Source organism: Bubalus kerabau, chromosome 15, assembly GCF_029407905.1.
Source record: "Bubalus kerabau isolate K-KA32 ecotype Philippines breed swamp buffalo chromosome 15, PCC_UOA_SB_1v2, whole genome shotgun sequence".
Taxonomy (NCBI): domain Eukaryota; kingdom Metazoa; phylum Chordata; class Mammalia; order Artiodactyla; family Bovidae; genus Bubalus; species Bubalus kerabau.
Genome location: NC_073638.1, coordinates 49,872,410 through 49,944,498, shown reverse-complemented (window position 1 = coordinate 49,944,498; position 72,089 = coordinate 49,872,410). Strand labels below are relative to the sequence as shown.

The following is a 72,089-nucleotide window of genomic DNA, read 5'->3' as shown; positions in this document are numbered from 1 at the left end:
AACATATTTATGGGTTTTTTTTTTTTTGTATCCATTCAGCCAGTCTGTGTCTTTTGGTTGGAGCATTTAGTCCATTTACGTTTAAAGTAATTATTGATATATATGTACTGAGCTGATGTTCCTATTGCCATTTTCTTAATTATTTGGGGTTGATTTTGTAGATTTTTTTTTTTTTCTTCTCTTGCATTTCTTGACTATATAAGTCCCTTGAACATTTGTTGTAAAGCTGGTTTGGTGGCACTGAATTCTTTTAACTTTTTCTTGTCTGAAAACCTTTTTATTTCTCCCTTAATTCTGAAGGAGATCTTTGCCGGGTACAGTAATCTTGGTTGTAGATTTTTCCATTTCAGTACTTAAAATATATCCTGCCATTCCCTTCTGGCCTACAGAGTTTCTGCTGAATGATTAGCTCTTAAGAATATGAGGTGTCCCTTGTATGTTACTTGTTGCTTCTCCCTTGCTGCTTTTAATATTCTTTCTTTGAATTTAGTCTTTGTTAGTTTGATTAGTATGTGTCTTGGCATGTTTCTCCTTGGCTTTATTCTGTATGGGGCTCTTTGCGCCTCTTGGACTTGATTGGCTATTTCTTTTTCCATGTTAGGGAAATTTTCAATTACAATCTCTTCAAAAATTTTCCCATACCCTTTCTCTTTTCTTCTTCTGGGACCCCTATAATTTGAATGTTGATACATTTGGTATTGTCCCAGCAGTCTCTGAGGCCGTTCTCAGTTCTTTTCATTCTTTTTGCTTTATTTTGCTCTTCAGAATCCATTTCCACCATTTTATCTTCCAAGTCACTGATTCGTTCTTCTGCTTCAGGTATTCTGCTATTAATTCCTTCTAGAGTATTTTTAATTTTAGTAATTGTGTTTGTCTCTCTATGCTTATTCTTTAATTCTTCTATGTCTTTGTTAATTGATTCTTGTATTTTCTCCATTTTGTTTTCAAGGTTTTTGATCATCTTTACTATCGTTATTCTGAATTCTTTTTGAGGTAGTTTGCCTATTTCCTCTGCCCTCTCAAGTTTGGTCCAGTTGTTTGCATAAGCTTCTAATGGGGTGAAATTTGTGCTGAGTTATATGTTTGTTTGTTTGTTTATTTGTTTGTTTGTTTTTCCTATGATGGACAAGGCTAAGTGAAGTGGTAATCCTGTCTGCTGATGATTGGGTTGGTATTTTTGTTTTGTTTGTTTAGATGAGATGTCCTACACAGTGTACTATTGGTGGTTGGGTGATGCCCAAACCACTTGTATTAAAGTGGTTTCCTTTGTGTGAGTTCTTACTACCTGATACTCCCTGACATTAGTTGTTTAGGATTTTGGAGTCAGGGCTCCCTCTCCAAAGGCTCAGGGCTTGATCCTTGGTCAGGAACGAAGATTCCACAAGTAGTTTGTTATGTCAATAAGTGAGATTAAAACAAATACCCCAAAATGAGAAACCAAAGACGAAACCCAGGCAAATGGCAGTTACAAAATCAGGCAAATAATAGTTAAAATAATGGAATATACACATATACATATACACCCATGAGCAGAGTCAAAACAGTCCAACAAAAATAAAGTAAAATATATTGACCTGGGGCACAAGGGAAAGAAAAAATTTTATTTACCACTTCCCTGGTGGCTCAGACGGTAAAGCTCCTGTCTACAATGTGGGAGACCTGGGTTCGATCCCTGGGTCGGGAAGATCCCCTGGAGAAGGAAATGGCAATCCACTCCAGTACTATTGCCTGGAAAATCCCATGGACAGAGGAGACTGGTAGGCTACAGTCCATGGGGTCGCAAAGAGTCGGACACGACTGAGCGACTTCACTTTCACTTTCAAGAACAAAACTAACTAATGAACAAACTGGAAAACCAAACTAAAGCAAGGTGCCAAGTGGGGAATAAAGCAATGAAAACAAAACTAACACATATGTTGAAAGGAAAGGAAAGAAAAAAAGAAAAGATATGTAAAGTTAAATAGAGGTAGATGAAGAAGTTTATGTACATTAAAGATTAACTGCAAGGGGAAAAGAAGAGTAGGAAAGGCAAACAAAGGAATAAATGTAGAAGAAAATGTAATTGGTTTAAAAAATTAAAAAATATCAAAGAAAAAAATAAGAAAAAAGGAAAATTCTACAGAACTGCAAAAGCCCAATGTAGAGGCAGAGGGTTTTAGCAACAATAAAATGTGTGGCTGAATATTTGCATATACATATACACCCATAAGCAAAATCAAAACATTCCAACAAAAATAAACTACAATAGATTGACCTAGTGAAGAAAAGAAACCAAAAATTATATCTACCAGGTAAGAACAAAACTAACTAAAGCACAAACTGGAAAACAAAAGTAAAGCAAGGTGCCAATTGGGGAATAAAGCTATGAAAATAAAACTAACAAATATGTTGAGAAGAAAGCAAAGAAAGAAAGGATATGCAATGTTAAATAGAGGTATATAAGATTTACATACATTAAAGATTACCTGCAAGGGGAAAAGAATAATAGGAAAAGCAAACAAAGGAATAAATGTAGAAAATAGATAATAAATTTAAAAATTGAAAACTAAAATTAAAAGTAGAGAGAGAGAGAAAAAAAAAAAAAAAAGGAAAACTCCATAGAGCTGCAAAAGACCAATGTAGAGGCAGAGGTTTATAACAACAATAAAAAATGTGACTGAGGAACAAAAAAAAGGCTCAAAAGCTTAATTAGATTTCATAGTGCCAATTACAATTGGGGGGGGGGGTTGTACAGAAAAAAAATCCAAAAGAATCTACAGAACAAGTTAAAACATAAGAATAATACATATTTTCTTGAGTCACTGCTGCCAGAGTCTTTTCCTTCTCTGGGAGTCATAGTCTACCTTACTTCCCTAGGATGCCCTCCAACACTGTGCTGATCTCTGGACCTGCTGTAGGGGCAGATCAGATTCTAATCTGGTCCTACTCCTTTGTCTTCTCACCTCCAATGTCCTCAGCTATCAGAACTAGTGTGTTTTCTTTTGTGGGAGCTCTCAGTGTCCTTTGATATATTCCATAGAAAAATAGTCTGCTTAGTTGATCATGTGGATTTAATCTGCAGCTTGTACAGCTGGTGGGAAGGTTTTGGGTCTTCTTCCTTATCCACAATGCCCCTGGGTTTCAACTGTGGTTTTATTTCCACCTCTGCATGTGGGTCGTCCCCTGGGGATTGCTCCTGAGGCTTCCTTGAGCACTTGGGTTTGGTTCTGTGAGGGCCAGGTGTGGGGATGGTGCAGCTGCTTGGGTTGGAAGGGTTCTGATAGCACCGGGTTCTCAGCAGAGTTGGCAGCTAAGGCACTAGGAAACATAGTGCTCTAGAAGGGTATGGCAACCAGTATTGACCAATATAATCCAGTGTTCTTGCCTGAGGAACCCCCCTTTCTGACAGAGAAGTCTGGCAGGCCACAGGGTTGTAAAGATCTGGACATGAGCTGCCTGTTGCAGCTCTGCCCCTGTGAGATTTGAGCGTGCTTGGCTTGTGGGGACCCTGGTGGAACACAGTGTGCAGGGACATGGACTCCCTCCACCCCAGAAGTTATGGCCCTATCAGAGTCTTTTATTGAGCCTCTTGTAGCTGGTGATCAGAAAGCCTCTTTGGCCAGTCTTTTTCCATAGCTCCACCTGTTCAGGCACTTTGAGGACTCCCTTGCCTGGGGTCCATCTCTGTTGTTCAGTGTGTCAGGCACATATAGGGGCCCCCCTGGCTGGGGTGCTACTCTGTAGATCAGCGCATCAGGCACTTAAAGGGGCACCTTGAGTGGGGTCCTACTCTGTCGTTCAGTGCGCCAGGTGTTTCATGGGTCAGCTCTCTATTGTTCAGCTGCAGGTGCTGGCATGTGGGGAGAGAGGCTATGGTGATGGCTCCACCCCCTACGCGTGACTCAGCAATATCTCCTTGTTTCCATGGCTGCCCAGCTTTCCTCCACAGGCATTTCCCACCACAATCTCCTCCCTCACATCCCCTTGATCCATCTCTCCACAGATAGCAGCCCTCGCCTTGGGATTGTGGAGCAATCCTTAAGCTCCAGCCCCTAGCCGCTGCACCTTCCAGGGGACCAGCGTCCCTGTCTGAACTATGTATGGCTGTACAAGGACTGTCTGATTCTCATTCCATTTAGGCTGACACAGATCAGCTGTCTCACTCTGACCTTAAAATGTTTCTCCTCTGACTCAGACTTTTGCCCCAATGTGGGGATTGGACCCCTGCGTCAGTTCCCCCACCCGCTGAGGGCACTTCCAGTCCTACTAATATGCCTAATTTTTTCCCCTAGTTACTTGGTCCTACCGAGTTTTGGGTGTTTCTGTATATTCTTTTCTGCTGGTTAGATACTCCTGTCCACTCTCAGCTGGTGTTCTGCATGCATTTCTGTGTCTGAAGGTGTATTCATGATGCATCCATAGAGAGAGATGTACTCCATGTCCACTTTCTCCTCTGCCATCTTGTTTTCCTCCTGGCTGTTGGATTTTTATCCCTCCCTAACACACAAATAGTTTTTACTGCATCAATTCATATAATCATATGATTTAGCTTGATGATGTGATGGGTAACATTCATTGATTTTGAAATATTGAACCAATCTTGCACACAATCTTACTCACTTGGATGTAATTTAATATTTTTAATATATTATCAGATTTTATTTGTTAACGGTTGAAGATTTATGTATCTATATTCATGACAGATATTAATCTAATTGGTCTTTTCTGTTAAAGTTTTATCTGTTTCTGTTACTAGAGTTATACAGACTTAAGTATCTAGATGGATTATCACATATATTTATTCTTATATAGAACTATGGACAGAGGTTCATGACATTGGACAGGAGGCAGGGATCAAGACCATCCCCAAGGAGAAAAAAAAATGCAAAAAGGCAAAATGGTTGTCTGAGGAGGTCTTACAAACAGCTGTGAAAAGAAGAGAAGTGAAAAGAAAAAGAGAAAAGGAAAGATATACCCATTTAAATGCAGAATTCCAAAGAATAGCAAGGAGAGAAAAGAAAGCCTTCCACAGCGATCAATGGAAATAAATAGAGGAAAGCAATTGAATGGAAAAGACTAGAGATCTCTTCAAGAAAATAAGAGATGCCAAGGGAACAGTTCATGCAAAGATGGGCTCAATAAAGGACAGTAATGGTATGGACCTAACAGAAGCAGAAGACACTAAGAAGAGGTGGCAAGAATACACAGAAGAACTATACAAAAAAGATTTTCATGACCCAGATAACCACGATGGTGTGATCTGGAGCCAGACATCCTGGAATGTCAAGTCAAGTGGGCCTTAGGAAGCATCAGTAGGAACAAAGCTAGTGGCGGTGATGGAATTCCAGTTGAGCTATTTCAAATCCTAAAAGAGGATACTGTGAAAATGCTGCAGTCAATATGCCAGCAAATTTGGAAAACTCAGCAGTGGCCACAGGATTGGAAAAGGTCAGTTTTTATTCCAATCCCTAAGAATGCTCAAGTCATTCAATTGCATTCAATTCATTCCATTCAATTGCATTCAATTCATTCCATTCAATTGCATTCAATTCATTCAATGCCAAAGAATGCTCAAACTACCACACAACTGCACTCATCTCACACACTAGTAAAATAATGCTCAAAATTATCCAAGCCAGGCTTCAACAGTACATGAAGCATGCACTTCCAGATGTTCAAGCTGGTTTTAGAAAAGGCAAAGGAATCAGAGATCAAATTGCCAACATCCATTGGATCATCAAAAAAGCAAGAGAGTTCCAGAAAAAAAAACATCTATTTCTGCTTATTGACTATGCCAAAGACTTTGACTGTGTGGACCACAACAAACTCTGGAAAATTCTGAAAAAGTTGAGAATACCAGAGAGAAATCTGTGCGCAGGTCAGGAAGCAGCAGTTAGAATTGAACATGGAACAGCAGACTGGTTCCAAATCAGGAAGGGAGTATGTCAAGGCTATATATTGTTACCCTGCTTATTTAACTTATATGCAGAGTACATCATGAGAAACGCTGGGCTGGATGAATAGCAAGCTGGTTTCAAGATTGCTGGGAGAAATATCAGTAACCTCAGATATGCAGATGATGCCACTCTTATGGCAGAAAGTGAAGAACTAAAGAGCATCTTGATGAAAGTGAAAGAGGAGAGTGAAAATGTTGGCTGAAAGCTCAACATCCAGAGAACCAGATCATGGTCCTATCACTTCATGGTAAATAGATTGGGAAACAGTGGAAACATTGACAGACTTTACTTTTGGGGGTTCCAAAATAACTGCAGATGGTGACTGCAGCCAAAAAATTTAAAGATCTTGCTCCTTGGAAGGAAAGTTATGACCAATTAGACAGCATATTAAAAAGTAGAGACATTACTTTGCCAGCAAAGGTCAGTCAAAGCTATCGTTTTTCCAGTAGTCTTGTATGGATGTGAGAGTTGTACAATAGAGAAAGCTGAGCACCAAAGAATTGATGCTTTTGAACTGTGATGTTGGTGAAGACTCTTGAGAGTCCCTTGGACTGCAAGGAGATCCAACCAGTCCATCCTAAAGGAAATCAGTCCTGAATATTCATTGGAAGACTGATGCTGAAGCTGAAACTCCGATACTTTGGCCTTCTGATGGGAAGAGCTGACTCATTTGAAAAGACCCTGATGCTGACAAAGATTAAAGGCAGGAGGAGAAGGGGACGACAGAGGATGAGATGGTTGGATGGCATCACCGACTCAATGGATATGAGTTTGGGTAAACTCGGGGAGTTTGTGATGGATAGTGAGGCCTGGTGTGCTGTAGTCCTTGGGGTTGCAAGGAGTCGGACACGAGTGAGTGAATGAACTGAACTGATAACTATTATTAAAAAGGAAAATCTATTAATGTCTCAAAGGATACTGTTTTTTTCTGTATTATATATGCACATTTTGGTCATTGAAATCTGTTGTTGTTCCTAGAACTAAACTAAATTAAATTACACACATGAATGTGTGTATATAGGAAGCAATGAATGAAAAAACAGACCTATATCTGATCAAAAACTTGTTGTCTTTAGGTCACAAAGTCATGTCTGACTCTTACGAGACCCTGAGGACTGTTGCCCAAAAGACTTTTCTGTCCATGGAATTTTCCAGGCAAGGATACTGGACTGGGTAGCCATTTCCTTCTCCAGGGTATCTTCTCGACCCAGGAATCAAACCTGCATCACCTGCATTGGCAGGCAGATTCTTTACCCCTGAGTCACTGGGGAATTTCAACTAACACATTATGATGTAGTGAATTGTTGCTCTAAATTATAGATTAGCAAACTTTTTATATAAAGAGATTGACAGTGAATATTTTAAACTTTTTGTATGATCTCTGTCCTAGTTATTCAACTTTGCCCCTATAGTGTCAAAGCTTCCGTCAACAATACATTGATCAATGGATATGATGGTGATCCAATAAATTTTTTTAATTTAGAAAAAGAGGCAGCAAGATGGATTTAGCCTGTGTGCTACAGATTGCCCCATGAACCTGACAAAGTCATATTCTGTGAAGTAGGTCAAAAGTAGTATTAGGCTCTATAAGTGCAAAGTATAATGTAGAGTTTAATTAAATAAATTCCGATTTTTGGCTAGATTTATCACCTGGAGACAAGGTCATTCATTGCATACAAGATTGTATGGCCCTTTCACCATTCCCATTGTACAACTCTTTATTTCTCATGGTGAACTATGACCATCACAGTGCCCCAAATTAGATATTTTCTTATTGGATGCTCCTCCTGCTTTTCTAATTATGTTTTTTTCTTTAAGTTTTATTCTCCTTTTTTAGTATGCCATGACTTTCTTCTGGATGTATTTTTATTTTTCATGCAGTGTCTATTCACCTCCATTGTGATGTTGCCTCTTGGAAAACCTTTGACACCCTTACTACCTGGATATGTTATCATTACTTTTCAAGATTCAAGTCATCCTTTTCCTAGCATCTCCTCCAATATACCTTAGAAAATTGTCTCCTCGTGGTAGTTTTGGTATTCCATTATTACCTGAACATTTTTTAAACTGTTACTTTGAATTTATCTTTTTTTTTTTATTATCTGGGATATATGCTGATTTTTTAAAATAAAAATAAGTTCATTTTTTACTACTTTGTTTCTCATATATTTGGACAAATATTTGACACTTAATAAATGCTTTATGACATTAACTGATTCTCCCACTGACTTAAGTGACTTGATGTGTTACTTATTGAGACTATAAATTTTTTAGGATGGTTTGGGTGGGTGAATAAGTGTGAAATGTCCATTTTGGAGAATGCTAAATAACTAAGAGGATATCTTTGTAGAGCTATCTATTTCAGAATTCTATTGGTATTTGGAAAAACATCTTTTCTAACAGATCTTCCAAATTTCAGTACCTATCTTGGCACTATTCATGATAATATGGAAGAAGATTATTTATTACTGTGATAACTGTGTTTCAGTCATCATTTAATTTAATCCTTGCTCTGACACTATAAAGTATAAAAACTATTTCCTCTGTTTAATCAATGATGAAACTCAGAATTTATACAGTCAAAAATGAAACACAGCCAGTCATTAGTAACAGAAGCAACATAAGAGCCACTCAGCGTATACTCATTGAAAAAAAAAAAAAAAGGAAGACTTACATTATTGTAAGGAATCAAGCTATTTGCAGTGTAATTCATACAAAAGTTAATGCGATACAAATACAGTTATAAATAGGTAAGACGGCTACAGCAGAAAAAAAAAGTCAGAGGCTAGGAAGCTCATTCATTTGAAAACATACTTTGGCCAATAAGTATTTGAAAAATATATATCAATCTTTGTCAAGAATCAACAATTTCCAATTCAATGACCATTAATTCCATAAAACAATCCTAAAAGTAAAAGGATATTTTGCACAGAGCATTTATAGATGGGTCTTAAGTAGGACCCTCTGTGTTGCATGCATAGTAAAATTAATGTTCCTAATTAGGAAGCAAATTGTTTGCAAACAGCACTGGATGAATGTGACTGAAAAATTGATATTCTCTGAAGCCAAAGAAAAGGGAACTGAACATGGATAAATAGGACTTTCACAAGTGTGAAGTGAAAGTGTTTAAGTATTTCAAGTGTTAGAATCCATAATCATGATACCAGGTTACTCTGATTGGACATTTCCTTAGTAAAATAGAAGTGACTCTTGCCTAGGAGGTTGACAAAATATTATAATATTGATCAGGCATAAGGAGACTGAAAAATCTACCATGATACCTAAAAGAAGAGCAAATGTATTGGAATAAATATAAAACATTGAGAGAAATGTGCTTCATTTTTGGCATGCTGATTCATCATTGCTACTAAAATAATAAGTAAAAAGACACTTGAAAATTATTTTTACTCTACAGTTTTTAAACAAAGTATGTAACAATTAAAAATGGAAAAAAATGTTTTCAAGAATGGCAATGTCCAGTATGTTGAGAAGTTTTAAATTGTTACAATAACTAACCTAGTCATTTCACATCAGTGGATATTATTAAATATTATGAATAAATATAGAAGGTGAAGTAATATTAACAACAAATAACAATTGTTGCTAACATTTATTTATGCTAAGTATTTCAATAATTTAATATTTGTGAATGTGAAGAAACACACTTTTAGTTCTAAAAGAAAGAAAGCATAAAAATTGAAAATAGAGAAAAAATAAATGTACAGCATCAAATATCCCCGATTAAAACCATAGATGAATCAAAAAATATGTTGGGGACAAGGTTGTAACTGATATTAATGTACTATGACTTCATGAAACAGATTCTACCACCATGGGTTTGTTTTTAAATATCTTAGTTTTCAGAAATTTTTTTGTTTGGGAAAAAGAGACCAATCACTCGGTCACGAATCTGCTTGGTCTTGATACCATATACAACGGGATTGACTGTGGGCGGCACCAGAAGGTACAAACTTGCAAAAATGATATGGATGCTTGGAGGCACCTTCTTGCCAATGCGGTGAGTTAGAAAGCTAAAGAGTGCAGGTGTGTAGGAGACAAGGATAGTGCACACATGGGCAGCACAGGTGCCCAGTGCTTTTGAGCGGGCATGCTGAGAGGAGAGCCGGAAGACCGCCTGGAGGATTTTGAGATAGGATGTGGCTATGAGCCCAAGGTCCAATACCATCACTGAAAGGGCCACAGAGATTCCATATGTTCTGTTAACATGGGTGTTTGCACTAGCCAATTTCACCACAGCCATGTGCTCACAATAGGCATGATTGATGACATATTTGGTATAATATGGTAGTCTTCTAATGAGAAAGGGACATGGCAAAACCAGGAAGATAGCTCGGACCACACTAGCTAGACCCATTTTAATGACCATTGTTGTTGTCAGGAGGGTTGTATAATGTAGTGGGATGCAAATAGCTACATAGCGATCAAAGGCCATGGCAACTAAGAGGGCTGACTCAGTTATGCAAAATGTGTGGATGAAATACAACTGTGCTAGGCAGATATCAAAGTCAATCCAATGTGCATCCAACCAAAAGATGCCAAGCATCTTGGGGGCTGTGGAAGAGCCAAGGGCCATATCATTCATTGCCAGCATGCCAAGGAAGAAATACATAGGCTGGTGGAGGCTTGGCTCTAGTTTGATGGTAATGATGATTATGCTGTTCCCCAGCAGGGTCAGGGAAAACAGGAGGCAGACAGGAATGCCGATCCAGCAGTGAAAATCTTCCAACCCAGGAATACCAACCAAGAAGAAAGATGAAATGTAGTGATGAGTAGCATTGTCTGCCATGTTAAAAGTCAATAGGTTGCGTGCTTAGACAGAAAGTAGCTGGTCAAATCCCTCTGTGCAGAAAGTAGGATGAGATACTTTTTCTGAAGGCCCTATATGTGTGGAATCCAGGCACACTGCAAATGACCTGCTTGAAGGGCTGACTCTTCTTCTAAACCTCTGTCAATCATCAGGTTAACCACGTCCCCATTCTTAGTCCTGGAATCTTCACCTGCAAATGAAAAGATTAAGTTTATTTCAGATATTTTTTCCTGAGTTTTCCATTTTTTTTTTCCAATTCTCCCTGTAGCATGTATTTCTTGTTAGAGGATCAGTTAGCAACATAATAACTGCATCATTGTGCAAAAGGCAATGTTGGATTCTGATATAAACAGTTTTAGAAAAGAAGTAAGTCAAGTCTTTTTAAGAAAATTGAGATCAAGTATGAATACACATACATAAACACACACAAAAATTAACAGGGATTTCAAAATGCAATCATTATTTTAATAATACTCTTATCCATAGAGCACATAATAGAATAAGACCTAACTCTAAAGCATAAAAACAAAGCTTATGAAAATAAGGAAAATAAGGGCTTAATCATCAACCAAAGACAAATTTTTCCTATTTTAGATTAACTCCTTAAGAAGATCTGAAGATGGACAGCATATCACAACCATATAAAAAGGGGAAAAAATGGATACTTTATTTCTTTATGCTATCAAATGATCTATACGTGCTGCAAATAAGCACACAAATGTTGCTAAACTCAGCCTTGTTTCTGGAATGCCAACAATCCCTGCTGAAGGCAGCCCTACCTCTGACTCTGGCATCCATCCTTCCTGATGAGAGGGAAGAGCAAGGGAAATACAATTCAGCTTTTTTGGTCTTAGCAGCAAAAGTAGTTTCTGATGACTCCTGCTCTGACCACCTTCGTTAGTTATGATAACTCGGCCCTATCCTTCCTAAGATCCAGTTTCTACCTAGTACTGTAATTCTGGAATATGCACCCCACTTTTCTTAACATGCTTTTTAGTATATAATTGTTCCCAATATCTTGCTTTCTGATCCTGAATTCTATTTACATGAAAGTCAATATATATTGAGAAATATACCTAATGGAAATGATTCCTTGTATAGTTGTTTTCATAATACCTGTATGAAAAAAAAAAAAAAACTTGCCTGGTTATGTGTCTTCCTCTATTAAACATATGATACACTCAACCTATGTGAGTAAGCATTTGAAGTGTATTATTGTAAGAAATTGAAAATGTAAAATCAGTCATAAATATTTGCAAAAAATTCAAAACTTAACTTTAGCTACAATTTAGAATCCTAGAATTTTGGAAATTACTACATAAGTTACAAAGTCTATAACCTAGACAGAGGAAAAAAAAAATAAGATAAAATCTACAATAGTGAACATTCAAGTATGAAAGGTTTTCAAGTATTATTAAACTTCTGCTCTTTGAAAATCCTTAAATGATTGTTTTCTTCTTGGAAATTTTGCCAGGTTCCATTCTTACACCTACCTCTGGGAGAATCAAACATACAAGAGGTTAACCCACTTTGAAATAAACCCATACCTTTTAGCTAGAAAAAATCACATTACAAACGAGAATAATTTATCTTGATAAATATAAAATAATATTGGAAAAACAGTCTTTTAGTTTCCAATAAATTTACTTATAAGATGATAGCATGTCTAATCAATACCAAGAAAAAGTGACTTCCCCTTGCTTTAAACAACAGAGGCTTCCTGTCAGAGCCCTAGAACGTGGCACACAGATGAGGAAATTATGGAGAACTACCCCTAAATCATAGTCTGCTTGTACAGTCACCCTTCCCACCTAGAAGTTCTTCTGTCTTCTCTCATGCTTATGTTGAAAGAAATTTTGGAGAAATTCACTGGTTTCAATAAAGTCATTCTTTATATTAGCCTCAGCAGACAATCTGCTTAGGTAGTCAGAATATCTGCTCAAGACCTCTCTAACATTCTGCTGTCACGTTCATTCCATCTGCTTCTAAACCATATAAGTATCTAATTCCTTCTGACACTCTGGGCTTTGATATTTTGCCTGTTTCTCAGTCAGTCAGCATTGACCTTGGCTGAAATCTGCCACTCCAGTATAGCTGACTCTTTTGGAATGCCATTGTATTTTCTAAACAGTCTTTGTTGAATGCATTATAAACTTTATATTAAGGTATTTTAATAATTACACACAAAGATACTCCAAACTTAATTCAATAAGTTTTCCCCTCCTCTTCTATGTAATGTATCTTATTTTGCTGACAACAATAGCCACCCAGCCATTAAATTAGGAATTACCAGAATTATCCTTGCCTCCTCTGTTTATCTCTAGTACCTCAGTCACGCAGCTATTAAGTCTCTATTTCTATTAGATCTCTTACCTTACGCTTTATGTGCATTTATTTTCAAGTGAATCTCCTCCATCAGACTATGCATATCCAAGAAATGTGCACAATCTCAGTAAACTCTCAGTAGATTCTGAGGAATGGTTGATGTAATGTTTCTCTACATCCTTTACAGTCTCTTAAGAATTTCACAGACTATTATCTTGCTCTCAAGGCTTCTGACTCACCAGAGATGGTTTGTTTATTCACAGTCATTAACTACCCTTCATTTATTTCAACTGTCTTCTTAGAATATGTGCTTTCAAAATTGTTTCTGGTTATGAGTTACATAACCAGAAACTTCCCTGTAGCAGAAATTTCCAAAGACAGTTACGCTCTTCCATAAACAATAGTGATACAGTATGCATATATTTATATATGCAATTTTATTTGGTTCCTCTTTTCTACTACCAAATCACATTACTGACATCACTCAGTTGTTTCTTATAAATGTGTAACATCATTTATAAATTTATAAATCCTCCTTTCCTGCTTTACTTTCACCTGCTTTATCTTGAATTCTATCTCACAGCCCATGATATATCATAGATGATAACAAAAGATAACTGCTGTTCTCTGCAAATCCTCAAATGATAGTCTTGCATTGTAGCATGTAGGCCAATATGCATATGTGGGAATGGTTTAAAAATATGACAGTGGTTACCACTGGAACAGTGAGGACTCTGTGGTTAATTTGATAGTTATGGCTACTTTTTAATGGGCTATTCCAATGCTCAGGAGGCCCCTCTGTTTGAGAGGCTGATGGATCCCTTAGGAGACATAAAGTTGAAAGAGGACTGGGCCAAGAATAAACACAATGCAATAACAACGTGCTTCTGGAATGTGTGTGTACTACGTCACTTCAGTTGTGTCTGACACTTTGCAACCATATGGACTATAGTCCACCAGGCTCCTCTGTCCAGGGGATTCTCCAGGCAAAAATACTAGAGTGAGTTTTCATTCCATCCCAACGCAGGGATGGAACCATGTCTCCTGCACTGGTGGGTGGGCTCTTTACCACTAGGGCCACCTGGGAAGCCCCATGCTTCTGAAATAGCTATGTTAATATTCTAAACTCCCCAGAGCTTGTATTGATAGCTCTTATGTGTTTCTCCATTGCAGAATGTAGTATTTTTTTTTAAATGAATTACGATTAACACACAATATTATACTAGTTTTGTTAATGAATTAGGTCATATGGACCCTTATTTGGGCCTTAGCCCAGCTGAGGCCACCTGTTTAGGCAAGGAAGGTTCTTTTCCACTTCCAGGTTTGCATAGTCAAAATTAAACCTAAGCTGAGATTGAAGCAGCACAAGTTTTATTCAACTGCCAGAGAATGGAGAAGCAGGAACTTAGTTCACAAATCAAATTGGCACCTAGGGGATGATTGAAAGTGAAGTGAAAGTGAAAGTCACTCAGTTGTGTCCGACTCTTTGTAATCCCATAAACTATACAATCCATGGAATTCTCCCGGCCAGAATACTGGAGTGGGTAGCCTTTTGCTTTTCCAGGGGATCTCCCCAACCCAGGAATTGATCCCAGGTCTCCCACATTGCAGGCAGATTTTTTACCAGCTGAGTCACAAAGGAGGTCCAAGAATACTGGAGTAGATAGTGTATCCCTTCTCCAGCATATCTTCCCAACTCAGGAATCGAACTGAGGTCTCCTGCATGCCAGGCTGATTCTTTACCAACTGAGCTATCAGGGAAGCCCAGAGGATGATTAAGGCAAGACTTTAAGATCAAGGTGAATGGAGGAGGGTGTTGGTATACGTCTTAGTTTTCCAGGAACAAGTGGGGTTCTTCCTAGAACTCTGGTGCCACTGCTCTTTTGCCCTTGTATGATCATTTTGCATCTGAGTTGTAAGAGGGTAGAACCAATGTGGTGTGGATAGGCAGAGATCTCAATGTAATTGGTTGGTGGTGTGTTAATCCAGAGTCAACATCATCAACCTGATTTCAAAGAGTCTGGGATCTTTGTGCTTGTGATCAGCATATAGTTAACTTATTCTTCCTAGTGGTGGTTTCAGTATCTGCAAAACAGCTCAAAGGACATGGCTCACGATATTATCGATAGCCGTTGAGGAGGAAGTGAAAGGTCCTTGACTTTGTTTAGTGGCTAAACTATTATTATCTTGTCTTGCTTCATAGTTTTCCTTTCTTTCTGCATTTTCTCTCATGAAATTTATTCTTTGTAACTAGAGAAAGACCTGTGAAGCTAACGTTTTTCTAGAAACAAAAGACAGGTGGAGGACAGGATGGGCTCTGTCCTTGGAAGACCCTATAGGTTCCTACTTGGTTATGGTTTCAAGTATACAACATAGTGATTTAATATTTTTATGCATTTGAAAAAGATAGGACACTGAAAGATGAACTCCTGTGGTTGGTAGTTGCCCAATATACTACTGGAGATCAGTGGATAAACAACTCCAGAAAGAATAAAGAGACAGAGCCGAAGCAAAAACAACACTCAGTTGTGGCTGACTGGTGATAGAAGCAAAGCCCAATGCTGTAAAGAGCAATATTGCATAGGAACCTGGAATGCTAGGTTCATGAATCAAGGCAAAGTGAAAGTGGTCAAACAGGAGATGGCAAGAGTGAGTGTCAACATTTTAGGAATCAGCGAACTAAAATGGACTGGAATGGGTGAATTTAACTCAGATGAACATTATGTTTACTACCGTGGGCAAGAATCCCTTAGAAGAAATAGAGTAGCCATTATAGTCAACAAAAGAGTCAGATGTGCAGTATTTGGATTCAATCTCAAAAACGACAGAAAGATCTCTGTTCATTTCCTAGGCAAACCATTCAATATCACGGTAATCCAAGCCTATGCCCCAACAAGTAATTATTGAAGAAGCAGAGTTGAATAGTTCTAAGAAGACCTACAAGACCTTCCAGAACTAACACCCAAAAAAGATGTCCATTTCATTTTAGGTGACTGGAATGCAAAAGGAGGAAGAAACACCTTATTCCCAGAAACACCTGGAATAAGAGGCAAATTTGGCCTCAGAGTACAGAATGAAGCAGGGCAAAGGCTAATAGAGTTTTGCCAAGAGAACCCACTGGTCATAGCAAACACCCTCTTCCAACAAAATAAGAGAAGACTCTACACAAGGACATCACCAGATGGTCAATACTGAAATCAGATTGATTATATTCTTTGTAGCCAAAGATGGGGAAGCTCCATCTTGTCAGCAAAAACAAGACCGGGAGCTGACTGTGGCTCTCAGATCATGAACTCCTTATTGCCAAGTTCAGACTTAAATTGAAGAAAGCAGGGAAAACCACTAGACCATTCAGGTATGACCTAAATCAAATCTCTCATGATTATACAGTGGAAGTGAGAAATAGATTGAGGGATTAGATCTGATAGAGCACCCGATGAACTATGGATGCAGGTTCCTGATATTGTACAAGAGACAGGGATCAAGACCATCTCCAAGAAAAAGAAACACAGAAGAGGAAATGGCTGTCTGGGGAGGCCTTACAAAATAGCTGTGAAAAGAAAAGAAGCAAAAAGCAAAGGAGAAAAGGAAAGATATACCCATTTGAATGCAGAGTTCCAAAGAATAGCAAGGAGAGATAAGAAAACCTTTCTCAGTGATCAATGCAAATAGAGGAAAACAACAGAATGGGAAAGACTAAAGATCTCTTCAAGAAAATTAGAGCTACCAAGGGAACAGTTCATGCAAAGATGGGCTCAAAAAGGACAGAAATGGTATGGTCCTAACAGAAGCAGAAGATATTAAGAAGAGACAGCAAGAATACATGGAAGAACTGTATAAAAAAGACCTTCATGGCCAAGACAATCACTCACCTAGAGTCACACATCTTGGAATGTGAACTCATGGGCCTTAGGAAGCATCACTATGAACAAAGCTAGTGGAGATGATGGAATTCCAGTTGAGCTATTTCAAATCCTAAAAGATGATGCTGTGAAAGTGCTGCACTCAATAGGCCAGCAAATTTGGAAAACTCAGCAGTGGCTACAGGACTGGAAAAGGTCAGTTTTCATTCCATTCACAAGGAAAGGCAATGTCAGAGAATGCTCAAACTACCACACACTAGCACTCATCTCACATGTTAGGAAAGTAATGCTCAAAATTCTTCAAGCCAGGCTTCAACAGTATGTGAACTATGAACTTCCAGATGTTCAAGCTGGTTTTAGAAAAGGCAGAGGAACCAGAGATCAAATTGCCAACATCAGCTGGATCACCGAAAAAGCAAGAGAGTTCCAGAAAATCATGTATTTCTGCTTTATTAATTATGCCAAAGCCTTTGACAGTTTGGATCACTACAATATCTGGAAATTTCGGAAAGGGATGGGAATACCGGGCTACCTGACCTGCCTCTTGAGAAATCTGTATGCAGGTCAGGAAGCAGCAGTTAGAACTGGACATGGAACAACAGACTGGTTCCAAATCGGGAAAGGAGTATGTCAAGGCTGTATATTGTCACACTGCTTATTTTACTTATATGCAGAGTACATCATGAGAAGCGCTGGGCTGGATGAAACATAAGCTGGAATCAAGATTGCCAGAAGAAATATCAATAACGTCAGATATGCAGATGACACCACCTTTATGGCAGAAAATGAAGAAGAACTAAAGAGCCTCTTGATGAAAGTGAAAGAGGATGGTGGAAAAGTTGGCTTAAAGGTCAACATTCAGAAAACTACGATCATGGCATCTGGTCCCATGACTTCTTGGCAAATAGATGAGGAAACAGTGGAAATGGCGACAGACTTTATTTTTGGGGGCTGCAAAATCACCTCAGATGGTGACTGCAGCCATGAAATTAAGATTCTTGCTCCTTGAAAGAAAAGTTATGACCAACCTAGACAGCATGTTAAAAAGCAGAGACATTACTTTGCTAGCAAAGGTCCATCTAGTCAAAGCTATGGTTTTCCCAGTAGTCATGTATGGATGTGAGAGTTGGACTATAAAGAAAGATGAGGGCTAAAGAATTGATACTTTTGAACTGTGGTGTTGGAGAAGACTCTTGAGAGTCCTTTGGATTGCAAGGCGATCCAACCAGTCCATCCTAAAGGAAATCAGTCGTGTATATTCATTGGAAGGACTGATGCCAAAGCTGAATTCCCAATACTTTGGCCACCTGATGCAAAGAACTTACTCTTTTGAAAAGACCCTGATGCTGAGAAAGATTGAAGGTGGGAGGAGAAGGGGACGGCAGAGGATGAGTTTGTTGGATGGAATCACCAAGTCAATGGACATGAGTGAGTAAATTCTGGGAATTAGTGATAGATAGGGAGGCCTGGTGTGCTGTAGTCCATGGGGTCACAAAGAGTCACAGATGACTGAGCGACTGAACTGAACTGATACTGAACTGAAATTTTATTATAAGAATAATTATCATCCATCACCGTACAAAATCATTCCTGTATTATTGATTATACACCCCCCCCATGAATTGTTTTATGGCAGAAGTTTTTACTTCTTAATCTACTTCACCTCTTTTGTCCTTCCCCCCATGGCCCTCCCCTCTGGCAACCACCAATTTGTCCCCTGTTTCTATGAGTCTATTTTTATTTTGTTTTGTTTGCTTTTTTTTTTCATTTTTAGAGTCCATATATAAGTGAAATCATACAGTATTTGTTTTCCCTCTTTGACTTATTTCACTTAGTATATCACCCTCATATCCATCCCTGTTGTTGCAAATGATAAGATTTTATTCCTTTGTATGGCTGAGTAATATTCTATAATCTATCTTATAGATAGGCAGATGTACAGATACATGTACCACATCTATATAGACATACATATATATGCATACCACATCTTTTTTATCCATTCATCTATGCATGGATGCTTAGCTTGCTTTCATATCCTGGCTGTTGTAAATTGGTGACACAATGAACATAGAGATTCATGTATCTTTTCAAATTAGAGTTTTTGTTTTCTTTGAACAATATCCAGAAGTAGAATTGCTGGATTGTATAGTAGTTCTATTCTTATTTTTTTGAAGATCTTCCATACTGTTTTCCATACACAATGGCTGAACCAATTTATATTCCCACCAACACTGTTCAGAGATTTCCTTTTGAAAATAGGATCTTGAAAGACTGTCCGATGAAGCTCAATCAAATGAGATTCCTGAGATGACAATAAAATATATATTAATAGTTCACTGGAGAAATCTGTGAGAATACTAAGAGCAAATCAATTTATTGTGGGCAAACTATCTGAAAACTGAGAGCAGCAAATTACAAACCTTAACTCCAGGAAATTTTCATCAAATTCATACCTGCCCTTGGAAAAGATTAAGGTCATCTGAAAGTGTAAAGATAGTTCAAGATATTTTATGATCTGTGTTCTGTTATTCTTTTTCCCTAGTGTAATCTTACTGAGACAAAATTTCCACACATCCAAGCGCTCTAACTTTCTTCTTCCCTATTAATATGTGCTCACATGCATTTACGGGCTCATGTGTATTAAGTCCTTCACAGTTAGTGAGTCTGGATTATTCTCTATTATGGCCCAATTTGTCTCTTGTTTTTCCAACTGTGCAATACGTGATCATATTGCTTTACTTCTTTATATTCCTGGCAATTGTAATGTTTCTATTTTTTTATTAGCTAATATTGGGCCCTTAAATTGTTTTTCTGTATCTTTAAAATTTTTACCTTCTTCATTACTACAGGGTTTGAATGTTTACTCATCTATCGGAGAGTATTTTGTCATTTTTCTCTTCTGTAAATGGGTTGTTTATACTTTTCAGTTTTCTTTTGTAGATTCTGAGTTTTTCTTATGAATTTGTGGATGTTCTTGGATATTTTCACGTAAATCTTGCCCCAAACATTGCAAATATGTCCTACCAATTAATCTACTACCTTTGTCTAGAGTGTGTCAGATCTACAAAAATTCTATATTTTACTTGAAGTAATGAAAACCTTACAGTAGGTTTCATATTTTGGAATTTTCATACATATTTGTAGTTATCTTCCTGAATTAACTTTTACTAACTTCACAGCAGAGGTGGCAAGAATATACAGAAGAACTGTACAAAAAAGAGCTTCACAACCAAGATAATCATGATGCTATGATCACTCACGTAGAGCCAGATATCCTGGAATGTGAAGTCAAGTGGGCCTTAGAAAGCATCACTATGAACAAAGCTAGTGGAGGTGATGGAATTCCAGGGAGCTATTTCAAACCCTGGAAGATGATGCTGTGAATCTGTTGCACTCAAGATGCCAGCAAATTTGGAAAACTCAGCATGGCCACAGGACTAGAAAAGGTCAGTTTTCATTCCAATCCCAAAGAAAGGCAATGTCAAAGAATATTCAAACTACCGCCCAATTGCACTCATCTCACAAGCTAGTAAAGTAATGCTCAAATTTCTCTAATCCAGGCTTCAGCAATATATGAATTTTGAAATTCCAGATGTTCAAGCTGGTTTTAGAAAAGGCAGAGGAACCAGAGATCAAATTGCCAACATCTGCTGGATCATCAAAAAAGCAAGAGAGTTTCAGAAAAACATCTATTTCTGCTTTATTGATTATGCCAAAGCCTTTGACTGTGTGGATCACAATAAACTGTGGAAAATTCTGTAAAAGATGGGAATAGCAGACCACCTGACCTGCCTCTTGAGAAACCTATATGCAGGTCAGGAAGCAAAAGATAGAACTGGACATTGAACAATAGACTGGTTCCAAATAAGAAAAGGAGTACGTCAAGGATGCATATTGTCACCCTGCTTATTTAACTTACATGCAGAGTACATCATGAGAAACTCTGGACTGGAAGAAGCACAAGCTGGAATCAAGATTCCCGGGAGAAATATCAATACCCTCAGACATGCAGATGACACCACCCTTATGGCAGAAAGTGAAGAGGAACTCAAAAGCCTCTTGATGAAAGTGAAAGTGGAGAGTGAAAAGTTGGCTTAAAGCTCAACATTGAGAAAATGAAGATCATGGCACCTGGTCCCAGTACTTCATGGGAAATAGATGGGGAAACAGTGGAAACAGTGACAGACTTTATTTTTGGGGGCTCCAAAATCCCTGCAGATGGTGATTGCAGCCATAAAATTAAAAGATGCTTACTCCTTGGAAGGAAAGTTATGACCAAACTAAATAGCTTATTCAAAAGCAGAGACATTACTTTGCCAACAAAGGTTCGTCTAGTCAAGGCTATGGTTTTCCCAGTGGTCATGTATGGATCTGAGAGTTGGACTGTGAAGAAAGCTGAGCACTGAAGAATTGATGCTTTTGAACTGTGGTGTCGGAGAAGACTCTTTAGAGTCCGTTGGACTGCAAGGAGATCCACCCAGTCCATTCTAAAGGAAATCAGTCCTGGGTGTTCTTTGGAAGGAATGATGCTAAAGCTGAAACTCCAGTACTTTGGCCATCTCATGTGAAAAGTTGACTCATTGGAAAAGACTCTGATGCTGGGAGGGATTGGGGGCAGGAGGAAGAGGGGACGACAGAGGATGAGATGGCTGGACGGCATCACCGACTCGGTGGATGTGAGCTTCAGTGAACTCCGGGAGACAGTGATGGACAGGGAGGCCTGGCGTCCTGTGATTAATGGGGTGGCAAAGAGTCAGACACGACTGAGCAACTGAACTGAACTGAACTGAACTTCAGAGCTTTAACTTAAGATTTTGGTATTTTACTCAGTCAGAGAATGTCCTTCTGTCCATATGATATTAAGTAGAAATCCACTTTTATTTACTGATTTTATATAAAAATTCAATTTTACCAGAGATATCAAAAATATATCTGGATTTTTTTTTCATCTTTTTGTAGTGATTTATCATGTGAAAGTGAACGTGTCAGTCACTTAGTCCTGTTAGACTCACTGTGACCCATGGACTGAGGCCCACCAGGCTCCCTTCTCTGTCTATGAAATTCCCCAGGCAAGAATTCTGGAGTGGGTAGTCATTTCCTTCTCTAGGGAATCTTCTTGTCCCATGGATCGAACCCGTGTACACTGCATTGCAGGCAGATTCTTTATAGTCTGAGCAAGTATGGAAGCCCTTTTAAAATTATTTTAAATCCCTATATATAAATGGATGTATCTCTATTATACTTTGCAGTTGTTTTTATAGTTCTTTATATCTTTTTAAGACTACATATAACATTTTATTATCATGTTCTTGAGTTATAAAATATGTTTTTGAGTTTTAAAGCTCTGACTCTTACTTATAAAAAGTGACTATTTCATCCTGAACATTTAATTTTCCTTAGAGTAGGTTACCACATTCCCCAAAAAATGCAATTAAAAGAATGGTTTGTATTGCACTGAATTGTGAATGACAATGTATTTTAATAACTTCATTGATTAATTCAAGTCATTTCTGTTAGATTAAAATCAAAAGGTATATTTAATATATTGGGGCTGATTTCTAGATCCTTTATAACATTTGTTTCTATAAAAGTGTAATCTTATTTTAAATCACATTTGAAACTATATATTCCTTATATATATGACCTGCCTCTTGAGAAATTTGTATGCAGGTCTGGAAGCAACAAGTAGAACTCAACATGGAACAACAGACTGGTTCCAAATAGGAACAGGAGTACGTCAAGGATGTATATTGTCACCCTGCTTATTTAACTTATATGCAGAGTACATCATGAGAAATGCTGGGCTGGAAGAAGCACAAGCTGGAATCAAGATTGCTGGGAGAAATATCAGTAACCTCAGATATGCAGATAACACCACCGTTATGGCAGAAAGTGAAGAGGAACTAAAAAGCCTCTTGATGAAGGTGAAAGAGGAGAGTGAACAAGTTGGCTTAAAACTCAACATTCAGAAAACGAAGATCATGGCATCTGGTCCCATCACTTCATGGGAAATAGATGGGGAAACAGTGGAAACAGTGTCAGACTTTATTTTGGGGGGATCCAAAATCAGTGCAGATGGTGACTGCAGCCATAAAATTAAAAGACGCTTACTCCTTGGAAAGAAAATTATGACCAACCTAGATAGCATATTCCAAAGCAGAGACATTACTTTGCCAACAAAGGTTCATCTAGTCAAGGCTATGGTTTTCCCAGTGGTCATGTATGGATGTGAGAGTTGGACTGTGAAGAAAGCTGAGCGCCAAAGAATTGATGTTTTTGATCTGTGGTGTTGGAGAAGATTCTTGAGAGTCCCTTGGACTGCAAGGAGATCCAACCAGTCCATTCTAGAGCAGATCAGCCCTGGGATTTCTTTGGAAGGAATGATGCTAAAGCTGAAACTCCAGTACTTTGGCCACCTCATGCGAAGAGCTGACTCATTGGAAAAGACTCTGATGCTGGGAGGGGTTGGGGGCAGGAGGAGAAGGGGACGACAGAGGATGAGATGGCTGGATGGCATCACTGACTCGATGGACGTGAATCTGAGTGAACTCCGGGAGTTGGTGATGGACAGGGAGGCCTGGCGTGCTGTGATTCATGGTGTCGCAAAGAGTCGGACACGACTGAGTGACTGAACTGAACTGATCTGATTCCTTATGTATTTTTAAAGTTAATATTGTATCAAAAATAATTGCTTCATCTATGTATTAGCTTGTTTTGCTGGGAAAATTAATAAATTTCATATTTTATATGGCAATTTGATTTTTTCTTATCCAGTCTTTACACGTCACGGTTTTTTACAACACGGACAATTAATCTATTTTTGCAATATGAATGGTGGTGGTGGTTTAGTCTCTCAGTCATGTCAGACTCTTGCAACCCTGCCAGGCTCTTGAGCCCTGCCAGGCTCTTCTGTCCATGGGATTCTACAGGCGAGAATACTGGATTGGGTTGTCATTTCCTTCTCGAGAGGATCATCCTGATCCAGGAATTGAACCAGGGTCTCCTGCATTGCAGGCAGATTCCTTATCTGACTGAGCTAGAGGAAAGCCCCTTGCATATGAATACTAAACCTGAAACTCAAGTACTGTATGTGTTTCTTTTGTGTTCTCTAAATCTCCAATAAATTAAATTGATGAAGAATTTTGTTCAAAATTTTATATCATTCCTATTTTTTCCTGTTATATTAATTACTGAGAGAAGAACATTAAAATCTTCACTGATTTTGATACATTTTTCTATTTTCTCCTTTATTTCTCTTTGTTTTGGTTTCATGAATTTTTGAAAATCAAGTATTAAATATAAAACATAAACAAAACTGTAAGAACTCTCTAGTTTCCTGTCTGGAAGGCCCATAAGAAACCCCAGTGACAGCCTGTCATCAAAAACTTAGAGTCAAATTGCAAAGACTTATGATCAGGCTGTAATGGCCTTCAGTCCCCTTATGAGTATCTCAACTGTGGCTTCTAAGGTTTTTGCACTTAAAAAAAAAAATCCCTCACCCCCTCATCTGTCTCCTCACCAGGAGGATTCTTTTTTCCCTCGTTGCCCAAGGTCGTGTGTCCTGGTTTGCAAACCTTGTGAAAAATAAAGCCATCCTTTTGCTTCAAGGTAATTCTGATTCTTTTCTGAAATTTATTTCTAATTTAGGAAGACATTACCCAAGAGTGGGATTGTTGGATTATATGAAAAGAGTATATTTAATTTTAAAGGAACTGCCAAACTATTTTCTCATGTGCTTGTAGAATTTTGCATTTCTATTAGCAATCATAATGCTAATAATTCCAGCAGCTCCACAAACTTGATACCACTTAGTATTTGTTTTTTGTTTGCTTTTTTATTTGGTCATTCTATTGGGTGCCTACTCTTATGTCATCATGGGTGTAATTTGCATTTCTTTTATAGATAATTATGTTGAAAATCTTTTTATGTGCTTACTTGTCATTCTTATATTCTCTTTGGGGAAATATCAGTTCAAGCTTTTAAAGTACTTTTTAAAGTTTTATTTGCTGTCAATTTGTTTAATTTTGACAATTCTTGATAGATTCTAGAAAATATGATCCATGAGTTTTATCTTAGGTTATAGTTAGTCTTTTCATTTATTTTTTTAACATTGTGTTTTCATACCAGAGATTTTTAATTTTTGTGAAGCCAAATGCACATACTTAAAGTCAAAGCTAGACAAATTGAAACTCAATGATCTTTTTTTTTTGTTTCTTTTGATCACAAACCTCTTCTTATACCTCTTGGTGGGGATCGATGCTAATAGGGCAGTGACATCTCCCTGCTGCTCTGGCTCCCATGGCTCCTGCCTTTGCACCTGTACTTCTGCACCCAGAGCTCTTCTAACAGGTTCTGCCAACTTTGCTGGGCCCAGGAGCCCTCTCATAGCCTGGCCAACCTGGGTCCTCTTGGGATCTGCTCCCTTAATGACTTTTCTTGAAGCCATCATAGAACTGAGATTACAGGGCAAATCACCGCCCCCAAATAGAAAGAGCTTTGAGTTTCTTCTTAAGGCCTTAGACAAGAATAAAAGGATAGACTGCAGAATGTAAAGGTATATTTAAATACCTTATCATCTTTATTGACTTTACCCCTCCTGCTGCTGCTGCTAAGTGGCTTCAGTCGTGTCCGACTCTGTGCGACCCCATAGACGGCAGCCCACCAGGCTCCTCTGTCCCTGGGATTCTCCAGGCAAGAATACTGGAGTGGGTTGCCATTTCCTTCTCCGACTTTACCCCTAATTTATTCTATTTGGATGGATTATTTTGTTTCCAGCTTTTTAATGTTGCTTCTCTCTCTCTTTTTTTTTGAATCGGTGTTTAAGTATTCTCAGTTTAAACACAAAAACTGATATTATTCATGGTATCCTCATATTTAATGGGCTTCCATTGTGGCTCAGCTGGTAAAAAATCCACCTCCAGTGCAGGAGACCTGGGTTCAATCTCTGCATTGGGAAGATCCCCTGGAGACAGGAAAGGCTACCCACTCCAGTATTCTGGCCTAGAGAATTCCATGGACTGTATAGTCCATGGTGTCTCAAAGAGTTGTACACAACTGAGTGACTTTCACTTTCATATTTAATACTTAGCAATGCTATCTGAAAAAAAATCTATTTTCAGAAGTTAAAATACATTTAGCTCATACTGTACATACTAAATTCCAAAATCTGTTCTAAACACACTCTGTGCTAATCATTTACTCCTTCATTTAATCTTCTGAATTATATCCTTATAAACCTTTTATGGATGAAAGAACTGATGTACATCTATCAGTTTAAGAACATATCCAAAGACACAACTGATTCAAGCATTCTGTCAAGAGATTACACTCTTAACCACTATGCAATGTTTTTCTATCCAGGTGAAATGGTCCCTACTGGGAATAATTGTCAATATTCTGTGCAATAAAAGATATTGACCACAGGTCCTGTTAGTGACTTGAGTGTGCAAAGAATGAATTCTTTACTGTTTAAGTCCATTGTGTAGTATTAAGTTGGGTAAGTTATATGAACATATTAGGGACTGATTGAAATCATAACATATTGGTCAACTAATGGTTTGATTGAAAGAAATTTCTCTTCCTTATGATTAAATCATTTTGGTTTTGCCATAAGTCACCATAGTTATCCTAGCTTATATTGTGACACAGAAAGCTATTACCTTCCTTGTCAGAAGTCTAGACTGCAAACAACTGTAGTTTTGGCTCATATATACATTTTAGGCAATAAAAGTAATTAAAGTTTGCCTAAAGGCATACAAATTAATAAAAACAAAACTGTGGTTAGTATGAATTGATAAAACATATATTCAAAAATCAACCTGAGCAAATGAACTGAGAGTTTTTATATTCTTAAACTATTTATTTAGTTATATCACATTTGGGGATATGATGTAATATAATATTGAAACAATTGAATATTAAAATATCTTATTTTCAATAATAAAAATTATTGGTGAAATATATTAAATATTTACCAAGTGGCACTTTTTGATACCATTCTGATTTGATTTTATTATAACATAAGTTTATAAAGAACATTTTTTTTTATGTAAAATATACAGCACCAAATATTGCTGCTATAAGGCATCAGTTCAGTTCAGTCAGTCATGTCCAACTCTTTGTGACTTCATAGGCTGCAGTACACCAGGTTCCTTGTCCATCACCAACTTGCAGAGCTTGCTCAAATTCATGTCCACCGAGGCAGTGATGAAATCCAACCATCTCATCCCCTGTTGTTGCCTTCTTTTCCTGCCTTCAAACTTTCCCAGCATCAGGGTCTTTTCCAATGAGTCAGTTCTTCACATCAATCAAATCACATTTGATTTGACCTAAATCAAATCCCTTATGATTATACAGCGGAAGTGAGGAATAGATTTAAGGGAGTAGAACTGATAGACAGAGTGCTTGATGAACTAAGGACGGAGGTTTGTGACATTGTACATAAGACAGGGATCAAGACCATCTCCATGGAAAAGAAATGCAAAAAAGCAAAATGGCTGTCTGAGGAGGCCTTAAAAATAGCTGTGAAAAGAAGAGAAGTGAAAAGTAAAGGAGAAAAGGAAAGATATAAGCATCTGAATGCAGAGTTCCAAAGAATAGCAAGAAGAGATAAGAAAGCCTTCCTTAGCAATCAATGCAAAGTAATAGAGGCAAACAACAGAATGGGAAAGCCTAGAGATCTCTTCAAGAAAATTAGAGATACCAAGGGAACATTTCATGCAAAGATGGGCTCAATAAAGGACAACAATGGTATGGACCTAACAGAAGCAGAAGATATTAAGAAGAGATAGCAAGAATACACAGAAGAACTGTACAAAAAAGAGCTTCACGACCCAGATAATCACAATGGTGTGATCACTCACCTAGAGCCAGACATCCTGGAATGTGAAGTCAAGTGGGCCTTGGAAAGCATCACTATGAACAAAGCTAGTGGAGGTGGTGATGGAATTCCAGTGGAGCTATTTCAAATCCTGAAAGATGATGCTGTGAAAGTGCTGCACTCAACATGCCAGCAAATTTGGAAAACTCAGCAGTGGCCACAGGACTGGAAAAGATCAGTTTTCATTCCAATCCCAAAGAAAGGCAATGCCAAAGAATGCTCAAACTACCGCACAATTGCACTCATCTCACACACTAATAAAGTAATGCTCAAAATTCTCCAAGCCAGGCTTCAGCAATACGTGAACCATGAACTTCCAGATGTTCAAGCTGGTTTTAGAAAAGGCAGAGGAACCAGAGATCAAATTGCCAACATCCGCTGGATCATTGAAAAAGCAAGAGAGTTTCAGAAAAACATCTATTTCTTCTTTATTGACTATGCCAAAGGCCTTGACTGTGTGGATCACAATAAACTGTGGAAAATTCTGAAAGAGATGGGAATACCAGACCACCTGACCTGTCTTTTGAGAAACCTATATGTAGGTCAGGAAGCAACAGTTAGAACTGGACATGGAACAACAGACTGGTTCCAAATAGGAAAAGGAGTACGTCAAGGCTGCATATTGTCACCCTGCTTATTTAACGTCTATGCAGAGTACATCATGAGAAACGTTGGGCTGGAAGAAGCACAAGCTGGAATCAAGATTGCCGGGAGAAATATCAATAACCTCAGATATGCAGATGACACCACCCTTATGGCAGAAAGTGAAGAGGAACTAAAAAGCCTCTTGATGAAAGTGAAAGAGGAGAGTGAAAAAATTGGCTTAAAGCTCAACATCCAGAAAATGAAGATCGTGGCATCTGGTCCCATCACTTCATGGCAGATAGATGGGGAAACAGTGGAAACAGTGTCAAACTTTATTTTTCTGGGCTCCAAAATCACTGCAGATGGTGACTGCAGCCATGAAATTAAAAGACGCTTATTCCTTGGAAGGAAAGTTATGACCAACCTAGGCAGCATATTGAAAAGCAGAGATATTACTTTGCCAACAAAGGTCCATCTAGTCAAGGCTATGGTTTTTCCAGTGGTCGTGTATGGATGTGAGAGTTGGACTGCAAAGAAAGCTGATGGCCAAAGAATTGATGCTTTTGAACTGTGGTGTTGGAGAAGACTCTTCAGAGTCTCTTGGACTGCAAAGAGATCCAACCAGTCCATCCTAAAGGAGAACAGTTCTGGGTATTCATTGGAGGGACTGATGCTGAAACTCCAATATTTTGGCCACCTCATGCAAAGAGTTGACTCTTTGCAAAAGACCCTTATGCTGGGAGGGATTGCAGGCAGGAGGAGAAGGGGACGACAGATGATAAGATGGCTGGATGGCATCATCGACTCGATGGACATGTGTTTGGGTGAACTCCGAGAGTTGGTGATGGACAGGGAGGCCTGGCGTGCTGTGATTCATGGGGTTGCAAAGAGTCAGACACGACTGAGCGACTGAACATGATCTTATTTTTCTGAATGTTGAGTTTTAAGCCAAATTTTTCACTCTCCTCTTTCACTTTCACCAAGAAGTTCTTTAGTTCTTCTTCCCTTTCTGCCATAAGGGTGGTGTCATCTCTATATCTTACGTTATTGATATTTCTCCTGGCAATCTTGATTCCAACTTGTGCTTCATCCAGCCTGGCATTTTGCATTATGTACTCTGCATATAAGTTAAATAAGTAGTTGATGATATTTAGCCTTGACATACTCCTTTCCCTTTTTGGAACCAGTCTGTTGTTCCATGCCCAGTTCTAACTGTTGCTTCTTGACTTGCATACAGATTTCTCAGGAGGCAGGAAAGGTGGCCTGGTGCTCCCATCTCTTGAAGAATTTTCCACAGTTTGTCATAAGTAAGGCATAGAAAACCCCAGAAAAAATAGTTGGAGACTAGAGCTGTGTTATTCACCACTGTAGCCATGACTTTGAGGATCATATTCTACAAATTTGGGCTGAAATTTACAAGTCTTATTTTTCAGAAACTTTTTTGTTGGGAAAAAGAGACCAATCACTCGGTCACGAATCTGCTTGGTCTTGACACCATACACAAGGGGATTGACTGTGGGCGGCACCAGAAGGTACAAACTTGCAAAAATGATATGGATGCTTGGAGGCACCTTCTTGCCAATGCGGTGAGTTAGAAAGCTAAAGAGTGCAGGTGTGTAGGAGATAAGGATAGTGCACACATGGGCAGCACAGGTGCCAGTGTTTTTGAGCGGGCATGCTGAGAGGTGAGCCGGAAGACTGCCTGGAGGATTTTGAGATAGGATGTGGCTATGAGCCCAAGGTCCAATACCATCACTGAAAGGGCCACAGAGATTCCATATGTTCTGTTAACATGGGTGTTTGCACTAGCCAATTTCACCACAGCCATGTGCTCACAATAGGCATGATTGATGACATATTTGGTATAATATGGTAGTCTTCTAATGAGAAAGGGACCTGGCAAAACCAGGAAGATAGCTCGGACCACACTAGCTAGACCCATTTTAATGACCATTGTTGTTGTCAGGAGGGTTGTATAATGTAGTGGGATGCAAATAGCTACATAGCGATCAAAGGCCATGGCAACTAAGAGGGCTGACTCAATTATGCAAAATGTGTGGATGAAATACAACTGTGCTAGGCAGATATCAAAGTCAATCCAATATGCATCCAACCCAAAGATGCCAAGCATCTTGGGGGCTGTGGAAGAGGCAAGAGCCATATCATTTATTGCCAGCATGCCAAGGAAGAAATACATAGGCTGGTGGAGGCTTGGCTCTAGTTTGATGGTAATGATGATTATGCTGTTCCCCAGCAGGGTCAGGGAAAACAGGAGGCAGACAGGAATGCCGATCCAGCAGTGAAAATCTTCCAACCCAGGAATACCAACCAAGAATAAAGATGAAATGTAGTGATGAGTAGCATTGTCTGCCATGTTAAAACTGGACAGTTCCCATGCTCCGATAAAAATAGGCAAGCGAATCTTCCTATGAGCCAAAAGAAGGATGACAGATTAATTCTTCCATGGTCCTGTATATGGAATTTTTAGAGACTTTATAATGGTCTTTTAGAGGAGCTGACTTTTCTTAAAACCTTCTGTTATCCTGCTGATGCTGCTAAGTTGCTTCAGTTATGTCCAACTCTGTGCGACCCCATTGACAGCAGTCCACCAGGCTCCACCGTCCCTAGGATTCTCCAGGCAAGAACACTGGAGTGGGTTGCCATTTCCTTCTCCAATGCATGAAAGTGAAAAGTGAAAGTGAATTTGCTCAGTAAATGTCTGACTCTTCATGACCCCATGGACTGCAGCCTACCAGGCTCCTCTGTCCATGGGATTTTCCAGGCAAGAGTACTGGAGTGGGTTGCCTTTGCCTTCTCCTGCTGCTGCTATTGATAAGTCACTTCAGTCGTGTCTGACTCTGTGCAACCCCATAGACGGCAGCCCACCAGGCTCCCTCGTCCCTGGGATTCTCCAGGCAAGAATACTGAGGTGGGCTGCCATTTCCTTCTCCAATGCATGAAAGTGAAAAGTGAAAGTGAAGTTGCTCAGTTGTGTCTGACCCTCAGCGACCCCATGGACTGCAGCCTTCCATGCTCCTCCATCCATGTGATTTTCCAGTCAAGAGTACTGGAGTGGTGTGCATTGCCTTCTCCTGTGGATAGGTAAATCACTTTACCATATTAAATTCCAAAACTTGATCTGCAATTAAGAATACTGAATTGTTATGTAAAATTTTTCTCCTGACTTACAGTTTTACTGTATTCCATTCTTTCATTTTTATTATCGAATAAGTAAGCAGGTCATGATAAAATTTCTGCTTCTGTGTGCCTAGGTTGTATGACATAAATAATCCAAAGAACTGTTTTCTAGGTTGTGTGAAAGAACACAAAGCACTATTCTTAGGGAATTTTTGATCAAGCGTGAAAATGCATATAGAAATATGCAGAGATATCTTCATGCACACAATAATTAACAGGTTATGCAAAAGGCAGTTGATCTTCCCAGATGGCTTAGTGGTAAAGAATTTTCCTGCCGGTGTAGGAGACATAGGAAACATGTGTTCGATCCCTGGGTTGGCAAGATCCCTTGGAGAAGGAAATGGCAATGCATTCCAGTATTCTTGCTAGGAAAATCCCAAAGACAGAGGAGCCCGGAGGCTATAGTCCACAGGGTCACAAAGAGTCAGACATGACTGAGCACACACACAGAAGGCAATTGTAGTTTTAACAATATACTAGCTCACAGACAAACTAAAAATCAGGAAAGAAGAAAAAGAAATACAAACAATTTAAGTGGAACCAAAATTCTTATGAACACTAAAATAAACTCCTACCCTCACTCTTGGTTAATGCATTTTTATTTCAGAAAATATCTTTAAAAGATCTTAAAGATAATCATAAGATATAAGTATATCAGAAACATATCCTAAAAGTGTGGAATGCCTGCTGAAAACAGTAAAACAATGAAAATAGGCCATTAGAATTTTAAATGCATATTCTCTAAATACAAGTTCTTGCCATGGTTATTCTTACACATCTTGGTCTTTCTATGTAGCTGAAAAATAAGTACTTATGTAATGACATGTATTAATCCACACAATTTTTTTCAGCCTATACTATGTTTTCGGTCATAATGATGAACTGGTTTTTCTGAACCATAAAGAGTAGTTAATTTCGTTCAACATCCCATAAAAGTTATGATATGTAATTAAAAGATTTACATGTAAAGTTGTTTAGCATTTTAATAGATGAATATAACAGTTGCAAATGACACTTCCCACACCCTCCCAAGTTTTTTCTTTTTTGAAAATTTTACTTCTTTACCTTTTCAGATAATAAAAACACTGCTGTAAATGAACATGGAATAATATAAGCTTGGCTGGTGTTCTGCCCACCCCTGGCTCATACTCTTGCCTCTGGCTTTGATATCCATCTTGTCTTAATGGTGGGGTGCCATTGCCTTCTCCGAGTAAAAAAGGAAGCAGCTACCATTCAGTTTTCAAGGTCTCCTTGTCACAAGTATCTTCCTATGATTCGCGCTCTAACCTTGTCCTTTTGTTGTGATAAATGTCTTCTAATCTCCAGTACTCTTGCCTGGAAAATCTCATGGGTGGAGGAGCCTGGTAGGCTGCAGTCCATGGGGTGGCTAAGAGTCGGACACGACTGAGCAACTTCACTTTCACTTTTCACTTTCATGCATTGGAGAAGGAAATGGCAACCCACTCCAGTGTTCTTGCCTGCAGAATCCCAGAGACGGGGGAGCCTGGTGGGCTGCAGTCTATGGCGTCGCACAGAATCAGACACGACTGAAGCGACTTAGCAGCAGCAGCAACAGCAACCTTCCTAGGACAGAGTTTCCTTCTAGTATCATAATTCTGGGATGTGCTTCTCAGTCTTCATAAGACACACTTTAAAAAAAAATCGAATTGCTAATATATCTAGAATCTTGCTCCTGCATGCCACTGGTATGAAAGCTCATTAAATATGAATAAATATTCCTATTGAAAATACTCTTTTGTTTGAATTTTCAAATACTACATGTGTAGATAAAAACTTTCTGAATATAGTATGTGCATTCTCTTATTAAAATAGACATATCTGGACCTATGCCCAGTATTTAGGTTTGTTTCCTTGTAAGAATATAAGAATTAAAATTTAAATTAGTCATTAAAAGTATTTAGAAGTCTTTAGATATTAAACCTTACCTAAAGTATAGGAACCTAGACTTAGTGGATTACTACAGCATAAATGAGTCTTATAAACTCAGACAGAGGTAAGGACTTGAGGTGAGAAACTAGGAGTACTGAGTATATAAATAATGAGATTTAAATGTAATAAGAAGAGTAACTGATACCTTTCTAGGTTTTTTTCATGTTTCAGAATTTTTTATGCTTTTGAAAGACCCAAAAACTCAAATGACTGTTTGGCAGAGGAATAGGTGTACAACAAGCCAGACAATACACACAGAAATATAAACATGATATCTCTCCAAGAAAATTTCTTAGGATTAAAAAAATAAACTTAATTGCTTGTGATATTAGCAAATACATCTTTAGTTGTCAATGAATTTACTTATAAGATAATACAAAGAGATAGATGTTAAGTAGCTTTGACTTAGAGGGACAAGGCTACCTTCAGGGAATTGCAGAGAATGACTCCAAGAGCATGATCTTCTGGAGAGTCTGTTCAATTTTATTTTAGGCCTATTTTGAATGAAATTGATTAGGTTGTTCATTACTTTATATTCAGCAGACAGATTTACCAACTTCCTGTTGCTCTGTTGTATCTGTTTCTGAAATGTATAGATACAATATTTCTTCTGCCTCCAGACTTTGGCATTGCATTCGGGTCAGTTAGCAGAGAGTCCCTTACTTGGAATTTTGCCCCTTCAGATAACACTGTGCTAGAAAAACAAATGCTGCTTTGCAGACTACCTATTATGGATTAAATCTAGTTGTTTGTACAATGTCTTATATAATCGCTCTTCAAGATATCCCAAACAATATTCATATTTTCCCAGAAAGCTCCACTATCCATATAAGTGTATCTCATATGCTGGCAAGAGCATGCACACAGTCATTTAGATAAAACTATCTCAGAGTTACCTTTGCTCCTTGACCTTGCAGCTTTAATACTAAAATCAAGCAACTGTTAAATCTTGCTGACTTGAATTATTTACTATCCATCAAATACAGCATATCTCATCCATCTCCATCTCCTTCAGCTATGATATTCAATGCTGCACACATATTTTATGGCAGTTTATATTTTTGTTTATAAAGTCCATCTTGCATTATCAGCTATCCTTCGAAAGTCAAATATGGTTTAGCTTGCTTAAAATCTTACCATTAAATGCATCCTCTTAACTCAAAAAAAAATTTAATAAAAAAAAATTCTATGTTGAAAAATGTAATCTATGCTGTATCCATTTCCAGTCTCTTTCCAGCCTTCCATCTTGCCATGCCTTCCTTCAGTGTATTCAGGACTTCTAGCAGCTCTGGGATCATACTACCTGCTTTTACTTTTCTATGCTTTTAGATCTTTTTTAGCTTTGGCCTTGATTCTATTTTCCCTTATCTACTTGATAAACTTCTACTTATCTTTTTAATCCCTGATGAACATTATCTAAATCTCTTTGCTGTCCATTTTGAACAATTAATGACCCCTCCTTTGCAATAAGCTTTTATCTTTTATACACATTGATGCGGACAGATATTACATCCTTTGGAAACTATTCATTTACTTGCTTTAAATACTCTACTATCATATAAAACATTAAATGAAAGAAACATATCTTAAAGACTTTATGTCTCCAGTATTCTATGCACTTTATATTGTGGAAGCAGCTAAACTGTCAGTGATTTTATGTTGACTGAGACATCTTTATGCCTGATAATACCACATTGTACTGTGTTTAGTCACTCAGTTGTGTCTGACTCTTTGTGACCCATGGACTAAAGCCCACCAGGCTCCTCTGCCCATGGCTATTCTCTAGGCAATAAAACTGTAGTGGATTGCCATGCCCTCCTCCAGACGACCTTCCTGACCCAGGGATCGAAGCTAGGTCTTCCACATTACAGGCGGATTCTTTGCCATCTAAGCCACCAGCACCTAATGCTCTGTGTCAGTAAGTGAGGGGAGTGTTGGTTCTAGGCTTCCTAAATATCTCTTTATCATCAAATTCATGCATTCTCCAGTCTAATCAAACAGATTCTCTTAATTTTTATCAACACTGCTCTTCTTTCTATAAAGCAGCAGTTTGGAGTCATAAGTTTACCTCCAAATGACCCCAGGGTGCTACATCCTAACTGGGTATGGAAGAAATTCTTTTGAGACATTGAAAATAGCATTCCATGACTACATTTTTGAGTGACAGGCATAAATTCAAACCTACTTTTCTTCTTCATAAGCAAATGTGCTAATGTATATATTACCTTGAGTTTTGTTTTCTTTCTAGATGCCATTGTTATTCCAAAGTTTGCTACAATTAAAGGAATGTCAAGTATATTAAAATAGTAAAGAGCAACAATTTATGTATGCCAAATCTCTATTTTTAGCTCCTTAAGTTTCTAGGGCTTTAGAGAAAACAATTATACTTTGAAAAATAATTAATACCAATTTTTTTTTCCAATAAAAAAGTTAGAGAAATGAAAGATTATTTATCTCATGTCTATAGCTTCAGTTTCATCTCACAAAATTCCAGCCCATTCTCTCATCTTATAGAGAAAAAAGAAAGAAGGGAAAGAGCTGATAAGAAAAATAAAATGGAAACTTTCTTAAATATACCCTTCTCTTAAATTGGGATAAAACAGAGAGTGGTCAGGAGCCTCATCCCTTGCACTATTTTTCATCTCACTTCACTTTCAAACCCACCACGAAAAACACTCTTCATCATCTTCTTTGATGTCTAAATATAACTAGAATTCAAATCCATTCATTGAAGTACTGTTAGGCCTGCATAATCAAACCTGCATTATTGTTACATTAATAGATGACTTAGGACTGTATATAGATGAATCCCACTGTTCATTCATTATTCCCACTTTTACATGTATCTATTATCATCTATAATTACGCTCCTCTGAAAACATTAATTCCAAAATATTGCCTCATAGGAACCACCACCTAATCTTCTTCCAAATTTTAACATTGAGTTCAAATTCCTTTTCTCTACACAAACAGACGTTGTGAAACATAACTGCAAAATATTGCTCATCAGAATACTCAAATGTCTTATTTCCTTTCTTTTTTTTCTTGTCTATTTTGCAAAACACCAACTTTGCATCTAAATCCTTTGATTCTGCATCTGCTCTATTGAATACTACTAAGGAAAATCATATAACTATAGGGAATTGTATCCTTTAAATTATATCTCACTTTTCCTAACTCTAAAACGTGGGTAATAGAAATATACTTTACTTTTGTTTTGTTGTTTTGAGTATTATATATATGTAATATATATGAGTATATAGTTAGCTTCTAACAAGTGGTGGCTACTTTTGTGAGAGATAATATTTAAACAATAGCATTCACTAGGTAGAAATTCTGGCTGTTCTACTTAAGAGATCTCAAAAAATTACTTAACCTCTCCTTCTCTTGGTTTCTTTATAAGGATAATGGAAATAAAGAATACTCAAATGGTTTCTTTAACAAATGAGAAGATTCATGGAAATAAAAGCACATTAAAATAAATGAGTTTGCCTTAAAAAGTGGCTGAAATACCCCAAAAATGTTAACAATTAACATATATATATAGTATAACAGTGAATACCCCAAAAATGTTAACAATTAACAAATTCAATAAGCCTAAACTTACCACCTTGTCTTTCAGTTCAGTTCAGTCGCTCAGTTGTGTCCAACTCTTTGTGACCGCATGGACTGAAACAAAACAAGCCTCCCTGTCCATCACCAACTCCTAAAGTTTACTCAAACTCATGTCCATTGATCCAGTGATGCCATCCAACTATATCATCCTCTGCCCACCCTTTCTCTTCCCATCTTCAATCTTTCCCAGCATCAGGGTCATTTCCAATGAGTCATTCTTCACATAAGGTGGTCAAAGTATTGGAGTTTCAGCTACAGCATCAGTCCTTCCAATGAATATACAGGACTGAATTCATTTAGGATGGACTGGTTAGATATTGCAGTCCAAGGGACTCTCAAGAGCCTTCTCAACACCACAGTTCAAAAGCATCAATTCTTTAGCACTTAACCTTCTTTTGTTTTTTTTAGCACTTAACTTTCTTTATGGTCCAACTCTCACATCCATACATGACTACTGGAAAAACAATAGCTTTGACTAGATGGACCTTTGTTGGCAAAGTAATGTCTCTGCTTTTCAATATGCTGTCTAGTTTGGTCATAATTTTTCTTTCAAGGAACAAGCATCTTTTAATTTCATGACTGCAATTACCATCTGCAATGATTTTGGAGCCCCACAGAATAAAGTCTGTCACTATTTCCACTGTTTCCCCATCTCTTTGTAGTCATGTGATGGGATGATGCCATGAACTCATTTTTCTGAATGTTGAGTTTTAAGCCAACTTTTTCACTCTCCTCTTTCACTTTCATTAAGAGGCTCTTTAGTTCTTCTTCACTTTCTGTCATAAGGGTGGTGTAATCTGCATTTCTGAGGTTATTGATATTTCTCCAAGCAATCTTGATTCCAGCTTGTGCTTCATCCAGCCCAGCATTTCTCATGATGTACCCTGCATGAATTAAAATAAGCAGGGTGACAATATACAATTATCAGAGTGTTAATGATTTCTAAATGTGTTTCTGCACTTTAATACCTAGAAGTGCTACATTTGTTAATAGGACTTGTCTTTCTACTTTACTTTCTAGTGGCATTTTTTAGTGTAAATGGTTTATTTTCAGAATGTGCTACTTGTTAAAAGTTTATAATTTTAACAAATTGTTAGGAAAATATTACTGAATTTTTCAATTTTAGTATATTTGGTGTAAATAAGAACATTGTTTTCTTCCATCATAGTTGAACATTATAATTAATTTCTCAATTCATTTCATTGACTAATAAATAAAGAAATGACATGAAATTATCATGCTATAGTGGGAATTTCTTATTTTTTCCATTCTTTGGAGGGAATTATGACAACAGTCTATGAAAATTCATTTTTCATTTGCAAGCAGTCATTGCTGTTTTAAACTTCACCTATTTCACTATAAATTAGAAGGAATAAAAATTTCTTCCCTATTTATAGGAATTGTTGATTCAATTCAGTTCACAAAGAGAAATACATTATCAAATGTATATTTTAAGATAGCTTCATTTAAAATATAGTTTCATTACATTATGGAAATAACTTCCACGTTTTCAACCTTTGGTTTTCCTTATTTTCAAGTTGTTTTGAACTCATTTTTAAAATTAATTTTCTTCTTTATAGTTTATTATTTTAAAAATTAATTTATTTGCTTTAATTGGAGGCTAATTGCTTTATCATATTGTGGTGGTTTTTGCCATACATTGACATGAATCAGGCACAGATGGTCATGGGTCCTTGATCCCAAACCTCTCCTCCTACCTCCCTCCCCATCCACTCCTCTCCTATTTCCATAAGTTTTATTTTCATTTTTATTTTTTTAGTTATGAAAGTATGATAACACATTTGCAGGAGACATGGAAAATAAAGAACAAGTTTATATACAGTTCCACCATATATTAAAATTATTTTTTAAGTAAATAAGATTTTTAGTTGGAGTTTCAATATCCAGCTCTTAAAAATTAATAGAATGAATATACAGGGAAGTAGAAGGATATGCTGCTGCTGCTGCTGCTAAGTTGCTTCCGTCCTGTCTGACTCTGTGCAACTCCATAGACGGCATCCTACCAGACTCCTCTGTCCCTGGGATTCTCCAGGTAAGAATACTGGAGTGGGTTGCCATTTCCTTCTCCAATGCATGCATGCATGCTAAGTCGCTTCAGTCATGTCCGACTCTGTGCGACCCTATGGACAGCAGCCCACCAGGCTCGTCTGTCCATGGGATTCTCTAGGCAAGAATACTGGAGTGGGTTGCCATTTCCTTCTCCCGTAGAAGGATATAGTAGATTTGATTTTAATTTCTAACATAATGCCATAGAGATAAGAGAACAGACTCTATGATTTCAATACCTTTAGGCTATGAAATTTTTGCACCTTGTTTCATGTCCCTGGATATATTTCAGTGTCTCTTAGTTTACAGTCTATGGGAACTTGAATAGAATTTGTATCCTCAGGAAGCAACAGTTAGAACTGGACATGGAACAACAGACTGGTTCCAAATAGGAAAAGGAGTTCGTCAAGGCTGTATATTGTCACCCTGTTTATTTAACTTATATGCAGAGTACATCATGAGAAACACTGGACTGGAAGAAACACAAGCTGGAATCAAGATTGCCGGGAGAAATATCAATAACCTCAGATATGCAGATGACACCACCCTTATGGCAGAAAGTGAAAAGGAACTAAAAAGCCTCTTGATAAAAGTGAAAGTGGAGAGTGAAAAAGTTGGCTTAAAGCTCAACATTCAGAAAACGAAGATCATGGCATCCGGTCCCATCACTTCATGGGAAATAGGTGGGGAAACAGTGGAAACAGTGTCAGAATTTATTTTTTGGGGCTCCAAAATCACTACAGATGGTGACTGCAGCCATGAAATTAAAAGATGCTTACTCCTTGGAAGGAAGGTTATGACTAACCTAGATAGCATATACAAAAGCAGAGACATTACTTTGCCAACAAAGGTCCACCTAGTCAAGGCTATGGTTTTTCCTGTGGTCATGTACGGATGTGACAGTTGGACTGTGAAGAAGGCTGAGCGCTGAAGAATTGATGCTTTTGAACTGTGGTGTTGGAGAAGACTCTTGAGAGTCCTTTGGACTGCAAAGAGATCCAACCAGTCCATTCTGAAGGAGATCAACCCTGGATTTCTTTGGAAGGGATGATGTTAAAGCTGAAACTCTGGTACTTTGGCCACCTCATGTGAAGAGTTGACTCATTGGAAAAGACTCTGATGATGGGAGGGATTGGGGGCAAGAGGAGAAGGGGATGACAGAGGATAAGATGGCTGGATGGCATCACTGGCTCGATGGACCTGAGTCTGGGTGAACTCCGGGAGTTGGTGATGGACAGGGAGGCCTGGCATGCTGCGATTCATGGGATAGCAAAGTGTCAGACACGACTGTGCGACTGATCTGATCTGATCTGCTGTGTGAAAATTGTATAAATCTTAATTATTTGAATTGATTCAAAGTGTTTTCAGGTCTACTATATCCTTCTAGTTTTTCTGTTTTAAACTTTTATTTATTTATTTTTTGTTGTGTAGGTAACAGCTGTTTTTATTAAAGTGAAATCAGAGGGGCCACAAGAACAGGAAGTTAGCTCTCGGATTCAAGAATCCTGTTGGGTGAGAGAGAAAAGAGAAAGACACTTTTTGTACCATATGATGCTGAAGTAATAAGATCTTAAAAATGAGGACCCAAGGTGACTTTATATACAAGGTATAAAAGATTGGCATTGAATAGGGAAATGGGAACTTTTCTCTGAGCTCAGGAAAAAGAATTAAAGCCATAATTAAGGTTGCACAGGAGAGAATAAATACCTGAGTACCCATATGTAAAACAGACTGTAAACAGAAAATGAGATTTGAGGTTAATGGAGGGTCATCTTGCCCAGGCCGCCATGTATCAGAAGGCCAAATGGGCATTAACAAGTGCTGTCCACCTAGGGTGAGGGTCAGGGGTGAGAGGGTGTGAGACATCAACTTTTATCTTTTGATGTACATTTAAATAAATTTTACTAAAAAGCAGGGAGAAAAGTCGAATCTGATGTAGTGAACTGGATGCCATGCTACCCTTGAAGATTTTTATTATTAATCCACTGCACCATTTGTGATTTGTTCAGTTTTTTTTTTTAATTTCCAAAATATAAGACTCCAAAGAAATTCAATAACAAACTCATATTTTCTCTATGTACAATTCTTTCTCATCTCTTCCTTTTCTATTTTAAACATTTTGAATTAAGAGTGAAATTTAAGAGCTCTTAATGTATATATTTAAAAGTACTGAATGTGTATGTCTAATGCACACCTAAATATTATGTAATAAATACTTAAATGTGCATATTTATAAGATAGTGTGTATGTTTATAAAGTACTGAATTTCCAGTATTTTGCTTACCTGATGCAAACAACTGACTCATTGGAAAAGTCCCTGATGGTGAGAAAAATTGAGGACAGAAAGAGTAGAGGGCATCACAGGATGAGATGGCTGGATTGCATCATTGATGCAATGGACATGAACTTGGGCAAACTTTGGCAGATAGTGAGGGACAAGGAGGCCTGGCATGCTTTGGTTCATGGGATCACAAAGTCAGACATGACTGGGCAACTGAACAACAGTGTGTATATTTATATATTTGCTACTAGTTAACTTGTTTTGTATCTGTTGTGGCTTAATATATTTTACATTTATGTCAAAGATAGTATTGCCTGTTCAGAATGCATGCTATAAAGATTAAGTAATGAAATGACTAATTCAGAGTCTCTGGTACAGAACAGGGGATGTGGTTCTGAGTGGAAATATTTGGAGACATTTTTAAGGAGATGTAATGTTTACCAATTTTGGTCTAACAAATTCATTGACAGAGGTCTACAAAGTAATCAAGATTTGCTTTATCTAGTAGCATGAATGTCAAAATGTTAGTTATTCAGTCATGTCCAATTGTTTGTGACCCATGAACTGTAGCAAGAGAGACTCCTCTGTCCATGAAATTCTCCAGCCAAGAATATTGGACTGGGTGAAGTGAAGTGAAGGGAAAGTCACTCAGTCAAGTCCGACTCTTTGTGACCTCATGAACTATACAGTCCTTGGGATTCTCTAGTCCAGAACACTGGAGTGGGTAGCCTTTCCCTTAACCAGGGGATCTTCCCAATCATTCACTTTTCCAGGGGATCTTCCTGACCCAGGCATTGAACCTGTATCTCACACATTGCAGGCAGATTCTTTACCATCTGAAACATCAGGGAAGCTCCATCCAGTAGCATATTTGTCAGTATTTCCCCCTAATTTGGTGATAAGGATGAGGATAATGAAGATGATTTGTTGCTAGCAATAAAAAAGACAACAATATCATCTTCCTTATGAGAATGGCCTCATGAATGACAATTCCACTAGGTTTGTAGTACAGAATAGGCTTCATTGCTTTCCCAAATGTCTTGTCTTCTCACCTCATATTGATTATAGAGTAACATATTTATCCATCAGTATGAAATGATTCTACCAAAGACTTTGTGCCTTACTGGTAAACAAATATAGAAAAGATAAGATTCAATAAAGTAAGTTCAGTTCAGTCACTCAGTCATGTTCAACTCTTTGAGACCCCATGCACTGCAGCATGCCAGGCTCGCATGTCCATCACCAACTCCTGGAGCCTACGCAGACTTGTGTCCATCACATTGGTGATGCCATCCAACCATCTCATTCTCTGTCATCCCCTTCTCCTCTTGCCTTCAATCTTTCCCAGAACCAGGATCTTTTCAAATGAGTCAGTTCTTCCCATCAGGTGGCCAAAGTATTAGAGTTTCAGCTTCAGCGTTAGTCTTCCAATCATATTCAGGACTGATTTTCTTTAGGATGAACTGGTTGGATCTCCTTGAAGTGCAAGGGACTCTCGAAAGTCTTCCTCAACACCACAGTTCAAAAGCATCAATTCTTCAGCAGTCAGCTTTCTTTATAGTTCAACTCTTGCATCCATACACAACTACTGGAAAAACCATAACCTTGACTAGATGGACCTTTGTTGGTAAAGTAATGTCTCTTCTTTTTAATATGCTGTCTAGGTTGGTCATAGCTTTTCTTCCAAGGAGCAAGTGTCTTTTAATTTCATGGTTGCAGTAACCATCTGCAGTTATTTTGGAGCCCCCCAAAATAAAGTATGTCCCTGTTTCCATTGCTTCCCCATCTATTTGCCATGAAGTGATGGGACCGGATGCCATGATTTTAGTTTTCTGAATGTTGAGTTTTAAGCCAACTTTTTCACTCTCCTCTTTCACTTTAAATGGAGCATTTATTCAGAACTGGAAAGGACAAGTCTTAGAGTTAAAAGACATCAAAGACTAAAATTAAGATTGTGAGATTGGTAGCCATTTATAGATGTAAAAATGATAGTGATAAAAGTTCCTCTCAAAAAAAAATAATATTTTTTAAAGTTCCTCTCAGAAGCTAGATACAAAGTTATTAATAGATGCTTTAATAAGACGAGAAGGCTGATGGTGCTTTTGAACAGCTCATGATTGAACCAATCTGAAAACATCATTTAAAGTTAGAAACCAGTTGTAACTTCTATGCTGATCAAAGCTGTCATACCAAGTGGTGATAAAATTGTGCCTTCACTGACATACATAGCATATGGCTTTGGAAAATTGTCTTGGAGATATTTCCTGCAGGACAAGGTTTTTCTGGATAATTGTGAATATTACCTTCTCCTAGACAAAAATGATAGGGATCTCTGATGAATAAATCTATGATCAGAACTTTCAACATTATACTTGATGAGTAAATTGAGAAATAAGGGTTTTACCATTCTTGATGTTTATAAATCTTTAAATTTTTCACATGATAATGGCATGTCATATAAAGTCTTAATGTTCAATATACTTTCCTTTTTTGCCAAAAGTTTTCTGAAACTAACCAGCTTTTGATCCAAAATGTTTCACTCCATTTTCATGGAGAACCACTTCTGAATCCTGGTACAGATCTGTTGGGTCTTCACTGTAGACGATGCAGTTCATCAGAGCTGGGAAGAGGATGCAGATGTTGCCCATGAGGACATGGATCACAGAAGAGAGGTGCTTCCCAAAGCGGTGCACCATAGTCAGACTGATGATTGGAATATAGAAAAACAGAACAGCACAGATGTGAGAGACACAGGTCTGCAAGGATTTGAACCACTCCTCCAGGGATGGAATAGCCAAGACAGTGCAGGATCAGAATGTAGGACTCAAGAATTAATATGGGATCAAACAAAAGAATACAAATCACCAGAGCCAAGGCATAGAAACTGTTGAAATGGGTGTCGGAGCAGGATAACCTGAGCAGGTCTTGGTGGAGACAGAAAGAATGAAAGAGTATGTAAGAATGGCAGGAGTGGAAAAACTTTAAAGGATAATGGGAGCAATGAAAATAAAACTCCTAATTATGAGCATAGAACTCTTAATTAAAATCCCAAGCCTGATTTTGATGATCTAGGTGTTGGTTAATATGGATGTATATCTCAGGGGATTACAGATTGCCGTAAAATGATCAAAGGCCATGTCAAGAAGGACTCCAGACTGTGTGAGGGAGAGGCCATGCATAAAGTAAGTTTGGGCAATTCAGGCATCCAGGTTGACTTCCTGGCTGAGCCGCCAGAGGATACCTAGGACTTAATATTTTGTAAAATATTCTGAAACCTTGGTGATAGCAAAATAGATTATATTTCATATTTTGAATAGCTGATATTATTTGATATTTTCAAATGAGTGAGATATGAGAAAATAAATTGTACAGTTGTATTTCAGATTTTAATATATGCTAGGTGCGTTTTTGTTGAACTAAATAATTTCAACTACAGAATTATAATTAGAATGTTAATAATTTAATAAGTTATGCTGTGCTCTGCTTAGATACTCAGTCATGTCCAACTCTTTGCAACCCCATGGACTGTAGCTGGCCAGGCTCCTCTGTCCATGGGGATTCTCCAGACAAGAATACTGGAGTGGGTGGTCATGCCCTCCTCCAGGGGATCTTTCCAAGTCAGGAATCAAACCCAGGACTTCTGCATTGCAGATGGATTCTTTACCATCTGAGCCACAGGGAAGCACATGAATACTGGAGTGGGTAGCCTATCCCTTCTCCAGGGGACATTCCTGACCCAGGAATTGAATCTGGGTCTCTTGCATTGCAGGTGGATTCTTTACCAGCTGAGCTACCAGGGAAGCCCTCTTAGCATATAGTAAATGTTAAAAAAAATTGTTCCTTAATATGATCATTATGAAAACAGGGGCTCTGATTTTAACTGGCTTATAAGAATTATCACTCACATGTAAAATTATGTGACTTTAAGCAATGTTTTATATTTGCTACACATGAACTCTTTGAATACTTAAGCCATGTGTTCAAAAAAGAATAAGAAAGCTTATAGCTGAAGTTAAGGGAAATAAAATGAAATTTGATGTTAATAGCAATAGCTTGTTTATATAAAAGATATCTGCTTCCCTTCAAATAAAATGTAAACATCAACAAGGGAGGAAGGAAACTATAAAGCTTTCTGGGTCTCTCTGTCCAAAGCTCATTTCCAAATTTCCCAGGATGATAATTTTTGTGTTTTTTTGTTTTTGTTTTTGTAAATTTGATGACAATGAAAGAGGAGAGTGAAAAAGTTGGCTTAAAACTCAACATTCAGAAAACTAAGATCATGACATTTGGTCCCATCACTTCAAGGCAAATAGATGGGGAAACAATGGAAAACAGTGAGAGACTACATTTTGGGGCTCCAAAATCACTGCAGATGGTGACTGCAACTATGATGCTTGCACCTTGGAAGAAAAGCTATGACAAACCTAGACAGCATATTAAAAAGCAGGGACATTACTTTGCCAACCAAGGTCCATCTAGTCAAAGCTATGGTTTTTCCAAGTAGTTATGTATGGATGTGAGAGTTGGACTATAAAGAAAGCTGAGCACTGAAGAGTTGATGCTTTTGAATTGTGGTTTTGGAGAAGACTCTTGAGAGTCCCTTGGACTTCAAGGGGATCCAATCAGTCCATCCTAAAGGAAATCAATCCTGAATATTAATTGGAAGACTGATGCTGAAGCTGAAACTCCAATACTTTGGCCACCTGATGTGAAGAACTGACTCATTGGAAAAGATCCTGATGTTGGGAAAGATTGAAGGCAGGAGAAGGGGACAACAGAGGATGAGATAGTTGAATGTCATTACCAACTTGATGGACATGTGTTTGAGCAAGCTCCAGGAGTTGGTGATGGACAGGGATCCCTGGCCTGCTGCAGTCCACGGGGTTGCAAAGAGTTGGACATGACTGAGCAACTAGACTGAACTGACTCACAATATTATTCAAAACTTAGTGAAATGAAAAGTCTGCTGTGAACACACTCCCAGTGGGTTTTCTCCCATTCTTCCCAAGGGACATAGGCACTATATGTTGCATCCCTCATCCTCAACATCTCCCTCAATCTGGGATTTACTCCAGTGGCTCCTATACTGTTTGTACCTGCATAAATCTTGCTTTTTCTAGAATCTAAAGGCCATTGTGACCCAAGGAAAAAAAAAGAGTACGATCAATTTTTCAAGATTGGCAAGAACATCTCTACATCTGTGAGTGACAGTTGTCTTTTACTAAGTCTCTGAAACATAAGTGTTAGAATGGACAACATCACTGATAAATGACTGTTATAAATGACTTAATGCCTTACGTAATAAGCAGAGTTTAATCCTCCACCCAGTAGCTGTGCTTTGCAATTTATTTCACCAGGATTTACATGTAAACAACCCAAATGTGTTTTCTTTTTCTACTTTGCATGCTTAAACATTATTTTTCTTTGCCAAGTAAAAGGTCATTCATATTTGAGACCTGTAATGTGAAGCATTCAGCTAAAAATTGGTGGTGACCTTGTGGATATGACCTCTGAGCCTTCTGATGGGGCCAAAAATCTAATAACAGGGAAGTTTCATGTGTAGGCATAAATTTGTCTCTGTTTCAGAGAATACTTAGCTTCTGAAAAACTGCAAGCCTTGGTTGTATATTTAATGAGCTACTGTACTAATCCAATTCTTATTACAGCTGTTACTTCAGAGTTTTTATGAAGGCACTCATTTTTCCTTGAGAGGCTACTGTCTCTGGAAATCAATGTCTGTTTGACCTGATCCCAAAATCAGTAATTCTACCTTTCTCCTTACGGGTTTCCCTGGTCTGGAACGGGACTATCCCTGGCTCTCTATCCCCTTCTCCTGTATCTATGTTATGATACTGTCAGGAAACTGCCTGGTGCTGCATGTGATCCGTACTGAGCTGAGCCTGCATGAGCCCATGTTCTACTTCCTGGCCATGCTGGCCCTCACTGACCTGTGCATGGGGCTGTCCACAGTGCACACGGTGCTGGGGATCCTGTGGGGGCTCAGCCAGGAGATTGGTCTGGATGCCTGCATTGCCCAAACCTTCTTTGTTCATGGTCTATCTTGCATGGAGTCTGGAGTCCTTCTCGCCATGGCCTTTGATCGCTTTACTGCAATCTGCAATCCTCTAAGATACACATGTACCCTCACCAGTACCAGAATCATCAACATCAGTGTGGTCATTTTAGGGAGGAGTTTCCTGTTCATTACTGCTCCCATTGTCCGCCTAAAGTTTTTCCATTACTGCCGACTCCGAATCCTTTCCCACTCCTTCTGCTTGCACCAGGACCTACTCCGGCTGGCCTGCTCTGACATCTGCTTCAATAGCTTCTATGCCTTAGCCCTGGTGATCTGCACACTGCTTTTGGATTCAGTGCTCATTTTCATCTCCTACATATTGATCCTTCACTCTGTCTTGACTATTGCATCTCAAGAGGAGCGGCTCAAGTCCTTGAAGACCTGTGTCTCCCACATCTGTGCTGTCCTGGTTTTCTATATTCCAATCATTGGTCTGACTATGGTACACCGCTTTGGGCAGCACCTCTCGCCTGTGGTCCATGTCCTCATGGGCAACATCTACATCCTTTTCCCACCCTTGATGAACCCCATCACCTACATCATCAAGACCCAACAAATCCGTAACAGGATTCGGAGATGGTTCATTAAACAAACTTGAGTTCTACAGGTTAATGTGTTTTAGGGGAGGAAAGGTAGTATTTGCAAGAGAGGTGAATAATAATGACTTTTAACAACAATAACTATATGAAATACTTAACAGGTTAAAGGCATATTTATAGTAATTTTCTTTATTTTGCCACTGTTTTAAATTTAACAGGATTAACCTGCAAAGAATATAAAAAGTAATTTTTATATTAGTTTTTGAAAATCAGAGAAATAGGTAGAGAAAAAGTTACTGGTCTTATAGTCAGAGAGAGAAAGGGTTATTTGTCTTATTTCTTAATTGTAAAATTAAGTAGAATGTTAACCGAAGTGAACCAATGAGCATTTTCAAATTTCTAAATTTATAGTACGTCTATGATTTTTTGAATTCTAGTTTAGAATATTTTATTTTTTCATGTAACTATTATATGTGTTTAATATACATGGAAGAAGCAAATTTTATATATTATTTTTATGTGTCACAAATCATCTCTATAGAGATCATTCATACTTCTACTTATTACTGAACAAAAGTGTCTGAAGAGCCCATTCTGTTCCATCTAGTAAAATGTATGATATTCATAGATTACATTACATAGCTAATGCAAAAGTTTGATAAATAAGGACATTGAATCACTACTCCATTTCTATATTTCCTACCCAGTACATCCAAATACATACATTTGAATTTTGTAGTAAATTCACAGTAGTGTGGGATGCTCATTGATTTTTAAATGATATTTTGATTGACTTTTGGAAGAGGTCATGGCAACCCACTCCATTATTCTTGCCTCAAGAATCCCCTAGGCTGAGGAGCCTGACAGGCTACAGTCCATAGGGTCTCAAAGAGTCAGATACTACTGAGCAAATAATACTTAACTGACTTTAATATCAACTGACTTTAACCTTGGGGTCTGTAGACAAAATGACACTTTATAGACAGTTTGATCATCCTCTTCATTTTTAGGAGAGGAGATTTAGGTACAGAGGTATTAATGTTTTACTAATACATTAGTGGTTAAGCCAGGGATAGAACTGTGTTTTTGAGAATCTTTTGAGTATATGTCCCATTTCTAATTCTCATCCTCTTCATATGTAAAATTAGATAATTTAGTTCAGTCATCAAAAGCAGGTGTATATTTGGGGAGAGGTTTTCGCTTAAAAAAATGCCCCCCAAATTAAAAAAAAAAAGTTAATGAAAAACCTGGTGTGTCTCAAGATTTGTTTGTTTTTCTTTTTTTTTTTCTTTCTTACTTTGAATATTGCAACTTAATCAGGGCTATGTACTTGTCATGACTGGGGCAGCAGGGTTATAGCAGAGGCTAACTGCAGTTAAACTACACAAATTGGAAGTAAATTGCTGCACATTTACTTTGAAGTATACAATACTTCCTGTATAGCACAGGTAGCTCTGCTCAGTATCATGTAACAACCTCAATGGGAAAAGAATTTCAAAAACAATAGATACATATATATGTATAACTGAATCACTTTGTTGCACACCTGAAACTATCACAACTTTGTTAATTTTATTAACAAAAAAACTTTATTGACTTTGTTAATCAGATATACTCCAATATAAAATAAAGAGTTAAACAATAACCCTGTATATGAGACAGCAAAAGAGACACTGATGTACAGAACAGTCTTTTGGACTCTGAGGGAGAGGGAGAGGGTGGGATGATTTGGGAGAATGGCATTGAAACATGTATAATATCGTATATGAAATGAGTCGCCAGTCCAGGTTCGATGCGTGATACTGGATGCTTGGGGCTGGTGCACTGGGACGACCCAGATAGATGGTATGGGGAGGGAGGAGGGAAGATGGTTCAGGATGGGGAAGACATGTATACCTGTTGCGAATTCGTTTTGATATATGGCAAAACCAATATAATATTGTAAAGTTAAAAAATAAAAAAAAAGTTAAAGAAAAATATGAATATAATGTTCCATCCATAATACTCCAGAGAATATGGAAATAATCAATTTTGAAAAGTACTGTTTGCTTTGTTAGTTTTCAGTTTGTCTTTTAATGCACTATTATGAGAAAAATAACAGTTGTTTTTTATTTTTACATAAAAGACTCTGAGTTTATGTTTGTGACTCTTGCCTTTCAGAATGGTCACCATTCATGCCCACACACATCCTTACAGCTCAGTCTGCCTAAACAGCTCTCCCCTTATCAGATGAGTTCCTTTATGCTGCCTTTCTTCTGAGTTCCCTGTGATGGTGATTTTTTAAGTACAGAATCCCTGCCTTTCCCATCAGTCTTATTTGCAAATTATTGTTAATTAACTTGTTCTAGTTACAATGGGGAATGTATTTTATTTCAGAAATAAGAATGGGAAGAAATGTCACATTCAATAATCATATTAATCAATGATAATAAGTAAATGATCCCTATCATATATACATTAAGGTTGACATTAAACAAAATACATTTATGTATATCAAAAATAAAATTTTGAAGTAAGAATAACTATCAGAGTTAGCTATGGGCAGTAGTATTCCCCATTTTATACAACAGTAAAGTAGGTTTGGGGATTTTTAAATTTTATGTAAGTTGAGGTTTTTTTTTTTTTTCCCCATAAATATTTCTAAGAAAAGTTTTCCAGTGTTTAAGTCTCTTTAAAATCTCATATTGTAAGTTATCCTCTCAGCTTCTTTATTTTAAAAACTGACTGGAAGTCACAAACTGAAAGGAACCCATGTAAATAACAGTGAAAAAAGAAAACTTTGAAAAAAAGTGATTCATGAAATGTCAAAGTCAAAATGCTATTTTTACACATTCAGTCTTTAATTAAGTTAAAATATATAGTTGACTTATAAATGTGTTATTAATCCTTGGTGGCTCAGTTAAGCATCTGCCTGCAACGTGGGAGACCCGGCTTCAATCCCTGGGTTGGAAAGATCCCCTAGAGAAGGAAATGGAAACCCACTCCAGTACTCTTGCCTGGAAAATCCTATGGAAGGAGGAGACCGGTAGGCTACAGTTTTCAGTTCAGTTCAGTTCAATTCAGTCGCTCAGTCATGTCCGACTCTTTGCGACCCAATGAATCGCAGTACACCAGGCCTCCCTGTCCATCACCATCTCCTGGAGTTCACTCAAACTCACGTCCATCGAGGCGATGATGCCCTCCAGTCATCTCATCCTCTGTCGTCCCCTTCTCCTCCTGCCCCCAATCCCTCCCAGCATCAGTCTTTTCCAAGAGTCAACTCTTCGCATGAGGTGGCCAAAGTACTGAAGTTTCAGCTTTAGCATCATTCTTTCCAAAGAACATCCAGGGCTGATCTCCTTTAGAATGGACTGGTTGGATCTCCTTGCAGTCCAAGAGACTTTCAAGAGTCTTCTCCAACGCCACCGTTCAAAAGTATCAATTCTTCAGTGCTCAGCTTTCTTCACAGTCCAACTCTCACATCCATACATGACCGCTGGAAAAACCATAGCCTTGACTAGACAGACCGTTGTTGGCAAAGTAATGTCTCTGCTTTTCAATATGCTATCTAGGTTTGTCATAACTTTTCTTCCAAGGAGTAAATGTCTTTTAATTTCATGGTTGCAATCACCATCTGCAGTGATTTTGGAGCCCCAAAAAATAAAGTCTGACACTGTTTCCACTGTTTCCTCATCTATTTCCCATGAAATGATGGGACCAGATGCCATGATCTTCGTTTTCTGAATGTTGAGCTTTTTACAAGAATTTTCAAGTAATGGTGTTTAATATGCTCAAGGAAACAGTGAAACAAATAACAAATAAGAAAATTGGGAATTTCAGCAAAATATACCCAAATTAAAATTAGAGAGACAAAGAGATAGGAAGAATGAATTAGATGGATATTATAAAAACTATAAGCCACAAAAACTAAACCTAATAAATCAGGAAGGCAGAGTTACAGAAGCAGAAGGTAGGATTAGTGAATTAGAAAAAAAAGTTAGTTGAAAATAACAAAACTAAGTCTATAGGTCAAGATATATTACTAGAGAAAAAGAAATACTTCACCATGATTAAAAGGTCAATCAACCAATAAATTATACTTGGTTTAATATTTACTTAATAAATGGAAGTGTCTAATTACTCATAGCTTAAAAATAAAAATTCAGTAGTTCTAACAGGAGAAATAAACTACAGAGTAATCCATATTCATGGTGGGAAATTTTTATTCCATTAAATGCTAAAAACACAACCAAGGAACTGTAAAATTATAAACAATGAAATCATATAACATTAAAAAATGTGATCATAGACACATAAATATATAGATATGGAAATAGTTACAGATATAAATAATACTGCACTCAACATGTATATCAACAAAACGTGACAACAGAATGGGTCATGAAAAAATCTTAAATTTGTATTTTTAAAATACATTTTAGTGGAATATTATTAATGATAACTATCTGAAAAGTTAATAAGAAGACAGGCATGATGAAGATTTGCATGATTAAAAAAAAAGAACAATTATAACAAAGATGAAGACCGTAACTGAGTCCTTAATAGTTGCTAAGTCCCATGTAAAGACCATTATATAAAGATATCCATTATATTACACTATGATAACCACCATCCTTCATTCCCAAAGAGACTTATTTTTATTTGTAATTAAAAGTTAGACAGCTTAATTTGTGACAATAAACGTTTTTCCAATGTGTACATTTAGGAAGCGACTAAATAAAGTTTTGAACCAATTACATTTGACTACAGAACTCTCACATGTAACCAATTTCAACCATTTTTTTCATACCAAATTGAAATCTGCTTTTTCTATTAAATATACTTGGCAAACATTTGATTACTTGCACTCACTGATGATGAGCTTGAAAAATGAAACCTATCTATGAAATATTATCATTAGGATATGAAAATCTTAATAAAAAACAAAATAAACTTTACTTAATACTAAAAAAAAAGGAAGAAGAAGAAAAAAGACATTTAGAAACCAATATAGTAAGAATTCCAGGGCTTCCTTGTGGCTCAGTGGTAAAGAATCTGTCTGCCAAAGCAGAGGACACAAACTGGATCCCTGATCCATGAAAATCCCACATGCCATGAGGCAACTAAGTCCATGCACCACAACTGCAGAGACTGCACTCCAGATCCTAGGAGCCACAGCTACTAAAGCCCTGGCACCTTGGTGTGTGTTCTCTGCAAGAAGAGAAGTCACTATAATGAGAAGCCTGTGCACCACAACTAGAGAGTAACCCCTGCTTCCATAACTAGAGGAAAGTCCTCACAGCAAAGAAGACCAAGCATAGACAAAAATAAATAAATTTAAAAATTCATAATAATTTAAAAATTCATAATTTCTGTCCAGGTTTCTTAGACCTCCATCCTTACTAGGTCAAAATTGTTTGTTGAATCAAATAATTGAATGGACTTTAGAACAATGTGGTCTACAGTAAGTTTAAAAGTTGCCTTTATGTTCAGAACATTCATAGAAACCCCAAATACCAAAGATTTTTTCAAATTTCTCTTTATATAAAGAAATTCAGTAGACACTTAAGAACAATAAAAAAATATATAAGGATAACACTGCATGCTATAGTCCTAAATTTGTCAGAAAAAACATTTCATGGCATGAGACTCACCAATTTGGTAGCATAAAATACTTAGTAAATATAACTTCATGAAGAAGGATATATTTATAGATATTTATGTCTATAGTAGACCAGAAGGAGACATTCAAGGGGTGGATTTTGATGAGACAAAGTAATCATTAAAGATTTTTTAATAGCTGGAGAAAGAATGTAAAGGGTCTTATATACCAAACATAGGAGGTGGGTCCTGTGATTCAAAGTATAAGAAAAATTCAGTTATGTTCCACTATGATCTGCAGAGGGTCTCTGCATTTTTTTATTTCACTCAAACATGGCCTTGGTAATAAGGAGAGTCATGAGTTCTGATTCTTCCTATAGAGGATTATTTGGTCTGTAAACACCATATCATCCCTTGTATTTCACATTTTATTAATGTATTCATCAAGCAAGATGATACTCCAAACCACTAACTGGATTTGCAGATCACATATGCTCAAGAGATGATATATTAAATCCATAGGATCAACTAGTTCTATCAAATGTCAAGCCTGGCCTTTGAAATAGAACATTTTTTACTACCTTATCTCGAATGTTCTTGGTCTTCTCCCCGTAGACAAAAGTGTGAGGAAATGTGGAACCAGCAGCTAAAGAATGGACAAAGTGATACACATGTAAGATGAGATATATGTGGTAAACCTATGAGTACAAAAGGACAGAAAAGCAGTTCTTCCAGTTCTGGAACTGGAGCTGGAAGAAGATACCTATGTGGAGAATACATGTATTAAATGCCTTAAGTTGTGCCTCTTTCTGGGGCAGGTGTAAGACAGTGATAAATATTTGTGTATAAGAGAGGGTGATCAAAATGAGGTCAAAGTCACCAACAACAATAGCTTCAAGAAGACCATAGAACTTATCAACATCTCCAGTGGCAATCCCTACAAGGGCCATATATTCACAGTAAGCATGGGATATTAACTGAGTTCTGTAAAAGGTAAGATGGCACTTCAGGAGCAATATGCATGGGATGAAGAGAAAGGCTGCCCGCAATATCACTCCAACTCCAATGTCAGTGACTAGCTGTTGAGTGAATATAGTAGCATGCCTCAGAGAATAACAGATTGCTACATAGTGGTCCAGAGCCATGGCCAGCAGGACTCCTGATTCAATACCCTGACATGTGTGGATGAGCCACATCTGAAAGAGGCAAGCATCAAATTAGATCACTGACAAGTGAAACCAAAAAATTCTAAGCATCTTAGGGACAATGCTGATGCTAAGTGCAGTGTCCGTGGCTCCCAACATGGCCAGGAAGGTATACATAGGTTCATGGAGACTGGGTTCAGATTTGATGATGATCAAAAGTATAAAATTTCCCATCAAAGCAATGATGTACATTGCAGAGAATGGAATCCCAATCCAACACTGTACAGTTTCTAGGCCAGGAATCTGAATAAAGGTCAGCACAGAGGGCATAAACACAGTACCATTTGTAATAAACATGGAAGCTCAGGGGTCCTATTAGCAAGGGGACGACATTGGCCAAACTGTAATTCTCTTTAGTCTTCTATACATATGTTATTCTCAGCTTTTCCCTCAAGTACTGAATGATGGAAATAGGAGAATCAACTTCATCAGTTTATTTATCTTTTTTTTTTTTTTTTTGGCAATAGCTATGAAAATGGAAATAGTGAGACCTATGGAAAGTTTAACAAGTATTCAGTTTAGCACAATTATCTTCCCTATTCCAGTGACATCCACAGCACAAATACTGAGTGTTTGGACTCCATGCCTGTGATGGGGTCAATGGGATCAGGATGCTCTGTGGCATTCTCCTTCCTCCCCCAATCCGTCTTCTCTTTCTTCTTCTAAACTGTTCAATGAGTGAGGAAAACAAAAAAGAAGAATAAGAACACACAGTGGGACAAGTAGACACAGAGGCACAAAAATCTTTGGCCTGCACTTTTCTCTCCTCCCAAATTTCTGTAAACTCTTTACTGTCCTTCTACTTTAGGCTGTTACATAAAGAACATACCAGTACTGTTTTGATCAAAACTGAACAAAGTCCCCTTTCTAAGGTTGTGACTTCACTCACAAAATGATCTCTCTTGACTTTGAAATTCCTGTTCAGGAAATAATTTTTCCAATATGAAATTGCTGTAGGACTCAGACATCCAGGTAGATGATGGCAGCTGCCTAAAATTTTGATTCAGGAAACAAGTCTAACATACAAATTCGTCAGTTAGATAAGTACCTATAGCTCATCACTCTGTCTCTTTTCCACACATTAATATGTAAAGACAGTTTTAAATTTTTTATTTAAGAAAATTAAGAGGGTTAGAGGTTTCATGGTGGAGGAGAAGAGAGACCCTGGACTTTTCACCAGGAGAGCAATGAAAAGATGCTGATTAGAGCAAAGTTTCAGTGAATGACATTGGAAGCCTTAGATCTCCATGTGGAGGCAGAGATCACAGAGACAGAACTTAGACATCAAGGCTACTTACTGCCAAAGGGAAGTAAAAATGTCTAATTTTTTTTATCTTCTGAAATATGAAAAACATGAAGGAGTGGACCTCTTTGAGAATTGTCTGATGGTACCTGGAGAATAACTGACAAACACACAGGCACATTCAGGAGGAAATGTCTTGCACTTCAGGCAGCAGAGAAGAAATCAAAATCTCACTCTAATACAAAGCCTTTTGCTGGGAACTCTTGACACTTTCCAGTAACTGAGCATCAGCAATAAACTATAAAGTTCAGCTATAGGGATTCAGTTCAATTAAGTCTTTCAGTCGTGTCTGACTCTTTGCAACTGCATGAATTGTAGCATGACAGGCCTCCCTGTCCATCACCAACTCCCGGAGTTCACACAAACTCATGTCCATCGAGTCAGTGATGCCATCAGCCATCTCATCCTCTGTCTACCCCTTCTTCTCCTGACCCCAATCCCTCCCAGCATCAGGGTATTTTCCAATGAGTCAACTCTTCACATGACGTGGCCAAAGTACCGGAGTTTCAGTCTCAGCATAAGTCCTTCCAATGAACACCATATAGGGATTACATGAGTATATATCAATGAATATATATATATATATATATGTTTGAAATGAGAACAGAAAGTTTGCAGAAGTGATTTGTTGGCTATATCTAAATTAAGCTGATCTAAAGATGGAGAAGGCAATGGCACCCCACTCCTGTACTCTTGCCTGGAAAATCCCATGGATGGAGGAGCCTGGTAGGCTGCAGTCCATGGGGTCGCTAAGAGTCGGACACAACTGAGCGACTTCACTTTGACTTTTCACTTTTATGCATTGGAGAAGGAAATGGCAACCCACTCCAGTGTTCTTGCCTGGAGAATCCCAGGGACAAGGGAGCCTGGTGGGCTGCTGTCTCTGGGGTCGCACAGAGTCAGACATGACTGAAGTGACTTAGAAGCAGCAAAAGGACCGATATGGTATGGACCTAACAGAAGCAGAAGATATTAAGAAGAGGTGGCAAGAATACACAGAACTGTACATGAAAGATCTTCACAACCAAGATAATCACGATGGTGTGATCACTCACCTAGAGCCAGATATCCTGGAATGTGAAGTCAAGTGGGCCTTAGAAAGCATCACTATGAACAAAGCTAGTGGAGGTGATAGACTTCGAGTTGAGCTATTTCAAATCCCGAAAGATTATGCTGTGAAAGTGCTGCACTCAATATGCCAGAAAATTTGGAAAACTCAGCAGTGGCCACAGGACTGGAAAAGGTCAGTTTTCATTCCAATCCCAAAAACAGCAATGCCAAAGAATGCTCAAACTACTGCACAATTGCTCTCATCTCACACGCTAGTAAAGTAATGCTCAAAATTCTCCAAGCCAGGCTTCAACAATACTTGAACCTTGAACTTCCAGATGTTCAAGCTGGTTTTAGAAAAGGCAGAGGAACCAGAGATCAAATTGCCAACATCTGCTGGATCATGGAAAAAGCAAGAGAGTTCCAGAAAAACATCTATTTCTGCTTTATTGACCATGCCAAAGCCTTTAACTTTGTGGATCACAATAAACTGTGGAAAATTCTGAAAGAGACGGGAATACCAGACCAATTGACCTGTCTCTTGAGAAAGCTATGTGCAGGTCAGGAAGCAACAGTTAGAACTGGACATGGAACAACAGACTGGTTCCAAATAGGAAAGGAGTATGTCAAGGCTGTATATTGTCATCCTGCTTATTTAACTTCTATGCAGAGTACATCATGAGAAATGCTGGGCTGGAAGAAGCACAAGCTGGAATCAAGATTGCCAGAGAAATACCAATAACCTCAGATATGAAGATGCCACCACGCTTATGGCAGAAATTGAAGAGGAACTCAGAAGCCTCTTGATGAAAGTGAAAGAGGAGAGTGAAAAAGTTGGCTTAAAGCTCAACATTCAGAAAACTAAGATCATGGCATCTGGTCCTATCACTTCATGGGAAATAGATGGGGAAACAGTGGAAACAGTGCCAGACTTTATTTTTTGGGGCTCCAAAATCACTGCAGATGGTGACTGCAGCCATGAAATTAAAAGATGCTTACTCCTTGGAAGGAAAATTATGATCAACCTAGATAGCATATTCCAAAGCAGAGACATTATCTTGCCAGCAAAAGTCTGTCTAGTCAAGGCTATGGTTTTTCCAGTAGTCATGTATGGATGTGAGAGTTGGACTGTGAAGAAAGCTGAGTGCTGAAGAATTGATGCTTTTGAACTGTGGTGTTGGAGAAGACTCTTGAGAGTCGCTTGGACTGTAAGGAGATCCAACCAGTCCATTCTAAAGGAGATCAGCCCTGGGTGTTTTTTGGAAGGAATGATGCTAAAGCTGAAACTCCAGTACTTTGGCCACCGAATGCGAAGAGTTGACTCATTGGAAAAGACCCTGATGCTGGGAGGGATTGGGGGCAGCAGGAAAAGGGGACAACAGAGGATGAGATGACCGGATGGCATCACCGACTTGATGGACGTGAGTTTGAGTGAACTCCGGGAGTTGGTGATGGACAGGGAGGCCTGGCGTGCTGCAATTCATGTGGTTTTAAGGAGTCGGACACAACTGAGTGACTGAACTGAACTGAAACATTTTTAAAATGTCATCATCCTAAGCATTCCAAGACATTTCTCGCTAAATCAAATCATCACCTGCAAATAATATTCTCATTTGTTTCCTGGCCTCAAACCATCCTATTTTCATTCATAAAATTTAAATTTGGAATGTTTTGTATAATAGGTTACCAAATCAGGTCTGTCAAAATAATTATTCAGTATAACTTCCTGACAGCTGACTAAATGTGTGTTGATGCCTGTCCAGGACTGTCTGTGTAATTACTGTATTCCTCTGGCAAGAATACCCCTTATATTGAGCTAATCGGTTCCCTGTAAAGACTGTGGCAGATTCATTTTGATATTTGGCAAAACTAATACAATTATGTAAAGTTTAAAATAAAATGAAATAAAAAAAAGAAAACACACACAAGCTAATAAATAAAACATTTTATCTACTTCTTCAAATACTAAAAAAAAAAAAAGACTGTCCTTCTTTTTAAGTTACATATCTTAGGATGTAACAGCACAAAGATTCAAGTCACCTAAGATTCTGTCTCCTTCAGCTAAAATATCTATAGGTCTATTCAGCCTCTTTAATAGCATGGTGCTCACTACTCTTTACCTCTCGTTCTTCCAAAGCAGACTCTCAAATTTATTATTACTGTTCTAAAATTGTAGTTCCTAGGACCTCAAAATCAAGTCTATCAAAAGAATATCCACACTATTTACTTTTATGCCTAGGATTTTTGTCCTGCAATCTTCATCCACTGTCTGTACTTGGGTTTGTACTTCAAGATATATATCTCATCTCCACTTAACCTAGTACACGTTCTTAACTATTCACTTACTCAGTAACCACAAGTAGTATGGGAAAGGGCCAGCAAAGAAGGTCATTTTTTTGCTGGTCCTAGCTATGGAAGATTTTTGTTTTGTAATATAATTTTCCCTGCTGACCAAAGTTCATTAGCCTCTTGTAAATCCAGAGAGTTATTATTATTATTATTTTAATCCTTGGGTCAAAGAAGGAGGTTGAGGGCCAGAAGGGCAGCCAGCATCTCTTGGGACTCTCTTCTTAGTCAATACCCAGGGGACCCTGATGTATCTGGTCCAGCAAGAGGTGACAATATTCTCTTCATCCAAAAGTTCAATTGCGTTTCTCACAGCACCAGACACTGAGATTCCTCTCATTCTTACATATGTAACAGCAAAAGGTAATATCAAAGAGGAAATGTTCAGAGAATAAGACTCTGTTCATTGAGCAAATTTGCCTGCTTTATCCCATGTTTTTTAAGAAAATTAAATTGGAAACAAAACAAATAACTGTCTCTTATTATTTATTCTACTTATTTACTCTTGAGCATCCATGGTCATTCCAAAGATTTCCAGATGCATGTCAATGATACAAGCAGGAGTGTATTTGGATAAGGTAGGGAGGCAGGGCTTTGTTGTGTAGTAAGTTCCATAAAAAGTAAGACTTGCTAGACAAAGGGAAATAAAATCAGCAGGGAACTGAAGATATACTTACTATCTACAGAGACTGATGTTGAAGAAACCCACCTGACAATACAGAAGACAGACGTAAGAAATATGGGTTTGAACCCTGGGTCAGGAAGATCCCCTGGAGAAGGGCATGACAACCTACTCCAGTATTCTTGTCTGGAGAATCCTATGAACAGAGGAGACCTGCAGGCTAGAGTCCATAGGGTCACAAAGAGTCAGACATGACTGAAGCCTCTTAGCAAGCATGCAAGCTCTGCAAGAAGTAAGACTTGCAAAGATAAAGGGAAAAAGAAGTCAGCAATGCATTGATTGCGTACTTCCTGTCTCAAGAGATAGGAGGTTAAAGAGATAGGTCTTATCAGAAATGGAGATCTATACTTTTCCCACAAGGTCTTGATCACAGGAACTTCTATATGCTTAAATATATTTTGTTGCTCAGTCTCTCAGTTGTATCTCTTTGTAACCCCATGAACTGCAGCACACCAGGGTTCTCTATCCTTCACCCTCCCCCAGGGTTTGCTCAAGCTCATGTCCATTGATTTGGTGATGCCATCTAACCATCTCGTCCTCTGTTGTCCTTTCTCCTCCTGCCCTCAATCTTTCCCAGGATCAGGGTTGTTGTTGTTGTTGTTGTTGTTGTTTTTAATGAGTCAGCACTTTTCATCAGGTAGCCAAAGTATTGGAGCTTCAGCTTCAGCATCAGTCCTTCCGATGAATATTCAAGACTGATTTCCTTTAGGATTGACTGGTTTGATCTCCTTGTAGTCCAAGAGACACTCAAGAGTCTTCTCCAACACCAGAGTTCCAAAGCATGGATTCTTATGTGGCACTCAGCCTTTCTTATGGTCCAACTCTCATGTCCATACATGACTACTGCAAAAAACAGCTTTGACTGTACAGACCATTGTCAGTAAGTAATGTCTCTGCTTTTTAATAGCTGTCTAGGTTTTCCATAGCTATTCTTCCAAGGAGCAAGTGTCTTTTAATTTCATGGCTGCAGTCACCATCTGCAGTGATCTGGATCCCAAGAAAATAAAGTCTGTCACTGTTTTCATTGTTTCCCCATTTATTTGTCATGAAGTGAGGGGACTGGAGGCCATGATCTTCAGTTTTTGAATGTCAGCTCCCACTCTGGTTTTTACTGACTGTATAGTGCTTCTCTATCTTTATCTACAAAGAATATGATTTATCCGATTTTTATATTGACCTTCTGGTGATGTCCATGTGTAGAGTTGTCTCTTGTGTTGTTGGAAGGTCTTTGCTATAACAGTGTTTGTTATAAACAGTGCATTCTCCAGGCAAAACTTTTTTAGAATCTTCCCTGCTTTTATTTTGTACTCCAAGGCCAAACTTGACTATTCCTCCTGGTATCTCCTGACTTCCTACTTTTGCACTCCAGTCCCTATGATGAAAAAAAAAAAAAGTTTTTTTTTTTTGCTGTTAATTCCAGAAGGTCTAATATTATGGAGTAATTTAACACTGAATACAATAGTACTTATATCCTATTTGAAAACAACTTTCTTCTCAAACCCCTATGAGGAAAGCACAGGAGAACAAGGAAACTGAAAAGTTGGGATTTAGAACAGGATCTGTTTTATTTCAATGATAAAGCAAGGAATGTGAGCAACTCATGCTCAAACTGGAATCCCATCACCTTCACTTGCTTTGTACATAGTGATACTTCCTAAGGCCCACTTGACTTCACATTCCAGGATGTCTGGCTCTAGGTGAATGATCACACCATCATGATTATCTGGCTCATGAAGATCTTTTCTGTATAGTTCTTCTGTGTATTCTTGTCACCTCTTTTTATATCTTCTGCCTCTGTTAGGTCCATACCATTTCTGTCCTTTATTGTGCCCATCTTTGCATGAAATGTTCCCTTGGTACCTCAAATTTTCTTGAAGAGCTCTCTGGTCTTTCCCATTCTATTGTTTTCCTCTATTTCTTTGCACTGATTGCTGAGAAAGGCTTTCTTATCTCTCCTTGCTATTCTTTGGAACTCTGTATTCAAATGGGTATAACTTTCCTTTTCTCCTTTGCTTTTCATTTCTCTTCTTTTCATAGCTATTTGTAAGGCCTCCTCAGACAGCCATTTTGCTTTTTTGCATTTCCTTTTTTTTTTCTTTTTGAAAACTCAGCAGTGGCCACAGGACTGGAAAGGTCAGTTTTCATTTCAATCCCAAATAAAGGCAATGGCAAAGAATGCTCAAACTACCACACAATTGCACTCATCTCACACGATAGTAACGTAATGTGCAAAACTCTCCAAGCCAGGCTTCAACAGTACATGAAGCATGCACTTCCAGATGTTCAAGCTGGTTTTAGAAAAGGCAGAGGAATCAGAGATCAAATTGCCAACATTCGCTGGATCATCAAAAAACAAGAGAGTTCCAGAAAAACATCTATTTCTACTTTATTGACTACGCCAAAGCCTTTGACTGTGTGGATCACAAAAAACTGTGGAAACACCTGAAAGATATGGGAATACCACACCACCTGACCTGCCTCTTGAGAAACCTGTATGCAGGTCAAGAAGCAACAGTTATAACTGGACATGGAACAACAGACTGGTTCCATATAGGAAAAGGAGTATGTCAAGGCTGTATATTGTCACGCTGCTTATTTAACTTGTATGCAGAGTACATCATGAGAAGTGTTGGGCTGGATGAAGCACAAGCAGGAATCAAGATTGCCGGGAGAAAGATCAATAACCTCAGATATGCAGATGACATCACCCTTATGGCAGAAAGTGAAGAGGAACTAAAAAGCCTCTTGATGAAAGTGAAAGAGGAGAGTGAAAAGTTGGCTTAAAGTTCAACATTCAGAAAACTAAGGTCATGGCATCTGGTCCCATCACTTCATGGGAAATAGATGGGGAAACAGTGGAAACAGTGTCAAACTTTATTTTTTGGGGCTCCAAAATCACTGCAGATGGTGATTGCAGCCATGAAATTAAATGACACTTCCTCCTTGGAAGGAAAGTTATGACCAACTTAGACAGCGTATTAAAAAGCAGAGACATTACTTTGTCAACAAAGGTTCATTTAGTCAAGGCTATGGTTTTTCCAGTGGTCATGTATGGATGTGAGAGTTGGACTATAAAGAAAGCTGAATGCAGAAAAATTGATGCTTTTGAACTGTGGTGTTGAAGAAGACTCTTGAGAGTCCCTTAGACTTCAAGGAGATCCTACCAGTCCATCCTAAAGGAAATCAATCCTGGATGTTCATTGGAGAGACTGATGTTGAAACTGAAGCTCTAATATTTTTGCCACCTGATGGGAAGAACTGACTCGTTTGAAAAGACCCTGATGTTGGGAAATTTGAAGGCAAGAGGAGAAAGGGATGACAGAGGATGAGATGGTTAGATGGCATCACCGACTCAATGGACATGAGTTTGGGTAAACTCCGGGAGTTGGTGATGGACAGGGAGGCCTGGTGTGCTGCAGTTCATGGGGTGGCAAAGAGTCGGACATGACTGAGCGACTGAACTGAACTGAACTGAACATGCTCAAAAAGTCCAAACTTCCTCTGGCCTTGAGGAAGTGTTTTTAAGGGCAAATTTCTGGGGAAGGCTACACAGTGTGTGGCTTTCTTCTGATTGTTTGATGGTGTGGTAACAGGATATTGTTCTAGGAATTTCAATTAGCACCTTCTGCTTCTGGCCAGTCTGGGGTCTATATCAATGTCAATCAAAGGTTACCATCCTCCACTTGAGTAGGGGCCTTAGTTCCCATAGTAGAACTCAAGCTATGTATCAGATTGTTATATGTATCCCTTGAAGAGTTACTAGCAAGAGGGCTCTGACTTATCTCCACACTTTTTCTTGACTGTTTTATTTTTGCATTCTTCCACTTCCTTTGTTAGTAGCTATTTGAATCAACCCTTTTGGAATTCAGAAAGGTCTAGGAGACTGAAGCCTTCCCCTGCAAATAAGGAATAGGAGACTTGAGAGTGCTTTTGTTCCCAGGGCGGCCCCCACAAGGTCCTGCTCCATTTCAACTTGTTTGCCAAGTACTGCACCAGGAAAACATTCATATATCTTTTTTTTTCACCTCAGAAGTGTTATGATTAATAAAGGATGCACTAAAGAAATTAAGCATAATAACTGAAAACCTGTGTAACTCAGCAGTTGTCTACTGAGAGATGTATCAATACATTTGAATTACATTTTTATACCACCTCCACTGCATTTCCTACCCTCTTTTCACAGTTCCTAGGTATTCTATACCTTATGATTATTTCCAATGTGCTTTCCTGCATTTTTAACAGCATACTCTCTCTCATTCTGATTTCAACAATAGTTTTAACACAATGAGGTACATCTAATCTGGTGATATTGCCATATTTCAACTGTCTATTATCTCTCTCACTATTCACATCTCATCTTACTATGGTTATCTGTTATGTTTTCAATTCCTTTACTCTTCTCTGGTTTCATTAGAGCTCATCCAATATGTGACAGAGTCAAAATATCCCTCATGTCCATTCCTTCTCCCCTGCAAATGAACATGACTGAATAAAAATATATACATACTGTAAAGAACCCAAATATCCATAAGTGAAAGGATAAATAAATTGTGGTATATCCACAAAACAAAATACTATTTAACATCAAAAAAAAGAGAACTATTGATGAATGCCTTGGAAAATAATTGAGGTAAGTGAGAGGGGGAAAAAAAAAAGACCAAAAATGAAATTACATATGGTATTAATGCATTTGAAACCATGTATCTCTGATTGGGACTTGAACTCAGCCTAAACCCAGATTGAGACTTGAATTCATTGTCTTTAAACTGAGATCACACCAGATCTTGGGACTTAATGAAGTTCAGATTCTTGATGTCTCATCAATGAATTCAGTGAGAGACAAACTGACAGGTAAGAAGTGGAATTATTTAGAGAGAAATACACTTGACAGACAGAGTGCGCACCATCTCAGAAGATGAGAGCAGCCTCAAAATATGCTGTGGCTAATTTTTATGGGATGGATAATTTCATAGACTAATGAGTGGGAAGATTATTCCAACCATTTTGGGGAAGGGGTGGAGATTTCCAGGAACTGAGGCACTACCCACGTTTTAGTCTTTGATGGCCTTGAAATTGTCATGGTGTCTGTGGGTGTGTCATTTAGCTTACTGATGTGTTACAATGAGCATATAGTGAGGCTCAAGTTTTAGTGGAAGTCAAGCCATTCACCATCTTGGACCCATTTGATTCTATCGGTTTACTTCATGTCCTCACATTATGTAATTCTTTCAAAAGTTGTGCCTGCTCCCTTCCCTCTTGTCTCACATTTACATAAAATTCTAGAAACTCAAATTGACATTTAGTGTTTTCAAATAGATATGTGGTTGCTTGAAGATGGGTATCTACCCAAGTACAGCATTATAAATGCACATGAGGAAATTTGGGAGAGTCACAGGTTGATAATGGTAATGGTTTTATGAGCTTGTGCATATGTCAAGATTCACTGGATAGTGCATTTTAAATATATACAGTTAATTACATGCCATTTTTAATAATTAAGCTTAAAAATATGTAATACTCTCTATTTCACCTATAACTGAAAAGCAATTTTAAATGAATTTTAGTCTAAATATGAAAGAATGTCATTGTATAAGATGACTTGATAAACACATGAGAGGAAAAGATTTCTTAGATCAATGTGGAAATGTTTGAAACTGTTGACTGAAACCACCTACTTTGGCCAGGCACAATGATAACCAGTTGCATGAATTATCTCATAAAGAAAGTGCAAGGAGATCCAACCAGTCCATTCTGAAGGAGATCAGCCCTGGGATTTCTTTGGAAGGAATGATGCTAACGCTGAAACTCCAGTACTTTGGCCGCCTCATGTGAAGAGTTGATTCATTGGAAAAGACCCTGATGCTGGGAGGGATTGGGGGCAGGAGGAGAAGGGGACAACAGAGGATGAGATGGCTGGATGGCATCACTGACTCGATGGATGTGTCTCAGTGAACTCTGGGGGTTTGTGATGGACAGGGAGGCCTGGCGTGCTGCGATTCATGGGGTCACAAAGAGTCGGACACGACTGAGCGACTGATCTGATAAAGGAAATGGTGTTAGCTGAAAATAAAAAAAAAAAAACTAGGAAATCTAGAGAGGGGCCAAAAGGAGGGGAAAGGAGATGATATGTACTGCCAATTACCCATAATGCTAGAATCCATCTAGGCTACGAGATGTATGAACCACCATGATGATCCTTGAGTTAGAGCAAACATGGGCCAAGAAAGATGGTTGGCCAGAGCCAACCCAGAAACTAGGCCGATTACCATGAAACCTGAAACTTTGAGCCACATAATAGAGCAGTTCTCTTGGGTCCCCTTACACTTTCTGCCCCAGCTCTTCTGCCCCAGTGCCCCTTTCCCTCTCTAATACAGTTTCTTCTTTGTCAACACATGTGCCTCTATTCAGATAATTCATTTCTGAGTATTAAACAAGAGCTCAATCTTGGGCCCTGGGAGCCCCTCCCCTCCCTGAATTTCTTCAACAGAAGCAACTAGCACTTATTTAAATATTTTATAATTTTGATTAATTAGGATATCTATTCTTCAAAAATATTTCAAGTATTCTACAAAAAGCAGAAAACATTTTTAATGTGTATAATCTAGAAAAAGATTACATCAAAATATATAAAGACCTCATAATATTAATAAAAATAATAGAAAAAATCCAAATGTATCATATCATAAATATGTAAAAATTTGATTTAATCTGATTATTTATTTGAAAATGGTAACTAAAATCACAAGGGACTACTATTATAAATGTACCATATGGCTAAAATGATGATAAGCATATCAAATATTAGTAAAGATGTCCAGTAATAAAGGTTCTTATATTCTGCCAGTGAATATAATTGAACCAACATTTTAGAAATGCATTACACCACTTACTAACATTGGCAGTACCCTATGAATTAGCAACAAGACTTTTGGATGCAGAAATCATCACTCTAAGTGCACCAAGATACATATACAAGAATGTTTAAAATTGTGTTTTTCAAAATCAAATCTTCTCAATGCCCATAAACAGAGGATGGGTAAAAAAAGCTGTAGAATATTCATACCATAGTACATTATGCAGCAAAGAACATGAACATGATAGATGGACAAAAAATATTCTAGTCAAAAATTCACAAGAAGAAAAACAGAAAAAAATCAATACTATGTACTTCCAATTATATAAAATTGAAAAGTCAGCAAAACTAAACTATAAGGTTTAAGAATGCATGCTTAGGTTGTAAACATATATACAAAAAAAGGTATAATTACTTTAGCTATTAATATAGAGATTATCTTTAGGAAGAATGAGAGACTGTAATGGTGAAGGAACACAACACAAGACTTGTAAGGAATGAGAAATTGTTTCTTCATCTAGAAGTTATTTTCATGAACTTTACAAAATTGGTTATTTTCACTTTTCTCTATGAGAATTATATTTCAAAAATCAAAGAAAATATATCTGCACTAGTGGTTCTATTACTTGCTTCTAATCACCTGAATCAATGTTTAAATTCTAACTATTCTTATGAAAGGTAAGGTAATTACTTTGCTTGTATTTTCTCTGGAACTGTCAACTCTTACTAATTGACCTATTTCTAATCTTCTATTTAAGAGACAAAAAATGGTTGCTCGATTATTACACCTTGTTATTGGTCTCTTTAGCTAATTATAGGCTTAAAAAACTTGACTGTAAACCCACAGTCATATTATACTTACATACCTCATTTGAAAATTACTTTTTATGTATGATGACGTACTTTTATGGTTTATGTTGTTTGTCTTTTCTCATACTCCAGAAGATAAATAAAGCCAGGCATTCTGATGCATATGGAATATGTTTGGTTTTGTTGGTTGATACAGCTAGGTTGATTTTTCTTATTGAGCTTTTCAAATGTATGTGCTTTTTCTAGTATACTTTATGCACTTTGGCAATTTTTTGCACTTTATATTTTGGAATATGGTTCTCCCAATTCCTGCATAATTAATTGGTTATTGTCATCACATTCCATTTGCCTTGGTTTATTATTCAGGGGTATCACAACTTTTTATCTTCATTTTGTGCACATTACATGCTATAACCTCTTGGAGAGAATTCACATATTTGCTCTTTTACTTCTTTTGAGAGGTGGCTGTCTTCACCAGTTATTCGTTATGCACTATGGTTGCCACAGCTTTTTGAAACATTTAATGCTGTAACAGATTTAAAATTAATTAAGTTTTTATTACTTCATTAAAGAAATTTTTGTGCATCTGCGATTCACTAACATATTGCTTTATTACTTCCCTTGGTGTATTTTTCCTTTCTTCATATACCTCAGGTTTATAAAAATTTTATTAAAAGATTAGTGCAATTATGTAAAGTTTCAAAAAAAAAAAAAAAAAAAAGATTAGTGCAGAACTTCCCTGGCTGTCCAGTGGTTAAGACTCCACCTTTTTAATACAGGAGGCATGGGTTTAATCCTTGGTCCAGAGCAAACATTCCAAAGATTCCACATGTTGCTCAGTATCTAACCTACCTGAGGTCAATTGTAAAAGTACATTATGACACAAGTTCATTCTGCTTTATTCAACATAATTATTTATTCAAAATAATTATCTGCTTCTGCCTCTTAAATGACATGATTCCTTATTCTTTCTTTTTCTTTTTATTATAGTGAAATGTTGGGTTATTTCTTTCTTTGACTATATGTTAGTTTACAACTACATATTCAGATATCTCTCTTTGTTTACTACGTTTTTTTTTTCAAACTTTTCTTATTACCCTAAGGCCTCTATATTTGTTGGCTTTGAATACCATTGATCAACAGCAAGAAAATGTCTTAATTGTTCATTATTCAATGTCATTTTTCTGAAGTTTGAAGACGCCTCAAGCTTTACCTTACTGTGGATAAAAGCACCAATTAGACACAGCTCCTCTATTCAAGATACTTGCAGTATGAAATTTCTAAATGCAGTGAAAATGTATTTGTATATGTGTTCAATGCTAGAACTAAAGCTCCACTTTCAAGCAAAACTCAAATTGGGTAAAATCATTAAAATATTTCTCTCTGAAAAGATGTTTTCTATTTAGATACTGATTGGATTTTTTGGATAAAAAAGGTATATTTTTGAAAATGCTTAAAATTTTTATTAACATTTTTTAATGTATGCTTTCCTGTAAAAACTCCTCAGTGTTTATAGACTTTGGACAGCATCATACAGATTTTATATTTCTGATATTGATATTACTAATTTTACATAGTTTATATATTCATCAGTTATTCACAGAAAGTAGACAAAAATAGATAAGTGATTTCAAAAAATCAAAATATAGATTCATAAACAAATACTATAAAGTGAAACATAGCTTGAATTATAGCTTTGAATTGGTTTAGCAGCCTAAAAATATGGATATATTTCATGGTGCTTGAAAATTACTGGAAATGAAGTGCTGTTTTCTTCAATTTTGCTGTCAATATGTGCTGCTAGAAGGGACATTCTAGGTTTAAATAAACAGGACCAAACAAGAGTAACAGAAACAATTTGAAATCTCAACATAATGGAGCTTGTTCTTTATGTGAATAGCAAACCAAAGCTTTGAAGTATTTGAGGGCTTGTTAAATTATCAGCATTTGAGCTTTAAAGATTGTTTTCAGATGTAGATATTCGTTTATGATGTAACTTTTCACCATATTAAAGTTGCTACTTTAAACTAACCTAAAATCTCTACAGAAGGAGCCACTAATAATCAGGATGTCTTTTGGAGAAGATCATTTTCAGGACATAGTCACGAATTTGTTTGGTCTTCACTCCATAGACAATTGGGTTGAGAAAAGGTGGAACTAAAAGGTAAAGGCTAGATAAAAGGATATGAACGTATGGTGGTATGTGAGAACCAAACCTGTGTGTGAAGAAAGAGAAGAAGCCAAGGAGGTAGAACTGCAGGAAGACACAAATATGAGCGATGCATGTATTAAAGGCTTTCAATCTTGCTTCCTTCTGGGGCAGTTGAAAGACAGTGACAAAGATCTGAACATAGGACAAAGTGATAAAGCTGATGTCAAATCCTAAGATAGTGAAGGCAACAAACAGGCCTAATATCTTGTTGATCCGTATATCTTCAGTAGCCAGTTTCACAATGGCCATGTGCTCACAGTAAGAGTGGGAGATGACTGTGGTTTGGTAGAATTTAAGATGATATTTGATAAGCACTATGCATGGTGCTACAAGAACGACAGCCCTGAGTATCACACCGATTCCAATGTGAGTCAAGAGTTTTTGGGAGAAGATGCTGGCATGTCTCAAGGGGTTACAGATGGCCACATAGCGATCTAGGGCCATGGCCAGTAAAACACCTGATTCGGTTGCCTGGAATGAGTGAATAAGCCACATTTGTAGAAGACAGGCATCAAAGGAAATCTCCGTCAAATGAAACCAGAAGATGCCTAACATTTTGGGAAGAATACACGTGCTGAGTGCAATATCTGTGGCCCCCAACATGGCCAGAAAAATGTACATTGGACTATGAAGGCTGTTTTCATATTTGATTATCACTAAAATTAATGTATTCCCAATCACTGCCATAAGGTACATGAAACAGAATGGAATCCCGATCCAACACTGCACTGACTCCAGGCCAGGAATCCCGATGAGTGTTAGTACCAAGGGCGTGAAGACTGAGCCATTGGGTCTGAGCATGGTGATCTGAGTAGTAGAATTGAGAAGTGCTACTTCTATGTCATCTTTTAATCCCTGTTAAAACTGAAAAATTAAAAATTAGAATGAGTTATTTCAGCAAAATATGCTTTAGTTAGACTAGAAGGATACCATCTTACTTTCTCTGCCCAATGACTCCTCTCTAATTTTCCATCTCTTTTCTCAATGTCTTTAAGTAGCCAATCATCAGATTCTATGTTTCTGCATGCCTTTATTTTTTTCAGTGAGAAAAACTAAGTGAACATACTGTATGGCTTCTTTCTGGTCCATGACTAATGAAAGAAATTCCCCTTAGCTTGTGCTTTTGTGAGTGCTAATCATCAGTGCTTTCTTTCTTTTTTGGTCACATACCAATTGGAATTGAGGGAAAAATTAATCTAATTCAAAGTAATGAATTTTAAGATTAGACTGTACCTAGATCTGGCATGAAGGAACTATAGTAGTAGTAAATCTTTCTGTTTGGTCATAATCAGAAAGCAAGTTTGATTAGAATATTTTTCAGTTTTGCAGCTCACTATTTTTTTTTTCTCTCTTAAATTGGTTTCTTCTTGGCCAGATCCCTCTGAAATACACTCTCTCCGAGTACTTTAAACTAATTATTCAAACTTTCAGTGTTTTTCCAAAAATGAGTCACACATCTTTACCTTCCTCTACTTAACCTCTCAGAAAATAAATCCATTACTTTTAAAAGTCATGGATGTTATCCCCATATCCTTAGGAGTTCCTTTAAGATTTGTTCTATGCCCTGCTATGTACACATCACTTGTATTCAATTTCAAGTGTCAACCTAAGTCTTCTGTTCTTCTCCCTCTTTACCAATAACCATTAGGTCTGAAAAGCTATTTTTTTTTTCTTAATTATTTGCAATAACATAAGAACTTGTGTTAATGTAATGTTTCCTTTACTTAGAGCCTTATGCATCTAATAGCCACTCAAAATAGAATTTCTATAGTTAACATTTTTCTTTTACACAATTTTATTTCATAGAACCAGATTCAGCTCCTTATTTGTCTATGCCCTTCAGTAGTTACTTCATTCATACCACTATTCACTTTCAGGACCTCCTATAAGTGACTTTGTCTTA

General features: G+C 37.7%; 2 protein-coding genes and 3 pseudogenes across 2 annotated transcripts; 1 reads left to right on the top strand and 4 right to left on the bottom strand.

Moving 5' to 3' along the window:
• Positions 1–9,789: 9,789 nt before the first annotated feature.
• Positions 9,790–10,743, bottom strand: LOC129628647 (olfactory receptor 52P1-like). The gene has a single exon (XM_055548123.1). The coding sequence runs from the start codon at positions 10,741–10,743 to the stop codon at positions 9,790–9,792; it is 954 nt and encodes a 317-aa protein (XP_055404098.1).
• A 19,031-nt stretch (positions 10,744–29,774) lies between these two features.
• On the bottom strand, positions 29,775–30,793 carry LOC129627819 (olfactory receptor 52P1-like; annotated as a pseudogene).
• A 13,247-nt stretch (positions 30,794–44,040) lies between these two features.
• Positions 44,041–46,563, bottom strand: LOC129627818 (olfactory receptor 51V1-like; annotated as a pseudogene).
• A 699-nt stretch (positions 46,564–47,262) lies between these two features.
• Positions 47,263–48,204, top strand: LOC129628363 (olfactory receptor 51V1-like; annotated as a pseudogene).
• Positions 48,205–70,030: 21,826 nt separating this feature from the next.
• Positions 70,031–70,987, bottom strand: LOC129628223 (olfactory receptor 52A5-like). Its single transcript, XM_055547644.1, has one exon. It carries the CDS (start codon positions 70,985–70,987, stop codon positions 70,031–70,033), a length of 957 nt encoding a protein of 318 aa, XP_055403619.1.
• Positions 70,988–72,089: the final 1,102 nt, after the last annotated feature.

Excerpts from the sequence above, each read along its gene's own strand:
- LOC129628647 (XM_055548123.1), bottom strand. The coding sequence starts at position 10,743 with ATGGCAGACAATGCTACTCATCACTACATTTCATCTTTCTTCTTGGTT.
- LOC129628223 (XM_055547644.1), bottom strand. The coding sequence starts at position 70,987 with ATGCTCAGACCCAATGGCTCAGTCTTCACGCCCTTGGTACTAACACTC.